This window comes from Monodelphis domestica, chromosome 1, assembly GCF_027887165.1.
Source record: "Monodelphis domestica isolate mMonDom1 chromosome 1, mMonDom1.pri, whole genome shotgun sequence".
In the NCBI taxonomy this organism is placed as follows: Eukaryota; Metazoa; Chordata; class Mammalia; order Didelphimorphia; family Didelphidae; genus Monodelphis; species Monodelphis domestica.
In genome coordinates, this window is record NC_077227.1 from 575274233 (window position 1) to 575346321 (window position 72089).

Here is a 72089-nt window from a genome sequence, read left to right on the forward strand (position 1 = left end):
TCCTCCAGTTTTTCTTTCTCTGATGAGTGAGTTTTCTTTTTCTTTTCAGAATATACATAGGCTACATGTATGCTAACAAGAGTTAAATTTCATTTCCTCAATAAAGAACAAACTATTTTTTCCTCCCTGTTGAACATGCTTTGTTCCTTCCTTTTGTCAATCAGGTGTTTCTCTTTCTTAGCACTGCATAAACTAACCCTTCATTTTACCATTTTTTCTCATGGATCTTTGCTCTTCAATCACAGCTGCCTCTGAACATCTGCATGCATCTTTGGTCTTGTTCATGTAAGCAGATGCCCACAGAGGCAAATGCATCCGCATGCATCCACGCCCACATGGATGTGGAGTCAAACACGCTACCATTTGTACTGGTATCTGGGTACTGTCGTTCCTTTACAAACATGCGACCAGGTTTGCTCTCTTTGAAGAGTCAGAGGTTCACAACTGACATAACCTTCTTTTCTGAAGAATAAAATAGAAGGTTACTGAGTCTACGAGCTAATCTGTCTAATTAGATGCCTCTGAGCAAAATGCATAAAATTTGCATCAATTATCTTATCCCATTGCAAAGAATAGGACAGAGGAAGGAAAAACCCAAGGAAATTTGCATTTAGATTCTGGTGATGTTGGGGGGTGGTGGTGGTTGTAAAGGAGGAGGGTAGCTAACTGTAAGATTTGGAAAATACATCCATCAGTGTCCTTTGTCTTTTCTCCAGCTCTGTGAGCTTCACTTGAAGAATGGAGATTTCTTTTGGGGCCAAGGCCACTGCTAATGGGAGTGAAAAGGACTTTGTAGTGGGCTTGAGGAACTCTTGGCTATCTAAGAAGCCCTAGCTCAAGGACATGGCTACCTATTGTGTTCCAGAAGGCCTTTATTTATGTAGCACCCAGAGGTCTGGACCATTTTCTGTGAGCCTCTGACTCCTTCCAAGTACCATCTTCTCTTGGATCCTTAGGTGGCACTGTTGTATCTTTTGTAAGAAATTCTGCACAGTCATTGGCAAATAGAAATTTCACTATTTAAGGAAGAAAGAAAAAAAAATCATGCCTTGCCTATCTCCTACCCTCTTTCTATTTCCCTCTGACTCCCTCTCCCCTCACCAACCTTCCTTATGGCCATTGTGTTGATAATCTCCTGGGATTGTTTTAAAGCAGTGATTGAGCTTCTTTCTGTCTCAAGGGTGATGGCATTAGGAAGGTCGATTGTTAGTACACTTTTCTAAAGGCTCTTAACACATATTAGGGGTTTCACAAAAGCTTGCTGAATTAAAACACATGAAGACCATTCATTGTCAAGGTCTTTACAACTTTGGTGGGATGCCTCAGTACCTTTGATAATGTGAAGTATTGACCCTTGCAATGGTGGTGATTTGGAGGCTAGATGGAAAGTAGGATGGGGTCATGGAACCAGAGATTTAGAACTGGAAAAGATGTAGAGATCACATATTCCTAAATCCCTTTATTTTAAAGAAGAGAGAGGTGAGACCTGGAGGAGTTAAGTGCATTGCATAGGTTCCCACAGCTAATGAATTTCTGAAGTGTGATTCAAACCCAGGTCTTCCTGACTACAAGTCCAGTGTTCTTTCTATTACACTATGCCACCTCTCATATTGACGGTATCTGACAGTGCAAAAGTCTATCACCGTTTGGTCAGAAGGTAAACTGCCTGGTTGATTGTGAGCCTAAGAAGGCAAATGATACCAATAAGCTTGTTTTAGAGACCCGAATGGGGATTAGGATGGGGAAGAAGAAGTCTCAAGGCAAAGATGCTATTTTGTTTTTGGGTTTTGTTTAAGGACCAGGCAAAGGGGGTTAAGTGACTTGCCCAGGGTCTCACAGCTAGGAAATGTCTAAATTCAGATTTGAACCTAGGACCTCCCATCTCAAGGCCTTGGTTAAGATGATTCAGGAGGTAATCTGAGCATAGAATTCTACAGATTCTCTGTCAATGACTAGAACCAAATTTATATTAATTCTTAGAGTCCTCATTTTTCTTGTAGTCAAATGCCTTCAGAAAATTCCATAGTGAGAACTAGAGTGATTATTATGGGTCAAAGAAGGAAAATACGGAATGGCTACCAAGCCCAAATTACTGTAACAATAAGAGAGAAGACAAATAATCTACAATCTGATACTATTTCTCACTCAGGAAGTGAAACAGATTTGGGCATCAAGAAACTTGAGGCTCTGAAATTCTAGCTCTTGAACCAAGGGTTAGAGATTAAGAAAAATTTTGAAAGAATGATGGGGGAAAACCCTGGGAAAAGGGCAAGGACCCTTGATTGTTCTAGAGTCAGTTAGATTCCCTTTGCAAGTGGACTCCAGCCAGAAATGGTCCAGAACTGGATCCTTTTCCCTCCCTGTGCTACTTTTACTCCCTACCATTTCACTCCATAGTTTCCCATTTTGTGGATGACAAGAATCATTGGAAGTAAGACTAGAGCAGATGCCATTATATTGGATCAAGAAGATATTAAACCTGGACCAAATATTCAGTTGGTTTGAATGATTTGGCAATGATGTGACAGGTAGGATAGGAACATGAGTGAAATGTGGAAAGGAAAATGGGAGAGGAGTCAATTAATTTTCTCTTCTTCTTTCTTTTTGTCAGCCAAGAAATCCGATTTCATCCAAAGCTGACAGATCCAGTCCAGGTGGGAGAATAATGCACTGGCAGGCAGACTAGGAGCAGTGAGGTGTGGGGAAGGTATGATTTACACCATTATCATAGGATCCTAGTGAAGAACCATCTCCCAAACCCTTTCTTTCCCCTCCCTTACGCCTAACCCCAGGAGTTCCTGTCACTCCCCCTCCTGCCATATGTCAGGAGCCATAATGACCCTAACTCCAGGAGTTTCTGTTCACTCCCTCCACCCCAGGAATTCCTGTGCACTCCCTCTACCACAAAAGTGTATAAAAAGCCTGCAAGCCCCAGACTCAGGGCCCAGCCATTTTTAGAGTGCTGAGTCCAAACTACAGTTTGTTTAATAAACTCCTTCCTGTGTGTTACATTGTTGGTCTTGTTTCATCCTTGGGATCGATTAACTGGTCACTTCACTAGGAAAAAATTTAAAGATCATTTATACCAGCATTCTTATCTTCCAGATGAGGAAATGAGAGTGAGACATAAATCTGAGCTCCTTAAAGGTAAGATTGTTTTGGACTTTGTTTCCCTAGCTGACCAGCACAGTGGCTTGCTCACATTGTTCAATGTATATTTAAATGCATTCATATGTGTGTACATCAAAGGATTTTGAGTTGAGAGGGACTATAAATATTATTTAGTTCAACTCCTTTGTTTCACAAAGAACCCAAGCCTAGCAAGGAGAAATGAATTGTCTAAAGTCATACATCTTGGAACTGAAAGAATACTAATCCAAACCCAGTTCCTCTTACTCTAAATCTAAATTTGCCAAATTTCTCTCCTCACCTCCCTGGACTTTCATAGACTGTAAACTTAGGGATTATTTTCAAATTGAGTTTCTAACTTTGTGGCATCACCTTTCTTTGATACTTTCCCTTTTCTTGATCTCAGTCTTCTATTCTGCAAAATAGGTTATATCATAATTATTTATGCTCTGGACAATCCAGGAAAGTTAGTTAATATTTTATGCCACATAGGGAACTTTAGATGAAAGGTCTGAAATGAATATTAGTCTTTTATTATTATTTTAATAGAGACTTATTAAGCTGAAACCCCAGGGAATCATGTCAGAATATATGATTTCCCCTGCCTGATTACATCTTTGAGTTTTGTAAAAGTTTATAATGGGTGAAATAGTACTTAACAGCTTCATAAACCAAACTGTTACGCACATTTAAATGGTCTTCATTCTTATTATCCTAACTAATGAATTTTTCCCGGCATCACTGTTATAGCTGTATGATTTATAAAGATTATATTTACTTTTTCTCCTTATAAGAACATAATGAGACCAAATTGGTTGCTTGTAATCAGACACTGGCCTTCTTCATCTCTTTGGGTTTATTTACAAAAGCTTATTAGAGCAAACGTACGGAGTAATATGCAGTGATAGCTAGGTTTTGCTTAATGATCCCAAACATCCAACACAGAATGCAGATAATGAAATGACAGGCTGATTACAAATGCAGGAAGAAAAGTAAATGCACTCAGGGCCCATTTCTAACGTCCTTACCTAGGCAGAACATCCATTAACATGTTTTATATCAATGATTGGTTTCTGAATGTTTTTATGCATGGAACATTTTGGAGTTGGGCTCAAAAGATCAGGGATGAGTAGTTTTCTTCCCATTTTAGTAGTTTTCTTCACTAAAGTCTTTCAGAGATGACTTAGTGTGGCATAAATGTATACTTAGGCTCTTGAAGCCAATGCTGTTGCAAGTCCTGGAAGACCTAATCCACCTGGAAAGTCTTTAAAAATGGGCCTTGCCATGGACAGTGCCTCTTGTCAGCTGAGGACCATTTCAGCTGGGAAGTTAGCTCATCACCAGAACTTTGGCTCCCAGGCAATTAATCCTTTCAGTTGCTGCAATTCATAAAGACCACTGACCAAGACTTGAAAAGGAGGACACACACAGGCAAAACCAAAGATCTTGTTAAAGTATTTGGGAACACTGGAATAAATGTTATAGAGTGAAAAGAACACTGGAATTGGAAGTCAGTAGATCTGGTTATGCTGGTAACCACCTGTGTTATTTAGGGTGGATCATGTCATCTCTCTGTGCTCAGTTTCTGCTTCAATAAAATGAGAACTGAAGATGCCTGTGTGTTGTTAAAATCCAAAGATTTTTATGATCTTATTTCTAAAGTTCTTCTTCAACATATCATCATTACAAAGAAGAATCCTTTGATTTTTGATGGCTATTTCAGTGGACTAGATGAATGCTGAGCACCAAACTCTAAACCAGGGATTATTTAAAGAAAAAAATTTAGCTTGAAAATTTTTACATGAAAAAATTCAATTTTATTTTATTTTAAAGTCCATATTCTTTCTTTCCCATATCTCCCTTTCATACAATCCTACCCCACTGAGAAAGCAAGAAAACCAAAACCTGTTTCAAATACATATAGTCAAGCAAAACAGATTTCTACACTGGCATGTCAAAAAATAGTATGCCTATTTGGAATTTTGCCCAAAGGGCTTTAAAAGAATGCATGCCCTTTGAACCAGCAATACCACTGATAGGTTTGTACCCCAAGGAGATAAAAATATGGAGATGGTCCTGTTTGTACAAAAATATTTCGGGCTGAACTTTTTGTTAGTGATAAAAAAGTGGAAAATGAGGGGTTGTACCTTAATTGGGAAATGACTGAACAAACTGTGGTATATTATGGTAATGGAATACTAAAAGGAATAATGAACTCTTTAATTTCTATAAGAATTGGAAAAACCTACATGAACTGATACAGAGTAAAATGAGCAGAACCAGGAGAAAATTATACACAGTACTTTGTGTGAAACATTGTGGGATGATCAAATGTAATTGACTTTGCTATTAGTAGGAATACAGTGATCCAGGCCAATTCCGAGGGACTCATGAGAAAGAATGCTATCCACATCTTGAGAAAGAACAGTTGAAAAAGAAATACAGAAGAAAACACATGATTTATCAACTTTTTATGGGTATGTGATTTGGGTTTTGAGTTTAAAAGATTACTCTATTATAAAAATGAATAACATAGAAATAGGTTCTGAGTGATAATACATGTATAACCCATTGGAATTGCTTGTCAACTCTGGGAGAGGGGGAGGGAAGATGAGAGAGACAACATGAATCATGTATTCATGGACAAATATTTAAAAATATTAAAATAAAATATAGAGGTAATTTATTACCATAAAAATAGTATGTCTCAATCTGTACACTAAGTCCGTCACCTCTGCATCTGGAGGTGGTTGACCAGGGGTTCTTTTACTTTTTTTGTATCATAGATCTCTTTGTCTATCTGTTAAAGCCTGTGGACCTCTTCTCAAAAGAATGTCTTTAAATATATAGGATTACAAAGGAAATAAATTATTTTGAAATAGTTATTAAAACAAAACAAAAAAACCCAGGAGTTCTTTACCTTTTTTATTGTAGATCTTTTTGGCTATCTGTTAAAGCCAATGGACCTCTTCTCAAAAGAATGTCTTTAACATATATAGGATTACAAAGGAAACCAATTATTTTGAAATAGTTATTAAAATACTAAAAAAATTTATGAATCTCAGGTTAAGAATCTCAATTCTAGAGGACTCAGACTTTGAGCGTGGGCTCAGAAATAGACCATATATCTATTATCTGAGCACCATCTTAAGTTTAGAGAGGTTTATCACTATGTTGCATATTAGGTGAAGATTTTTTTACAGCTATAGCAGCTCTTACCCATTTGCCATGTGGACTGTTTTCTAGAAAATAGCTTGTATTTTCATACCTTTTTAAGGATTCGTTATAGCAGCAGAAGATTGGTTCTGCCTTTCTTTAGTATACTTGTGCTATAAGGAGGATCATAGATATAGAATACAAGGAAAATATAATTCCTAATAATTTAATCTATGTGAAAAATGGAATGGGTTTGCTTGAAGCCTGGAGGTCTTCTTCCATCCAGCAAAGGTCAATCACCTCCTTGTTGTGTATGATGTAGAAGGAATTTTCCTCTAGGCAAGCCTTGGACTTTGAATCCTTTCCAACTATGTGGTCTGTGGTTTTATGTGATCTCTTACATAATACAGGCTGCAATCTGTATGGTAGAAGGAATACCTCCTTAGATATGATAGAGATGTGAATCTGAGGCTATCCAACTGGAAACAACATATAATACTCAAGGAAAAGGTGGAGGGATGTGGGAGGTGCATCTTTGACCCAGGAAAGTCATGTTAGTTTGAGGACTGAGGTATTTATGTGGAACTTGATGAAATTAAAAGGATGATTTGAATCTAAATTGCATATCTTCTCTCTGTAGCTCATAGTACTGCCTTTATGATGGATAGCTGAAACTCTTCTCTATGTGGATACCTGGATGGTTGACAGCTCCTATGTGTCTGTCAGAAGCCAATAGCCCTCCTTGCCTCCTCCTGGTATACATGGGGGAGAAAGCAATAAAAACATACTGGGACAGAGTAAGTACAAGTAAGTGGGCACAAATCTAGGGGAGAGAAGTAGAGAGGATCAATCAGAGTGAAAGAGTTTTCATCAGTTAGTGAATCATTCCTCCAGATCAAGTCAGATGCCTGCACAGATCAGCAGTGGGTAAGGCTCCAGCACTGATGGTCTTGACAGCCATTTATCTCCACATGTAGAAAGCATTGTTAGAGTGTGGATACTGAAAGGAATGCTTTGCCAGTAATACCACTACTAGGTCTGTATCCCAAAGAGATCAAAGTGGGAAAAGGGGACCTACTTGAAGGGGAAAAGGACTTAATTGTACAAAATATTTATAGCAGCTCTTTTTGTAGCAACAAAGACCTGGAAACTGAAGGGAAGTCTATTAATTGAGGGATGGCTGAACAAGTTGTGGTACACAAGACTAATGGAATACTATAATGCCATAAGAGATGATAAATGAGATGATCACAGGAAAACCTGGAAAGACATTATGAAGTAATGCAAAGTGAAGTGAGCAAAACCAGAACATAGTGTACATAGTAACAACAATAATGTATGATTAGCAACTATTAGAACTCAGTGAGCAGTACAAAGATCCAGGACAATGCCAAGGGATTTCTGACAAAGAGGGATATCCACTGTCAGAGAAGGAATTGATATAGTCTGAATGCAGATTGAAGCATACCATTCTTTACTTTATGTCCTCTGTGAATTTTTCTCTAGTATAAATTATATGTGTCTTCTTGTACAACATGGTGAACATGTGTAGTAAGGGATTTCTAGCAGGGCATAATAAGGAAGGCTGATAGCATGGGATGCTACAAACCAAGATTCCACAGAGCAAGGACTGGATCAACATTCTAAAGCACTGAGAAGCAGAGAGGCAGTTGGGGACTGACAGTTGGGAACTGACTGTTGCCTTCCTAGAAGAAGACAGAGGGAGTGGAGGTGTCTCTTTTTGAAGGGAAAAGACTTTGGAGCTGCCAGGAAATTGGACCATCTTGAAGGAGTAGTTGAGTGAGAGATTACCCCTCCTGAATCCTGTGAGGACTCTTCATCCTGAGACTGCTGTCTGAATCAAAGAAGGACTCTTGGTTGTGAAATTTCTTTGGACCCCTGTTGTTTTTGCCCCTAAAAATCCCTCACTAACTTTAATTATTCTTTTAATTAGTTAGGTTAAGATAATTTAGAAAGTTTAGGGTTTTAATATCTGTGGTGGGGTTAGAAGTAAGGTATTCCCTGATTCCCTTCCATTCCTTTCTCTCTTTAGGTAAATAAACTTTTATATATCTATATCTATATCTATATCATCTATATCTATATCTATATCTATATCTATATCTATCTATATCTATCTATATCTATATCATCTATATCTATATCATCTATATCTTTATCTTTATCTCTATCTCTATCTCTATATCTACATCTACATCTACATCTATATCTATATCTATCTATATCTTGTTTAACCCTTCCTTTTAACCCTCCCCATAACAGTTGGTGAGTCAATAGTTACTAACCTACAAAAATTTGACTTTGGCCAGGGTAAAACAGGGAGATTTCCATTTCATTGTCACTCTTCAGCACTTGGTTGCTTCCAGGGTGCTTGCTCTGACTGACATGGAACTCTCTGATTCTTGCTGGACTCTGAAGGGGATTTAAAAGTTAAAGGCCACTAGCACATGTGTTAGGAAGCCATTTTTTTGGTTGATATTTTAATTGATTTTTTGTTGTTCTGTTCTTTGGTGTTTATTAATATTAATTGAAGTGGACAATAATACAACACATCATATAGTAACTTCATATGCACTGTTAATATCATGTCAAGGGACATGGCAAATGGTGTATTGATTTTCTATGGGACCATTTCCTATTCATCTCTTATGGAATTTTTAAACTATTTTCCCAGTGTTGCTATATGCTTTTAGAATATGAGTGAATGGAACCGGTGATGACATTAACTATAAGATCTGTATTAGCCTATGTGCCTTTGATTTGTATATGTTTGTTTGTATTGTATAAATGTAAATTTGTGTTTTTTGGTGTTGGCCATAGATTGGGAATAATTGTGCTATAGATAACAAAGGATTTTGAGATGAAACAAATGATTATGATTATGAAAGAAAAAATAGATGCAATGGAGTTATGTATGAAAGAGAGGATGATTTTAACCAATGATATTGTGAATGATTTAAAAGATAATGAGGTTAATAAGGAAAATAATGATGGGAAAATTAAGAAATTGTCTAGATTGAAAAGGGAAGAGGCAGAATGCAATAAAAATCAAGCATCATTGTTCCCTAAAAGAGATATCCCTGTTGTGACCCAAGATGAGATATATAAAATCAAAACTCACAAATTATTTACACCTGAAGATTTGGAAACGATTAGACATAGGACCCGGTCCTATTCAGAAGAACCTAATAAGGTAGTAAGAGCATTTCAAAGGGCAATAGATATCTTTGACCCAGATTATGGTGATTTTTATTTATAATGAAGGAATTATTAACAAAAAGGGAAAGAAACAAGTTCATAGAAGAAACAAGGAATGATCCATTATTGACCCCCATAGCCATGAAATTTTCAAGGTGTGGATATGAATTTATCTTGTGATTATGAAATGATGAAAAAAGCCAGAAGGCCAATTATGGGTGTGATGAAGAGACATACTAAAAGACCTAATGCTTGGTCTAAATTTGAGAATATTAAACAGAAATTAAATGAGACACCTACAAATTTCCTTGAGAGAATCACAGAAGTTGCTGAAATAGTCTTAGGCCTGGATGTGTTAGAAGAAGACAAAATTACACACATTAAGAGGATATTTATAAAAAATGCATGCCCTAAGATTAAATTATTCTTTAGAAATAATTGCCCTGATTGGAAAGAGATGGGACTAGAAGAATTAAGGAAAACGGCAACGTATTTGTGTATAGACAATGATGATAAATATGAAGAAAGGGATACAATAATATAGGATTTAAAAAAGTAATTGAGGGATGCAGAAAATAAAGCAAGAGATAGCAAAATAAAGGAAATAAAGGCAGTGGAAGCTCTAAGATCTATGCAACCAATATAAGCCTAGAGAAAGGAGATCTGAACCCCAGAAGTGTTTCTTATATTTTGGACATTTTGTCAGGGAATGTAGGTTCAGGGGACAATTTTCCAGACAACTAAATAGGAATGGTGGACAAAATAGATAGAATAATTATAATAATTGAAGTAATAATAATTGGAATAATAATTATCAAAGGAGAAATAATGTAAACAATTGCCAAAATGCTTGCTGTCAGAGCTCAAGCAACTGATTTGAACACTATGCAAGAGTGGGTAAAAATAGGAGCAAGACTCAAATACAGTCAAGTAGTGAAGTGGGCATAAGGGTGATGAGAACAAAGGGGCATGTTCATTATGAAGGTGTACCCAGATTTCTAAAGTTTTTGAAGTATCAAGGGAAAATGGAGATACGGTTAATGAATTTATAAATAATGTGATTGAAACAAGGAATAATGTAATTAGTATGAATAATTGTGAGGAAAAAGAATATTGTAATGTAAAATTAGTGGAAAATTCTAATGATTGTGAAATGATGGAAAATAGTGAAGAATGTAAATTGGATAAAGATAATGTGATTGTAAATGAGAACAATGATTCCAAGGTAGAGATTATAAAGACCAATGAGAGTAGTAAAAAAGTATTGTATAATAACACATGTATAAACTATATCATGTTTTCTGTTGTCTTGGTGAGAAGGAAGTGGTGGGAAGGAGAGGAGGAATATGGATCGCAGAAATGCAGGAAAACGATTATTTAAAATTGTATTAATGTAAAACACTTTTGTAATTATACTCTGCATCAGATCTCTCATTTTAGAAACGAGGAAACAGACTTACAGGGGTTAAGAGGTTTGTTTCAGGTCATATAACTAATTAGTAGAAAAGACCAGATTTTTACCTCAGTTTTTACTACAAATGCATTTATACTACTCTTCTGTGGTTTCTATGAAGCACTAAATAGTATAGTCCTGTGTTGGTGAATCTGTGGTAACGTGCCTATATCATGTGGCAGGGGGGGCTCTCAGAGCCTGGTCTGTGGGCACATGTAAACCCAGCACAGAGTTTGCCTTACTTCCTTACAGAGGGATATGGGGCTGGACTGTTCCCCTCCTTGTCTCCATGTAGTTTACAGTTTGGGCGCTCAGCCTCTAAAAGATTTGCCATCACTGGGATCTTAATAAGTTCAAGTCTTGCCTTAGATATTTATTAGCTGTATGATCCTAGGCAAATCATTTAACTCTTTTTGCCTCAGTTTCCTCATCTGTAAAATAAGATGGAGAAGGAAACGGCAACCCACTCTGGTATATTTGACAAGAAAATCCCAAATGGGATCACAAACAGTTGGACACAAATGAACACCAACAACAGACATAACAACAAACTATAATTCCCAGGCTTTAAAAAAACTTGTTCAATTCATAGGGTAAACTCATAAGATAGACTAGGTTAGCATTATCATCTCCATTTTTTAGATGAGGAAAATGAGTTCCAGATATGAGATGATATTTTTGAAAATTTTATTTAATTAAGTTAGAATATTTTCCCATGGTTACATGATTCATGTTCTTTCCCTCCCCCAGCCCCTCCCTGTAGCCGAAGCACAATTCCACTGGGTTTTACATGTGTCATTGATCAAGACCTATTTCCATATTATTGATATTTTCTCTAGGGTGATCGTTTAGAGTCTATATCCCCAATTATGTCCCCATTGACCTATGTGATGAAGCAGTTGTTTTTCTTTTTTGCTTCTACTCCCACAGATCTTTCTCTGGATGTGAATAGCTTCTTTCTCATAAGTCTCTCAGAATTGTTCTGGATCATTGCATTGCTGCTAGTATAGAAGTCCATTACTTTTGATTGTACCACAGAGTATCAGTCTCTGTGTATAAGATTCTTTTGGTTCCACTTCTTTCACTCTGTATCAATTCCTGGAGGTCATTCCAGTATGAGATAATTTTTTAACACTTACTTTCTGTTTAAGAACTCATATTGGTTCAAAGGCAGAGGAGCAGTAAGGGTTAAGCCATTGAAGATAAGTGACTTGGCCAGGATTACATAGCTAGGAAGTGTCTGAGGCTAGATTTGAACCCAGGATCTTCCATCTTGGGTTGACTCTATCCACTGATCCATAGATGCAAGATGATTTGCTGAAGATCATCACAGGAGTAGTTAGTAGTAGAGTAAGTACCATATCTTTGTATCTAGACTGGAGAAATTTCTACTTTACCATTAGAACTGCCCTAATGCCAAATGGGCTGCCTGCTCAGAGTTCTCTTGTGTTCTTATGAATTTCCCCTTACTGGAAATCTTCATGCAGAAATCTGATGATCAACATGTGTCAGGAATATTGAAAACTTGATTCATGCTTTGGTTTACCCCCCCGAAACCTTGAAATTCTATTCAATGTAGCCTAATTAAATAAGCATTTATTAGCTTATATATTATTAGTAGTAATATATATTATATGTAATTTTTTATTACATAGAATATATTATTAGCGTATAAATAAGCAATATTCTCTATGTGGAATAGTGCTAGGTAATCTGGTTACAAAGACAGAAAGGGGAAAAATCAGTCCTGTTCTCCAGTAGCTTACATTCAGTTAGAGGATAAAAGCAATACTAGTACATTTTTTACTTTTCCCTAGCAGGAGAGCAAGAGAGGAAGTACATTCCAGACATGGGGTACAGCCCATAGAGGCCACGTCTTAGAATAGCAAGTGGGGACATTTAGCCATAGCACAGAGTAAAGGAAGGAGAATAATATTAAATAAATCTTAAGAGGGTAAGCTGGAACCACAGAAGTTAAGAATTTAAAGAGTTTCTTTAAACAATCAGAGCTCCTAATGCATTCAAAGTTCTATTCCCTTGATATGGGGGAAAAGCTATAATGCAGGTCTTGAGGGGCTTTTTAGGTGCTATCAATCAATCAACCAACATTTATTAAAAACCTATGCTACACCTTGCTTGTTGGTGCTAGGCATTGAAGATACAAAGATGATCATTTCTTTGCCATCAAGGAATTTCCATTCTTTTGAAACAGAGCAGATTAAGCATAAATGCATAAACCTTACTCAGCTTACTGATATGATAGTAGTATTTTCATAACAGAATTATGTTCTTTGTTCTTGTCATACCATGTCTGGAATGTGTTATTGTGATTTCAGTTCTCAACACCATTTCCCAAGCTTTTCATTTTATATAAGGGGAAAGAGAGTTTAGGGAGAAAGATGTGATGGGGGAAGTGATACATGTAAAGTCATACAGAGAATCAGTGCCTAAACCAGGATTAGAATTCAGGTCTCATGATTTCCAGATCAACATTGGATGTTTCTTGAAAGTAATTCGCCTTGTCCTTACAATCTAGAGTCCCTTGCCTCTCCCCCACCCCCTCCACTCTTTTTCTCTTTGGGAAGAGACAATAGCAATGATCAGCAGATCTTGGTTTTGATGGAAGTCATCCAGCTCTTCTGTTGCGACTTGATTAAACTATCCCTAAATGGACAAGCTCATTCCACTGGGGAAGAGGAAAGAAGAACCATACAGTCAATCATCAAACAATGAGTGTCTACCATGTGCTAGGAACTGGAACCATAAAGATGAAAATGAAATAATTCCTTCTCTCAAAGAATTTACATCCTACAGGGGAGACAACTTATACAGCACACCCTCCTATGACTATGTATACAAACTAACCACATATAAAATATATGCAAAATAAAGCCAGGAATGAAGCTGACATTATGATAATAAGATTGCACAAGGCATACTCAATATTATTGAATTGGGTTGAAATGGAAAGTATATTGAATTGAAAAAAAAAAACCCTGACACATAGCACCTTGAATATATCTTCATAAATATTTGTTGAATTATTAGATCAGACCATGTAACAGAGATAAATGATAATTACACTCTAAATGTATAAATACATTCTAAAATACTTTACAAAGTTTCACTGATCTTTAAAATAATATGATGAGGTAACTACTCCAGATAATCATTTGTATTTTATGGATGAAAAAATTGAAGTTCAGAGTTTAAGGGATGTGCCTATGGTCAAAGGGAGGATTTGAAACCCTCAGCTTCCAGACTCTAAGCTCAGAATTCTGCTCACTATGTCATGGAAGGTTTCCTTTCAAAGGTAGAACTAGATTTAGAATCAGATGCTATGAGTTCAATCCTAGCTTTGCCACTTTGTGACTTGGGCACTTCAAGTTCTGTGTCTTAATTTCGTTTCCTGTAAAATGAGAGTTAGACTAGATGATTTTGTGTCCCTGTTTGCTTAAGAGCTTATGACCCATCACTTTAGTATTCAGGTCTTCAAAATAATAAGTTTGGAGTAGATAACATCTAAGATGATCATCTCTAATGAATTTCTATGAATTAAATTGATTTTATTTCCTCCCACCTCTGCCCAAATTTACACAATAGATTCTTTCTCTTTCTCCCTCTCTCCCCCTCTCTCCTCCTCTCCCTTCCTTCCTCTCTCCCTGACCTTCCCCCCTCCTTTTCTCTCTCTCCCTTCTTTTCTCTTTCCCCTCACCATATGCACACACACATTCACACACTTGTACAAAAACACACACAGACACACACTCTCTCTATTTCTTCCCTCTCTGGCTCTAGAAAGCCAATTCCCAGCTTCAATCTTATTCTTATGAATAGGAACCAGGAGCTTGTATGGAGAATGAGAAACTACTGTATCATAGGAAGCAATCACATGGAACACAAAAAGCCATTCAAAGTAATTAAACTGCTCCCATCCCCTTTTCTATATTTCTTTTCAGCTCTGCACTGATGGCCTGTTTATCTTTGCCACCACAAGCAGCAGACGAAAGGGCTGGGCCATTTTCTGCAGCAGTTCTAGGGGAGAGGGCAAAATTAAGACAAACACTTTCATTCTTGGCTGCTGCAGCATCTTCTTGGCTTTTGAAAAGGAGGAAGAAAAACAACAATAATCTAGGAGGGAATGAATGGATGAGTGAATGAATACATTTATGAAGTCTCAGCAAAGAGTCTGTTGGATGATTCTCCAGGAGGTTTAGGGCATGGTTAGTGGTCCAAGGGCAAAGAGTGGACCCTAGGGATGCCCTTCCTCTTACACCATCTTGCCCCTTGAGGAAGGGTCTCCTTTAAAGAAATCTCTAAATTGATGAGTCAGTCAATCACTGTCTCTCTCTTAATCCCAATCCAATCTTTTGTCTCCTTCACTTGTGGAAGTGATTCAGCCTCTCTGCTCCCAGCTGTGCTGAAGCCAGCTAGAAATCTAAGAACTCTGCCTGAGATGGGGAGAGAAGAATCCAACAGATGCTTATGCTATGGAAAAAGGAACAGCAGGGCAGTAAAGCAGGGTCCGACTGGGCTGGGTATTATAGATAACACAGTTCACCTTGTTACCACCAGAACAAATGCATCCTCCCTCCCCAGGAAAACTGAAAAAGAGAGAGCAAAGGTGGACAAAATGTATGCAGTTTGAGGCTTTTCATTCCCCTCACTCTAGGGAGACAGTAGCAGTGGCTATGGAGAAGATGGGAACATGGGGTAGTGGGGTGGGTGGCAGCTAAAAGTTCAGATTCCTGAGGAACAGCTTTAAGTGACTTTCTGACATTTGCTTGGACATCTCTCTCCAGGTACCAGGAAGTGATTTTTGGGTCTAACGCAGGCTTCATTCTGATGGGAAAGTTGAATTTCTCTAGGGAACAGACTTTAGTATAGATCTCTCCAGGAGTAAGAGATCATGGGTTGGGGATGGAGGAGAGAACGTGGCATGATGATGAATATAGAATCAGATGATTTGGGGTTTAAATGCTGGCTTTGCTGTTCACTACCTGACTTGGCAAGGCTATTTCAACCTTTTATGGCTTTGATTTCCTCATCTGTAAAATGAAGGAGTTGTAGTAATTTACCTATTAGGTCCCTTGCAGATTTAAAACTACATATCATAGATTATGGATTAATAAAAAACTTTAAAGATAATCCATTTCTTAAGATTCAGATTATTTCAAAAGACTGATTTTGGGTTAGGATGTCAATTTATTGATTAGGCTAGCATTACAACTAATAAAGAGATAGGTCAGAGGCTCTCTCCAATGACCAAAGACCCCAAACTCCCCTTATATCTCTATAAATAGATTTTTAGGTTATTATTTAGTCCCTTCCTTTAACAAACCAAGACATCCCTAATTGGTAAATAGCTAATTAGGAATTGGTCCATCAAACTATCCACCCCTCCCCATCTCTATGTGATGGATCTTTCCTAGGCAGGAAGAGAATCCTTGTCTCAATCTTCAATTAACCAAATTCTGTTAAAAGGGAATACACTCATTGGGATTCCTAAGGACAAAGAAAATGCAAGAAACAGTAGACTGGATGGTGTTTGTAATTCAAAACTCTGGCACATCAATTTTCTCTAATATACAGGAATCGATTAGGGCCTTTCGTATCTGGAGCCCTGATGTAGGAATTAATACAGTATATGAAAAATAAATTCTCACACACTTGAATCTTCTCATTTTACAGATAAATAACTAGAGATTTCCCTAGTTCACTGAGAGCTGGGATTCAAATATAAGAGCTGAGATACAAATTTATGTCCTCCTACCAAAGATTTCATCTCCTTCCCATTAGCCCTTATGGAAGGGTCTTCTAAAAAGTTTCAAAATTAATGAATGAGTCAGTTAATCACCAATACTTTCTAAGGGCCCAAGACAGTTTTTCTTTCCTGGGTTTCCAGTAGTGCTTGGTTTGTACCTCTTTTATTAATTTATCATGTTTCATTTATCATAAATACTTACTTGAATATTTCAAGGATCTATTGTCACTGGTATGAATGAATGAAAAGCATTTACTAAGCATTTACTATGCAGCAAGGCCTGGGCTAAGAGTTGGGGATAACAGTACAATAAAACAGGAAGACTCCCATTCTCAAGAGCAGACAGTCTAATGGGGGGATACAAAACAAATATTTTTGGAGTCAGGGGAGTGATTTGAGTAGGGATGGAAGCTAGAATTGTCCAGGACACATCAGATGTGTTCTAGCCAAAGTAAATTACTAGGTCTTCCCCACATTTAATATTCCATCATCTTCTTCCATGAATTAACATGAACTATACTTTTCTGAATAAAAGAGGGAATATGGAGGGAATATAAATTCTGGGTACATACATAGAAAAGCCAATTAAATAGGTATAAAGGAGGATAAACCACCAGGCTTGGAGTTGGGAGCACCTGCATTCAAATCTAACCTCAGACTCTTCCTAGCTATGTGATCCTGAGCACTTAACTCTAATTGTCTAGTCCTTGCCACTCTTCTGTGTTAGAACTGATACTAAGACAGAAGGCAAGAGTTTTTTTTTTAAATGTATAAAGGAATGGGGAAAATAGGAAATAAGGTGGATATATCAGAAAGAGAAATTTCACAGACATGCTAGGAACTAAGATGGTAGAGTAAAGGATGCTCTCCTCACCTGAACCACCGTGGCACCCCCCCCCCCCCCCCCCGGACATACATTGTCTCAGAAAAAGGAAAGCAGGAGAAACATATATTCCTGGGGTAAGAAGAAATAGTAGTCCAGGGAACACAGCCTCTGTGGAAACTGGAATGCCAGTACCCTACCCCCTCTACAGAGCAGAGAAGAACCCCAACAGATAGATAAGAGAATGGAAAAAAATAACTAGAAAAATGAACAAAAGTCAAAGAAAAACCCTGACTGCAGAAAGTTACTTTAATGACAGAGAAGATCCAACTATGAACTCAGAAGAGGACAGCAATGCCAAAAAGGAAAGAGGAAACCTCAAAGGAAAGTGTGAAAGGAAATGACCTGGAAAAAAGATACAGGAGAAATAATCTGAGAATTCATTGGAATATCTGCAAGCCATGATGAAAAAAAAAAAAAGAGCCTGGACATCATATTATGAGAAATCATCAGGGAAAATTGCCTTGATATCCTGGAGAATCTAAGAAATTAAAAAAAAATAAAGAAAATATTTTGGAAACCTTCCTTAAGCTTTAACAAAAGACTATTTCTCTGGCATTTCAGATTATTATTATTATTATTTTTTAATTTTTAAAACATTATTTTATTTGGTCATTTTCATACATTGTTCATTGGAAATAGATCATTTTCTTTTCCTCCCCCTAACCCCCCTAACCCCTTCCCTAGCCGACCCACGATTCGTCTGGGTATCGCATGTGTCCTTGCTCTGAACCCATTTCCTTGTTGTTGGTATTTGCATTAGGGCGCTCATTTAGCATCTCTCCTCGATCATGTCCCCTCATCCTCTGTAGTCAAGTAGTTGCTTTTCCTTGGTGTTTTTACTCCCTCAGTTTGTCCTCTGCTTGAAGACAGTTTTTTTTTTTTTTCCGTAGATCACTGCAGGTTGTTCAGGGACATTGTAAAGCCATTACTGGAGAAGTCCATTACGTTCTCTTGTACCACAATGTGTCAGTCTCTGTGTACAATGTTCTCCTGGTTCTGCTCCTTTCACTCTGCATCATTTCCTGGAGGTTGTTCCAGTCTCCATGGAATTCCTCCACTTTATTATTCCTTTTAGCACAATAGTATTCCATCACCAACATATACCACAATTTGTTCAGCCATTCTCCAATTGAAGGGCATCCCCTCATTTTCCAATTTTTTGCCACCACAAAGAGTGCAGCTATGAATATTCTTATACAAGTCTTTTTCCTTATTATCTTTTTGGGGTGCAAACCCAGCAGTGCTATGGCTGGATCAAAGGGCAGACAGTCTCTTATCGCCCTTTGGGCATAGTTCCAAATTGCCCTCCAGAATGGTTGGATCAATTCACAACTCCACCAGCAATGAATTAGTGTTTCCACTTTGCCACATTCCCTCCAGCATTCATTACTTTCCTTTGCTGTCATGTTGGCCAATCTGCTAGGTGTGAAGTGATACCTCAGAGTTGTTTTGATTTGCATCTCTCTGATTATAAGAGATTTAAAACATTTTTTTTCATGTGCTTATTAATAGTTTTGATTTCTTTAACTGAAAACTGCCTATTCATGTCCCTTGCCCATTTTTCAATTGGAGAATGGCTTGATTTTTTGTACAACTGGTTTAACTCTTTATAAGTTTGAGTAATTAGACCTTTGTCAGAGGTTTTTGTTATGAAGATTGTTTACCAATTTGTTGCCTCCCTTCTAATTTTAGTTACGTTGATTTTGTTTGTACAGAAACTTTTGAATTTAATGTAGTCAAAATTATTTATTTTACATTTTGTGACTCTTTCTATGTCTTGCTTGGTTTTAAAATCTTTCCCTTCCCAAAGGTCTGACATGTATACTATTCTGTGTTCATCTAATTAACTTATAGTTTCCTTCTTTATATTCAAGTCATTCACCCATTCTGAGTTTATCTTGGTGTAGGGTGTGAGGTGTTGATCCAAACCTAATCTCTCCCACACTGTCTTCCAATTTTCCCAGCAGTTTTTATCAAATAGTGGATTTTTGTCCCAAAAGCTGGGGTCTTTGGGTTTGTCATAGACTGTCTTGCTGAGGTCATTTACGCCAAGTCTATTCCACTGATCCTCCTTTCTGTCTCTTAGCCAGTACCAAATTGTTTTGATGACCACTGCTTTGTAATATAGTTTGAGATCTGGGACTGCAAGGCCACCTTCCTTTGTATTTTTTTTCATGATTTCCCTGGATATCCTTGATCCTTTGTTCTTCCAAATGAACTTTGTTATGATTTTCTCTAATTCAGTAAAAAAGTTTTTTGGAAGTTCAATGGGTATGGCACTAAATAGATATATAAGTTTGGGTAGGATGGTCATTTTTATTATGTTAGCTTGTCCCACCCATGAGCAATCAATGTTTTCCCAATTGTTTAGATCTAGTTTTAATTGTGTGGAGAGTGTTTTGTAGTTGTGTTCATATAGTTTCTGTGTTTGTTTTGGCAGATAGATTCCTAAGTATTTTATATTGTCTTGGGTGACTTTAAATGGAATTTCTCTTTCTAATTCTTGCTGCTGAACTGGTTTGGAGATATATAGAAATGCTGATGACTTATGCAGGTTTATTTTGTATCCTGCAACTTTGCTAAAGTTGTTGATTATTTTGACTAGCTTTTTGGTTGATTCTCTAGGATTCTTTAAGTAAATCATCATATCATCCGCAAAGAGTGACAACTTGGTCTCCTCATTGCCAATTTTAATACCTTCAATTTCTTTTTCTTCTCTAATTGCTATGGCTAGTGTTTCTAGTACAATATTAAATAATAAAGGTGATAATGGGCATCCTTGTTTGACTCCTGATCTTATTGGGAAGGCTTTGAGTTTTTCCCCATTGCAGATGATGTTTGCTGATGGTTTTAGGTATATACTGTTTATTATTTTTAGGAAAGGCCCTTCTATTCCTATACTTTCTAGTGTTTTCAATAGGAATGGGTGTTATATTTTGTCAAAGGCCTTTTATGCATCTATTGAGATAATCATGTTATTTTTGTTGGTTTGCTTGTTAATATGATCAATTATGTGGATGGTTTTCCTAATATTCAACCATTCTTGCATTCCTGGTGTGAATCCTACCTGGTCATAGTCAATAACCCTTGTGATGACTTGCTGGAGTCTTTTTGCTAGTATCCTATTTAAGATTTTTACATCTATATTCATTAAGGAGATTGGCTTATAGTTTTCTTTCTCTATTTTTGACCTACCTGGCTTTGGGATCAGTACCATGTTTGTGTCGTAAAAAGAATTTGGTAGAACTCCTTCTTGGCTTATTCTGTCAAATAGTTTGTATAGTATTGGGGTTAGCTGTTCTTTGAATGTTTGATAGAATTCATTTGTGAATCCATCTGGACCTGGGGATTTTTTCTTAGGGAGTTCTTTGATGGCTTGTTCAATTTCTTTTTCTGATATGGGGTTGTTTAGGTAATTTATTTCTTCTTCTTTTAGTCTAGGCAATTTATATTTTTGTAAGTATTCATCCATATCACTTAGATTGCCATATTTTTGCCATATAATTGGGCATAGTAGTTTTTAATGATTGCCTTGATTTCCTCTTCATTAGAGGTGAGGTCTCCCTTTTCATCTTGGATACTGTCAATTTGTTTTTTTTCTTTCCTTTTTTTAATTTGACTGACTAGTACTTTGTCAATTTTATTTGTTTTTTCAAAGTACCAGCTTCTAGTCTTATTTATTAAATCAATAGTTCTTTGACTTTCAATTTTATTAATCTCTCCTTTGATTTTTAGGATCTCTAATTTAGTCTTCATCTGAGGGTTTTTAATTTGTTCACTTTCTAGTTTTTTAATTTGCATGCTCGGCATTTCAGATTATTAACTTTTCCAACATTTTTTCTGACATTTAGAGATCATCAGATGAATTCAAATTATATTCTCTATTAAAAATTTTTTGCATTTACCCATATTTACAAATTTTACTTATTCTTAAGCAAGCACCCTTCTGCTTTTCTACATATAAGTAGATCAAAGGTTATTAGTTTTTATATTTCATTAATTCTTTTGGCAGTCTGGTGAGGTCTATGTATCAAAATAATGACCCTGTTCTCAGAATAATGTTATTAAATGCAAAGAATTATAAAGGGTAACAAAATAAAACAATGATGGGGAAAGGGGACCTTAAGTTTTATAGCCAACATTTGTCACCTTTCCCTTCTAATACCAGTTCCATAATGAACACACATAATAAATAGAGAAGTCCAGTATCCACATCATAGCAAAACAAATCAGCGTAGGTATACATAGGAGAATATATACCAGACAGTATAAAGTGAAACATTTCTCACATTGTGAGACAACTTAGCTCAACCAGAAAGGAGTGTTCTTGAAACTCCCCAAACTTTCTATTGTAGGTATTTGGGAAAAGGGACTATGGAGATTTCTGGTTGCTCTTATGTCTTCCCAAAGTTGTTTTTGTTTTTTTCTTTCCTTCAAAAACTTGGTGAAGGGTTAACCTCTTCCATCAGGAATCCAGAAAAACCCAAAGCAACCCACTGTTTAAATAGTCCTGAAGAAGATTTAATTCTTGATGAGTACTCAAAGGGGACTGGCCTTGAAGAGTTTCAAAGGGAAGGCTGGCTCTGTAGAGTCCCAAAAGGGGACTGACAGAATTTGGATTTCTCTTACCTCTCATTAACTCCAACCTATCCTTGACACAGGACAAGGTTTTTATCCCTTTCAATAAGGAGATAATATCATGGCAATGGGCTTTAGTAAATAGATAAAGTGACTATTACTATTTCTGCAAGGTTTCGTTGAATCAAAATGGTTGCCACAGTAAAGTGCTTAAATTTGTCCCTTTTCTCCTTGGTATAAGAATTTTATGTGACCAGTGCAGGATCACTGTTTATTTACAACAGATTTTTTTTTTAAAGAAAAATTATCTAGGCACATCTCTCCCATCTTGTACTTGTCAAGTTGCTCTTTTTGAAGTGAGAGATTTTATATTTATCCCTCTGAAATTTCATCTTCCTAGATTCAATCCTACATCCTAGCCTGTTGAGATTTTTTTGGATCCTGATTCTGACATCTAGATTCTTACCTATCCTTCCCAGCTTTGTGTTATCTGAACATTTGATAAACATGACAAGCCACCAATAAAATTTTCACCTAAGCTATAGATAAAAATGTTAATTTTCACAGAGCCAAGCATAGATTTTTGGGAAACTACCCTATATTTCTCTTTCCAAACTACTCTAGGAAACTGGTTATTTAAGAACGTTCTTCCTCTAGTTGTCAAAGTATATCTACAGGCTATTTTCAAAAGAAGAAATTCAAGTGATCAACAATTGTATGGAAGAATGCTCCAAATCATTATGAATTAGAGAATTTAAATTTTGAAAATTTCATACTGGTATATGATTGGTGGAGTAATTGGTCTAGATTTTTGGAAAACAATTTGGAACTAGGCCCAATGAGTCATTAAATCATGCATTCCCAGAGATGAAACTATTAAGTTTATATCCCTAAAGAGGCCAAAGAAAGCAAAGATCCATATGTACAATATATTTATTACAATTGGAGAATAGTTGAGCAAGCTACAGTTTATGAGTATAATGGAATAAGAAATAATGAAAAACATAAATTTGGATAAATTGAGAAGAACTGTATAAATTAATGCAGATTGAAGAGAATTGGAACAATTTATACAGAAACAATAGATAGTAAAGAAAAATAACCTGGAAAATCTTAAGAACTCTGATCAATGTAATAATGTAATAATGACCACAACTACATTGAACTGATGATGACTTATGCTACTTATGCTATACAACTCTTAACAGAGGTGTTACAACTCCAAAGTTCAGAGATATATGTATATATGTATATGTGCAGATGGCTGGATGGGTAGATGGATGAACGGATGGATGGGTGGATGGATAGATAGATTAATGATAGTTGTTGTCCTTCATACTCAAAGAGGGACTAATTTGACTCCACTGGATGATGTCTTTTGATGTATTCTTTTGGCCTGTATTTTTAAACACTTACCTTCTGTCTTAGAATCGATATTGTGCATTAGTTCCAAGACAAAAGAGCAGGAAGGGCTAGGCAATGAGGTTTAAGTGACTTATCCAGGGTCACAAAACTAGGAAGTTTCTGACGTCAAATTTGAATCCAGGACCTCCTGTATTTAGGACTAGTTCTTAATCTACTGAGTTACCTACCTGTCTTCTGACATGACCAATTTTTGAAGACCCTGTGCTAATTTCTTATAACCACCACTAACCTTTTAATAATTCTCAATTTTGCAAGGAAGCAAAGTCATATTTGCTGGCCTAGGGTTTGAAGACTTAATTTTCTTTACTGTTGTGAAATTTAAACTGTTTGCCTATGTCTAATTTTGAGGTATCCATTTTATTATTTATAGTCTTTTTAGATATCATTGATGGTGGTGCCACAATTATAACTATGAATTCTGGCAGTGCTCTAGTTCTGGAGTAGAGTAGCATTAATTTTTAACTTGGCCAGGTCATTTGATTGGTTTAAAAGCAGCTAGATGCTCTCTAGTTGTCCTTTTCTTTCTCTTTTTTCCCTCCTTTATGCTCTAAATATTATTTACTTTGACCCTGAACAAGTCACTTAACTTTGTTTGCCTTGGTGTTTTTTGGTTTGTTGTTTTTTATTTTTCCTCAGGGGGAAATTAATACTTTATTTAAAAGTAATAAGATGAGTTTCCATAGTGAGGGGGAAGGGTGGGGAGTACTGTGCTGATCTCCATACTTGTCAGTGAATCCCCCAGATCTTCAGGTCTATGGGGAAGCAGAGGACCTGATGATAATCAAGAGCCTCTCTTTTTTTAAAAGGGTCCATTAAAGGGTCAGGCACTGGGGTGGGTCTTGATCTGAACCAACAGATTTTTTAGGGTTATATAGAGCTGGTCAGGGTCCTTGAGCTCCTTCCTCCTCTCCTTCCACAGAGCTTCCAGACCGTTTTACAGGTGTCAGAGACACTCTCCTTTCATGAAGGAGCTAATCCCCAAAACACCTGAATCTGAGCCTGTTTCTGCCTAATCAATTTCTTGATTATCTCCTGCTTCTTGATGATATGGGAAAGGTCTGTACAGGGAATCCTGAGATTCAGCTCACATTCAACATGGTCCCTTCATAACTGAATAAATGGATTCATACTCAATTGCTGGAGAGAAGAATTTATATTCTAATATGAGAAACCATGCACAGAGGACAGGGCAATTAGCACTTCCTCCATAAGCACAGACTGTAGTCCTTCCATACCTTTTGATGGACCCTAAAAACAAAATTCTAGACAAGATGTTAGGGATATTTGTCCCTCCCTCAGGAGCCTTTTATTTAATAGAGGAATCAAGTTGAGAATGAAAAAAAATTATAGGGTCAAGTTTAAAAAAAAAAAGAAGCCAAACTTGAGAGAAGTAGGCCATCATGAGCTGAACAGCCAATAATAACATACTTATGTAGCCTTTGAAGGCTTGCAAAGTAATTTCCACTCAACAACCTTGAGAAGTAGGTAGCGTGAGTACAAGTATTCCCACTTTGCAGATAAGGAAGCTGAAGCTCAGAGAGGTTAATGACATGCCTATGGTCACATAGTTAGTGTCTGAAGTGGGATATGAACCTGGGCCTCTTGACTCAAAGTCTAGCATTACTAGTACCATGGCAAAATGAAGCCACTCCTTCTCTAATTGAGCCTTACCTGGGGCTGTCTCACTCTTCCCTGAACCCTGCCTCATTCTGGGCCAATTTGGATCTCTTTGTTGATCCTTGAAACCTGAGAATGTTTTTCAGTCAGACTGGAATACACCCTGACTTTGGGAACCCACCTCTACCTTCTCTGCCTTCCTCATACTGTTTCTAAGATACCCCACTCCCTTTTTCCCTCCATTTCCCCTTGTTTGGTTTTAATCTGGGGAGCTGGCACCTTGCCCACTTCCCATTGACAGACTGGCAGTGTTCCGTGCTTGCAATTTGCATCTGTCATTATCTTTTGTGTGCTAGGAGTTTTAATGTGCAATAAATGTAAATGGGCAATGTATATTCCCCATTTTATTAACTCTCATTTATGTCTGATATTGTGGGTGTCTGCTCTGCCTTGCAGGGATTCAACAGCTTTCCCCCAAATTGATGACTTCTTTTCTGTTGCATTCCTTTCAGCCTCCTGAGTAGGGTGTTTCTGGAAGGTGCTGCTGCTCAGAACTCTTATCCAGAATTTGAAGACCCTGGGCATGCTCTCACACCCCCAGGGGCAACCATACCATCACCAATGCCACATTATAAATGACTACCACATTTCCAAGAGACCATAAATTCAACCTTACCCATTAGCAGGAGCTAGACTGAAGCATCTCAGGAACCTTTAGTTACATAGTCTTTCTGAGCCTCTGTCTCCCCATCTTTAAAATGGGGATGAATTTTAGGCTTACATTATTTAATAAATTCACAGCTGGGATGCCCAAAAGGATCTCAGAAGCAGCAGTGTACTGGTAAAAGTCTAATGACCAGCTCTCTGAAAAAAAAGTATGCTTGGAATACTTTTAAATTTAATTTGCATTATTAATATTTTCTTTATCACTTTCTTAAGACTTGACAATCAGCAATACAGTAAATCAAGCTCTGATTTGTATTCTTTGCTGATTTCTGATGTATAAATGCTCACACTGAAACTTAGAATCTTGCAATAAGCCAGTTCTAGCACACTATAGTCAGAGGTTAACTAGTCCAGCCCCCTCTCTTATATTACTGATGACAAAAGCCATTGTACAAACCTGAGCTACCTTTTTATTAGTAACTCTATTGTACTTATGACTGTCTGGTGTAGCAAGGAAAGGTAAAAGTAGCAAGAGTATGATTGACAGGCCTGGGTTCCAAGAGCCATTTGGTCAGGATTCTAAGTTGTTGAAAGGAGCAGGTTTCCAACTGTCAGTCTGGAGCTGAAAGTGAAGCCTGAAAGATGAAGATCTGCTCTCTCCTGGACTCTCCTGGACAGCTTGCAAGTAGCCTCTTTGAATACCATCAAAGAGGGGTGAGAGGAAATTCTCCATATCCTCTGGTAGACATAGTGGAAACTTGGAGGAACCTCTCTTTCCTGGGACATCTGAGGACTGGATTCCTGTACCTGACCCACCAAGGACTCTGTGTGTGTGTGAGAAATCTGGTTCCCTGTTGAACTCACCCTTAGGAAACTTAGGTATTTAGTTTAGTGTAGTTAGATAGTGGGTTTAATAACTGGAATAATTCATATGCAAACCCTTCCCCTTACCTTTCTCTTCTTTGTTAATAAATTCATTTTATTTATATATGATTCTCTCCTTGTATATAACCTTCCTCCCCCCTTTCCTAAAAATCACAATAGTTGGCTGAGTTCAGGAGGTTTAAGACTTAGAAATAGAGATTTTATATAGAAAAAATGGTTAGCGAGCCAAAAAGTCAGTTACAGTTTGGGATCTGGTACTGCAAGGTCATCTTCCTTCATATTTTTTTTTCATTATTTCCCTGGATATCCTTGATCTTTTGTTCTTCCAATGAACTTTATTATGGTTTTTCCTAATTTAGTAAAAAAGTTTTTGGTAGTTTAATGGGAATGGCACTAAATAAGTAAATTAGTTTTGGTAGGATTGTCATTTTTATTATGTTAGTTTGTCCTATCCATGAGCAATTAATGTTTTTCCAATTGTTTAAGATCTAGTTTTAATTGTGTGAAGAATGTTTTGTAGTTGTGTTCATATAATTTCTGTGTTTGTCTTGGCAGATAGATTCCTAAGCATTTTATATTGTCTAGGGTGATTTTAAATGGAATTTCTCTTTCTAATTTTTGCTGCTGAGATGTGTTGGAAATATATAGAAATGCTGATGACTTATGTAGGCTTATTTTGTATTCTGCAAGTTTGCTAAAGTTGTTGATTATTTCTAATAGCTTTTTAGTTGATTCTCTAGGATTCTTCAAGTAGACCATCATATTATCTGCAAAGAGTGATAGCTTGGTCTCCTCATTGCCTATTTTAATACCCTCAATTTCTTTTTCTTCTCTAATTGCTACTCCTAGGATGGATTTAAAAGACAGTCCAATCAAAAATCCAGACTTATTGTTATTTACTGATGGATCTTCATATTTGTGTAATGGAATTAGATTTACAGGTGCTGCAGTAGTCACAGAATTTGAAACACTGTGCTATGGATCATTACCTAGTAACCTTAGTGCTCGAGGGACAGAGTTGGTTGCTTTGAAGCAAACATGTCTACTAGGTGAGGGTAGAAGTACAAATATTTATACAGATTCTCATTATGCATTTTCTGTATGTCATGCTACAGGGAAGATTTGGAAACAACAAGGTTTTTATTACTGCATTGGGAAGACCAATTGCTTATGCAGAAATAATAACTGAGTTGTTGGATGGTATACAAAAACCTAAACAACTACTGTTGATCCATTGTAGAAGTCATAATTATGTCAGAGATTCAGTTTCTAAAGGAAATCACAGAGCTGATATAAATCTAAAATTTGCTGCCAGGAATGCTCCAGTGTATGTAATAAATTTGTCAAGTGTTGAATCTGATGATCTAGAAAAAGCTTATGTAGCCTCAGAAATTCAAAAGTGAAAGGAGAAATTTGGAGCAAGGAAAGAACATGGAATATGGGTTGGAGACACTGGAAAACTGCTGTTACTAAAAGACTTATTTGTGTCAAACCATCCACACAAAAGGTCATTTTTGTACTCAAGTTGTAGTAAACTCTGAAAAGGGCAATGGGTAGCACTGGGAATAAGTATTGTAGCAAATTAGATCTATACAAGTTGTTCTGTTTGCCAAAAATTCAACCAAGGGGCATTCAGACAGAAAAGTTTAGGTGGTAGACCTTTAGCATATTGTCCATTTGAGAGTCTGCAAATTGATTAAATCAGCATGCCAAAATCTAGAAGATACAAGCTTTGTCTGGTAATAGTGGACAGATGAACTAAGTGGTCTGAAGCATTTCCATCAAATTCAAATACAGCTAGCTTTGTGGTAAAAGTGTTGATTAAGGAAATTATTCCTATATTTGGAGTACCACTTACCATAGACTCTGATAAGGAATCTTATTTCACTCAGGATATCCTGAAAAGAGTCTATGAGAATCTAGGAATAACATCCAAATATCATGTTCCTTATCACCCACAAAGTTAAGGTCAAGTGGAATGTGTAAATAGGGAACTCAAGACTATGGTGGGGAAAAATCTGTGCTGAAACTCATCTAAAATGGCCAGATCTTCTTCCCATAGCCTTGTTTTACCTATGTACTAGACCAAGAGCAGATTTACATAGATCATCCTATGAAATGCTCTTTGGACATGTTCCATTATAGGCAAAGACTTCTAAGGCAGTCTATACATCTCTCTTAGGAGGAGATTGTCAACTTGCTTCATACTTATGTGCTTTACAACAATGACTTAAAGAATTACATGATATGGGAGTATTGAGCCAAGTTGGTCTATTAGATTATTTTCTCCATAATTTCCAACCAGAAGATATGGTATATGTGAAAATTTTTGCTAAAACATCAGCAACACAAGAGAGTTGGGTAGGTCTTTACACAATTGTGTTAGTTTCTCCATCTTCAGTAAACGTTTTGGGTAGAGATTCATGGTATCATTGTTCACATATCAAATTAGCACATGGTATTAATAATGAAAATGTACAAATCATTGAAGAGGAAATTGAAAAATAATAAATTGTGGAAGCTGAGAATCATCAGTCAAATTGAGTCTGTAGTCAGAAAGATCAATAAGGAGAGGGCCATTCCAGTGGAAGAGGACATTTGGAAGAGAACAATACAGATTAAGAGGAGGATTCAGGAAATTAATGGACATTGTTAAAAGTCTGAAAAACTTATAAAGAAAAAGACTTTGAGGAAGTTTGCAATGAAGAGGATCAAGTAATTAATGGACTAATAGATTAAAATTTGGGGTAATGTATTATAACACAAAACAACATAACATATATTCACCCAAATATAATTATATTCACTACCATGGAGCTGGAGAAGAAGAATTCTTCAAGCAAGATAAGATGAGAAGAGAAGGAAAATCTGATGGAGTGGTAAGTATATCATATGAAACAGTAATATAACACTAGAATAATTGTAACACTGACATAACACTAGCAAAACAACATGACAGCAAAATAATAACAATGAAACATAAACACAAATACATAAACAAGGTTAAATTACATTGATTCACTAGTTGAATGAGTGAAAGAATGTATAGCTAGGGTACTAACAAAATTATAATTAGTTATAAATCAGTTAGTTACTAACAAAAAATAGATACTTAGTTTAATATAGAAATATAGGTAGACAGGAGAATTTTGAAGATAAGGATTCAGATAGAATTAAAGTAGATAAGATAAGATATTGACTTACATTACAAAAATACATTACAACATACATAACAACTTACATTACATAACACAAATGACATATAACATCACATATCAATCAAAACTGTAAATACATATGTAATTATATGTAAATGGTATATATAACAGGACTGTAAAATTAATTATGTTATAGGATATGAATATATGCAGCACATATGTATCATATGTGCAAATAAGAAGTGTATATGTGTACATTTATAGCACACACGTATATATTATAAATTACATATATGTAGATTTATATAAATAGATCACTTATGTTTAATTTAATCTATTGTTTCATGTATTTTGCATAAGTGAGTTTAATGTTTTGGTTTAATTTTCTTTGTAAAACTTATGCAATGTTGTGTTTATTGTAATTTTAAAAATGTTCTCTAAGTTTGATGTTAATGCATTACAATAGTGGTAGAATGTTCTGTATTAGACGATGAGTGGTGTTTATGAATTTAATGTTTGCATGAAAGTTATGTTTATCTTTTGATTTTGATGTTATTTGCTTATTGGGTTTTGCATGTGTTTGATCTGTGTTTGAAATTTGTACTTGTTCATTATTTAATCCCCTTTTTTCCTTTTCTTGATTAAATCCCTAGAATAGGATAGTTTTAGATATATTAAGATAGTTGAGTGTAGGTTGTTTGTTATTTTGGGTAGATATTTTAGTTTAAGTAATATGTAAATACGTTAGTGCATAAATGCCAAAATAGTGTTTTCAACATGATTTAGGCTTTGTGCAAAGGGGGACTGTAGCAAGGAAAAGTAAAAGTAGCAAGAGTATGATTGACAGGCCTGGGTTCCAAGAGCCACTGGGTCAGGATTCTAAGTTGTTGAAAGGAGCAGGTTTCCAACTGTCAGTCTGGAGTTGAAAGCGAATCCTGAAAGGTGAAGATCTGCTCTCTCCTGGACTCTCCTGGACAGCTTGCAAGTAGCCTCTTTGAATACCATCAAAAAAGGATGAGAGGAAATTCTTCATACCCTCTGGTAGACATAGTGGAAACTTGGAGGAACCTCTCTTTCCTGGGACATCTGAGGACTGGATTCCTGTACCTGACCCACCAAGGACTCTGTGTGTGTGTGAGAAATCTGGTTCCCTATTGAACTCACCCTTAGGAAACTTAGGTATTTAGTGTAGTTAGATAGTGGGTTTAATAACTGGAATAATTCATGTGCAAACACTTCCCCTTATCCTTCCTTACCTTTCTCTTCTTTGTTAATAAATTCATTTTATTTGTATGTGATTCTCTCCTTGTATATAACCTTCCTTCCACCTTTCCTAAAAATCATAAGAATACTGGGGAGAATCACAAAGGACTTTAGAGAATATTTCCAGAGTTAGGTCAAAGTCAGATGTTGCAGTTTTTTCTTGGTAGTGGTCAGGTGCTTAGAAAGGAATATTAGCTTTATAGTTTGTGAGAATTAATAGGCCTCTTTAAATATGTAGAAGATAAGCCTAGTCAAAGTTAACAAAGTTAAAGGATTCTCTACCACTGATCATAGGTGTAGAGCTGAAAGGGATCTCAGAAACCATCTAGTCCAATCTCTTCAATTTATAGATGAAGAGCTTTAAGCTAACTAGAGTCATTCAGAGATGGGATGTGAGCCCAAGCCCTCTGTTACTCGGAAGGGTGAGTGAAGCCTTTGTTCACGGAAACTATCTCTCTTTAGAAGACAGGAACATCCCCACTGATGTCATGGACATAGATCAGGAAGGAATGAGTTTTAATTCTACATTTATTAGCTATGTGATCCTGGACAAATCACTTACCCTCTCTCAGTTTCAGTTTCCTCATCTTAAAAATGAGTATAATTATAGAACTTACCTTCCAGAGTTGTTGTATCAAGTGGAATAGTCTGTGTAAAGCACTTTACAAACCTTAAGGCACCACAGAATTGCTAGTTATTATCTTCCTTAATATGATGATGATGGTTATATTCCATTTGAAAGTTTCCCTTTGACAAAGGGATATGAATGATGATGCTTGACATGAAGATGCATTGGCATCTTAACATATTGAAGATGAATGATTGAGTCCTGGCTAGTCATGATCTTGAGTCATATGCTGGAGCTTTAAGGGCAGAGATAGAGCAAGTGATCAACCAACAGACATTTGGTCTCAGTCTAGCTGGAAGAGAAGTCTGTGCTTATTGGACCTTTGCAGAGATGGGAATGGTGTAGCAGTGGTAGGAAGGTGGCAAAATTTTAGGACACAGCCTTCAAGATCCAGAGGGATGCCTGGACAACATTAAGCTCTGAAGATCTCCTAAAAGGAAGGGAGGGCTTCCTTATAAACTCCAAATTCCTTCACTGTATTTCTTCATCTTGGAGAAGGTGACATTCAGAAGGGTAACATGGCCTGCGATATATTGGAGAAAGCTGAGTTCTGAACCAGGAAACCTTGGTTCTGGTTTTGAGTCTAATCTTTATTAGTCATTTAACCAAGGATGCATTGCTTCCATTCTCTGACCCTCAAACACAGAATGGCTATGATAACACTTTTATTAGCTGGCTCAAAGGGTTGCTGTGAGGAAAGTGCTTTGTAAAGTTTAAGAATCATAAAAAATTAGAGTTATTATCTAGCATCTAGTACAATGTCTTGTTTCCTAGTAGCTACTTAATAAAGAGATATTTTTTCTATAGTTTTATAACATCTTTTACAACAGAGTATTAATCTACCTTTTTCTTCCTATTCTACCCTTACATGGTAATATTGATGTTAATGCTCAGTGTCTGATTCTCAAATAGTCCAAAATATCATTTAGATTATTTTTACTCTCTTACTACCTGTTCTGTTGACCGTCCACACTTCAATGCCATGCCTCATCTGCAGTCTCACCTTGGAACATCTATTAGTCCCTTTGGCCTTTTCACCCTTGATGGTCAATTCTGATCAGAGGCAGCTTATGAGATTGGCACGGGCTATACTTTGAGATAGGGCAGGAACGTGGGGAACTCAGATATTCTGTGCTCCAGCTGTTACTGCATATGATACTCATGAATCATTTCCAGAGCTAAGATTTTGGCTTTCCATTACCCCTAGATCTCTTACAATCTGTGCTTGGTTAAAATCTGAGTGATATGCATGTCTGATGAAGGTTGAGATGTCAGGAACAAAATCCAGGTTTAGGAAATGGTTGGGGGGAAAAGGGTATGTAAAAACTTTTTTTTTTTGTAAAAAACATTTCTACTCAGTAGAATTTTCCACTATAATTGGTAAAGAATTCTTGTTGATTACTCTTAATCTTTACCTTTGGCCCTGTTCTCTTTTCCTAGAGAATAAGTCTAAAGTTCTTTCAAGAGACCATCAAGATCTTTTGGAATTCTGTTGCTCAACTTTGTGTCATTTGTAATAAGGGAAGTATTAAAAGTCTTTATCCAAATCACCAATAAAAATATTAAATAGCATAAGGCAAAGAACCAGACCACGGAGTTTGTCCATTGGAGATCTCTTGCCAAATAGACAATAAGCTATTAATGACTACTTTTTGAACATGACAATTCAACAAATTTTGCAGGAACTCTACTTTTCTTTACAGTCTTTCAAATATCACAACTAGGACTTAACAATTATATATGCCAATCTTTCAGGACTCATGGATGAATATGGTTCATTTTGGCCAAGTGACTTATATTTGTCAAGGGTCATTTGGTGTTCTCTGTCTTTAATTGGGTCTCAAGATGGTTTAACAGCAGAAAAATATAGACTGCCTTATAACATCTCTATACCTTCTTATCTTATACATACATTGCCAACATCTCAGACACTTCTTATTATGGATTCACATAGTTTGTGGAAAGGTTGTAACTGAGCCCAGGATTCGGTACAGTCTGTGGAGTTGCTAATCCTTTCATTTGGCGAATAGACTCTCCTTCTGTACACATTTGAGAGAGAGCATCCCCAGGGCCACCATTGCTATTAGTTCTGAATTTAGTTATTCCAAACTCTTACACTTAGAAGCACAACTGCAGGTTCAGAGAGCTAGGGATAGAGCTCTCAATCTGTGCCCAGGCTCAACTGTCCCTCCCACCTCCAAACTGAGAAGAACTCTTCATGTTGCTAGGCTCACAGTTGGGGAAATGTCAATGACTGCTGAATGGATTCTCTGACAGAGTTGGGCCCAGGGGTCAGTCAGAAGGAGAAAAGAGATTATCTTGGCCAGGCCAGCTCTGCCAGTATGCATGCTGTTTCTGCTTTTCTGTGGATTGCTCTTAGGAATGATCTGAGCCTTTTGATTAACTCATACTCTCCCAGTGGCTCTAAGCTTGAATTCACTGACTATGTCAAGATGTCAGTCAAACAATTGGCTTTGATGTCAGAGGGCAGTGGATAGGTGGCAAAATAAGGCAGCATGGGATAATGGAAAGCATGCTAGACTTGAGGTCAAGATGCCTGGGGTTGAATCTTGGCCATGTGACCACAGCCAATTCACTTAACCTTGATCAGCCTTAGTTTTATTTTTTTTTTCCTAAAAGGATAATAAGGTTTTATTATCTATGCAACTGCACTGTCAGGAAAGCTCATTATTGAGTATAAAACATTATGGAATTGCGAGTTGTTTAAAATATATCTCTAAATAACTAGTTTCTACACTAAAATAATGATTTGATATGTTCATGTCAAAATAATCTTCACCATCTAGGGAAAAAGCTCTTAATCTGAAGTCAATGAACTTATTAAAAAACACAACAAATTATTTTGATACCTTTAATCTAACTTATTTCTTTTATAATCATATTCTTTTTATTTTATACATTTAAAAGCATTAATATGAGAAGGGGTTCTTGAAATTACCCCAAATGCCAAAAGTGTCCAGTATACATGCAAAAGGTTAAAAAACTTTGCTCTAATAGCAGTGGTAGCAAACTTAAATAGAAGCCAATCCCTGGAGGGTCAGGGAGGTGTGTATTGATGAAGAAAATGACAAACTAAGAGCATCTATGTTTTATTTAATTTTACTTATCTTGTTAAATATTTCCCAATTATATTTTATTCTGATTTAGGTATCAGTTGATAGTTTTGCTGGCCTCAGTGAGTTTGTTGCTTCTGTAGAGCATTTAGGATCATGCCTTTGGAACTCAAAAGTACCTTAGAAGTCATATAGTTCCATGCCCCCATTTTTACAGATGAGAAAGCTGAGGCCCAGGGTAGTTAAATTACTTGCCTGAGATCTGGAATTAGAATTTTAAGTTCTATGATTCCATGGTCATTTTTTCCCCCATGATGGTTGTTTAGTTGAGGGTGTAATATTTATTGAGGAAAATGGGGGATTGAAAAAACAGGATAATAATTTTCTTTTCCACAAGTGTAACAGGGTTTGTAATTCTCAGGACTATTTTATTGGAGATTCCACTGATGTTCCCTTCTGCTGCTTCATTGTGACATGGAGAAAATCTTGGATTTTCAAAAGCATTGCTAGGGGAGTACTAGTTTTGTCAGATCCTAGCCAGCTGAAAGATGACTCTCTTTGAGATGGAAACTAGTATGTGTCTACAGTAGACCAAACTAATCCTTTAGAAGAGGCTCACTAATGGGCTGGTTGCAGGGTGATGGATTTTTTGAGACATGTCAACTCCTGAAGACCATCTACAGAATTGTAGTGGGGGGCATGTTAGTGTTGGTGAAACAACCACATCATGTATTCATTGAGGATTATGTTTTCCCAGAAGGTACACAAAATTATGCAGGGTTGCTATCTGTTATCAAAAAGGTAAAATGGCTTTAAGGGAAAAGGCTCTGACACCTCTCAGAGAATACCTGATCCCACACATCTCTTTTCAGTCAAGATTTAATAATAACAATAACAACAACAAAAGTAGTAGTTCATATTTTAATAGTTCTCTTGGACTTATCAAATACTTTCCTTATAACATTTCTGTGACATTGGTAACACAAATACAGTGTACTTTTCCCCATTATTACAGATGGGGAGGGCAGATAGGTTGTTGAGTGAACAGAGTGCTGAGTCTGGAGTCAGGAAGACCAGAGTTCAAATTTGACCTCAAACACTTACTAGCTGTGTGACCCCAGGCAAATCACTTAACCCTCTTAGCCTCAGTTTCCTCATCTAGAAAATGAACTGGAGAAGGAAATGGCAAACCACTCTGTTATTTTTTGTCAAGAAAACCAAATAGGATCATGACTGAAATGACCAAACAATAACCCATAGGAGGAATCTGGGGTAGAGAAGATTAAGTGACTTTTCCATGATCTCACAGCTAAGAATAGGCAGAGTCAGAATTCAAATTGAAATTTTCTGATTTTAAAATCAATATTCTTCCCATGGCACCATGTTGCTTTACTTTATAAAATGAAAAATTTGTTTTCTGGAAATCAACAAGGAAAGAGTGGAACTTTGAATTGTGGAAAGGAAACTATCCATATCCCCTGTTCTTCATATCCATCCTTTCCAATAAATATTACAGATTTAAGGAAGGAGCAGGCAGGGACTTGTAGAATGATGTGGAGTTTCTAGGCTGTCTGAAATGTGGTCGTGTAATAGCCAGGGTTGGAAAAAAGGAAAGGATGCTCACAATGGCTATAAATATAATTATCTTTAATTTCCCACTGGTCAGAAGACTGGAAAGGGGAGTAAAAATGGCCACGGATCCATCCATGCTTATGATTTTCCTTGCAAGCTTACAAGCTTAGAGGGAATTGAGAAAAACAACCTTACTTAAACACTAGTAGCCTTCTTGGCAAAGTGAAGTGAGGATGTCCTCAGCTGAACAAAAGGAGAGATCATTCTAAATCTTTGGTTTGGTTTTCCAGAATCAGAATGTTGATATATTGATTCACTGAACTAAACAGGGAACTGTATTGTGCTCTTCTCTTTCCCTGGTGACACGGAAGGTGACAGGTTCTAGAAATAGATAGATATATTAATGGTGATTGGTGGCTGCCAACCAGCTCAGGATTGGAATCACCAGCCCAAAGCCCAGGACACACTGAGAAGCAGTCTGGGCTAGCTGTAAACTCAGAATGGGGATTGTAAGCCAGGAGGTCTGAATATTCCAATGTCCAGGGTTGTAATAGTTTACTTTAAATATATAATATTAAGACCATCCAGATGGAGAGTAGCTGACATGTTGCTTTAGGAACAATAGGAGGCTACACATGTAGTAGATGACTCTTTTTGATGAAATGCATACAATATTCACTTTATATGCAAACACAACATATTCTGTCATGTACTGCATGAGGTCTCTGAACTTTTTCTACAATTTCACCATATCTGCTTTTGCCATACGTGCATGTTTTGTATTTCATCATGTGATTTGTATATCTGGTATGAACATGTATGTGCCCTATGTCATGCTTAAAGACCTGAATGTGTCTTTTTCCTGTACTGAATGATACCTATTTACTTGTTTTACATATGTGAAGGTTGTGCAGGTTATTGCTTTATGAGCTATATGTTCCATTTTTGCAAGTGTTCATTCTTGCTGAATATAATCTTAATGTGGATAACATGTATTAACTATTCTTATGTGTATTGTATATTTGGGATAATTACTTGTGGCTAAGTCAGATGCTAATTTGTGAATGCTTATGATGCGTGTTTGCAGATGTCCCAGTGTACTCTGGGGAATTAGTAAGGTCTGCATTTTATTATATTATTGTATTTTATTGTTTTACTAGAGAAAAGGAGGATGTAGGGGCATAAGCAGATCCCTATCTGGGGAATACCATATTCCTTGGTAATATACATCTGTCAAAATTCTGTAGGAGTGCACAGAAAGGGTCACATGCAATTACTTGGGACACTTGAGTTAGAAATGTGCAGGTTGAAAGAGAAAAAAGTGGAAGGAGAAAAAAATGAATAGTACCTACAATATACTTTAGGAATATTGGGTACTGATTTGGGAATTTTTATTACTCCCACTTATGCCTGGCTTTGACTCCATGGTATCATATACTCTCGACCTTTTCCCCATTTTCTACCCTATAATGAGGGCAACATTTCACAGAAGCATCTAAATACTAAAGACTCTTCATTCTTATGGTAAGCAATTACAACATTCAGGCATGGATATTATGGTATACCAGTGGTGAGGGACAAACTATGATCCCAATGTTTTTGGTTTCCTATTGAGCACTGAGTTGGAATTAGGTCAGTCTCATAACATTCCATCCCAGGGCAGTTGGCAAGAATTTTGGTGGTTTCTATTGGCTTGAAAAGATTTTCTGTCATTTTCTGAGTTTTACCTGCTGTTTCTATTTAATGTAAATAATCCATCTTCAACATGTGTTGTCATGTCATCATATTTGTAGCAAAATTCTGGACTTACTCTCCTAGACGGAGGTCTACTACATATTCCTCATGGTTCTAGAAGTAACCCTGATGTATTGAGTTTAACCCTTCTCTAATGTTATTATCTTAAGCCATCTTTCTTGTGTATTCCCCCTTTCTGTTAACTTCCAGTGATGTGCTCTAATTTCATTTAATTAGCTTTTACAGCTGACTATTTACTGAGAAGATATAGCAAAAACTTAAATACAATATTTCTTCTCAGTGCTTGGGTGACATGTGCCCCGATATTACCTTAGTTCCTTGGGAAGAGTGGGTTCAAATCTCCATCTGCCTTTCAGACATCTAGAACTGGATGTCCAGGAGACATCTTTAACTAAACATGTACAAAATGGAGCTCATTCTCATTCTCTGTAAACTTTTCCCTACTCTTCATTTTCCTATTCCTATAGAGGGCAACATCCTCCTACTAATCTCTCAGTTTTTCAACCTACATGTCATCCTTGACTTTTCTCTTATCTCTCATCCTCCATATGCAATCTATTGGGAAAGCTTGTTGCTTTTGCCTTTGTACTATCTCTTGAATACCTCCCTCCTCTTTCCCCCCACCCCACCTTCTCTTCTCTAATACTACCACCAGCCTGTTGTAGGCCCTGTTCACTTCACATCTGAACTATTGTCTTAGCCTGCTGGTGAATCTGCCTTCCTCATCTCTACCATTCTACTCCATCATTCATTCAGCCTTTAAAGTGATTTGGTTGTAATATTTCTGGAAGTTTTAACTTTGGGTTTTCTTTTAAGAAATAACTGGTGAATTCTTTCTATTTCCATTTCCCCCTCTAGGACATCTAGTAATTCTTTTAATATTTCTTGAAATATGGTCCCTCGGCTTTTTTTTTTTCTGGATTTTGACTTTCAGATAGTTGAATGATTCTTATTTTTCCCCCTTGTCTTTCTGTTTCCTGGGTCAGTTATTTTTGATATGGAATACTTTATATTTTCTTCTATTTAAAAAAAAGCCTTTTGACTTTGTTTTAATAGTTCTTATTGTCTCTTGGAGTCATCACCTTCTTTTTTGTCCATTCGATTTTTCAGAGAGCTTGTTGCTTGGTCAAGACTTTTTGTGCCAAACTATTAGTCCCCTTGTCAATTCTTTCTTCTTTAGATCATCTCTTTTCCAATTTCCCCCCAAATGCTCTCATTTCATTTATACGGAACATTTTTTAACTCTTTAAAAATAACTCAAAATGCTTGCTTTATTTCTACTAGGAATTCTTGTTGAATTTGTGCCCAAGTTATGATTTTCTCTATGGCATTGTTTGTAGGTATTTTGGAGTTATTTTTTCTGTGTTTGTATTTCAAACATCCCTGCCATCTTAATAGCTCATCATGATGGGGATCTTTTTTTTTTTGTTAGCCCATTTCCCCAGCCTACTTCCTGACTTTGGACTCTATGCTAGGATTGGACTCTGTTGTACTTCTGGAAGGAAGGTCAGTTCCTGTTGCTACTTTCTTGGGATGTTGAGTGTTGTGTTATTACAGAATCTCAGGGACAGACTGAGGACCTGAAAGCTTTCAATCCTCCCAAAGTGGTGATAGTTGCCCCTCTGATTTGGAGACTGCAAGTTTCTGATCTATATTTCAGTCAAAGTAACAAGGCAATACTGCTGGATTTAACCCTAATTATCTAGCTAGAAACTTTTACTGGCTTAGAGTGACAGAACTACAGACTCCTTTTTCATCTGTGATTTTTGCCTTGGTTATTCCTCTGCAGGATATAGACTCAGTGCTGGAATTGATATCCTATTCTGCTCCTGGGTTCTGAGCAAAACTGCTGCTTCTTGATTCTGAATATCTTCCTTTCTCAGTATACAACCCAGGGCCTCTTCACATAGGAATGCCACCCCCATGTACAGAACTCCTGCCCTGGTTCTGTGACCCAGAATAGGATAGTGGGAGGATGAAACTTCCAGTTGGCACATGTTCCCATCTCAAGGCTCTGGTAATGGTCAGGCCACTCCTCTTTTCCTAGTGTATAGCCTTTTTCTGGGCACTGTATCCAGATGCCAGCTCATGAGCATCAACCCAATTCCCATTATCAGCATATCTCCCTCTGCTTATATTTTTGCTAATCTGCCTTGATAAAGGATACACTGTAAGTTTTTTTGTGAATTTCTTCCTCATCAGGAATTGGTCTGCTGCATTTTCTAAATCTATTTAGAAGAGTTTTGTGGATGAGAATTCAGTTACATTGCTTCTTGCCATTCTGCTCTCTTGGCCCTATCTACCAAGCCTTGATTCTTTACTGTCATTGGTTTTACCATATTGATGACTAAGATTAGGAAAAGGGATGATCAGACAAAACAATAAAACCATAGCTAGCTCTTATCTCTCAGAATTTCCCTATTGACATCCTTAACACCTTATTTCATCTTTTCTCCATCTTCTCTTTTTCTCCTTTTTCTTGCTTCTTTTCTACCTGCTCACTCCCATTTCTCCATGTCTTAGGTCTTCCAGCAATATCTAAAAGCTTCATTTAGGCTTGACCCATGTGATTAGTGAGGTAATTGAACCCTGCTCTTCCTGTTTGCCCATGGGGGTATTGTCTGTTTAAGTTTCTTTCTATAATCTCAGAGGGCAGGAACCTTGACTGTACTACCTGTTTGCTTAGTGTCCTGAGTATTGCTATAAAAATCAGTGTGTGCTTAGTAAGCTCAGTTATGATTAAAACAAAGCTGTTTGTGCAACCCCACATTCTCTTGTGCCATTTTGAAGAAGGTTTCACAGAGTTAGTGTGTAAACACATGCCCCAAATTTTCAATAATTATAGGAATAAAGAGGAGCTGGTGCATGAACAGAACCCTTTTGATGATCGTCTTTGTGTGAAGAAGTTGGGTGGCCTGCATTTGAGAGACTTATGTGATACAAATGCTTTGAATGAACTGTGTGATATTTATAGGCATTCTGGATCAGACTCCAGTTCTGCATAATATATACATATATATATTTTATTTGATCTACATAAATAATATTTTATTTGATCATTTCCAAGCATTATTCATTAAAGACAAAGATCATTTTCTTTTTCTATCCCCCCACCCCCCATAGCTGACACGTGATTCCACTGGGTATCACATGTGTTCTTTATTCGAACCCATTGTCATGTTGTTAGTATTTGCATTAGAGTGTTCCTTTAGAGTCTCTCCTCTGTCATGTCCCCTCAACCGCTGTAGTCAGGCAGTTGCTTTTCCTCGGTGTTTCCACTCCCACAGTTTGTCCTCTGCTTATGAATAGTGTTTTTTCTCCTAGATCCCTGCAGATTGTTCAGGGACATTACACCACTACTAATGGAGAAGTCCATTACGTTTGATTATACCACAGTGTATTAGTCTCTGTGTACAATGTTCTCCTGGTTCTGCTCCACTCTCTCTGCATCACTTCCTGGAGGTTGTTCCAGTCTCCATGGAACTCCTCCACTTTATTATTCCTTTTTGCACAATAGTATTCCATCACCAACATATACCACGATTTGTTCAGCCATTCCCCAATTGAAGGGCATCCCCTCATTTTCCAATTTTTGGCCACTACAAAGAGCATAGCTATGAATATTTTTGTACAAGTCTTTTTCCTTATTATCCCTGTTGGGGTACAAACCCAGCAGTGCTATGGCTGGATCAAAGGGTAGACATTCTTTTATCGTCCTTTGGGCATAGTTCCAAATTGCCCTCCAGAATGATTGGATCAGTTCACAACTCCACCAGCAATGAATTAATGTCCCTACTTTGCCACATCCCCTCAAGCATTCATTACTTTCCTTTGCTATCATGTTAGCCAATCTGCTAGGTGTGAGGTGATACCTCAGAGTTGTTTTGATTTGCATCTCTCTGATTATAAGAGATGTAGAGCACTTTTTAATGTGCTTATTAATAGTTTTGATTTCTTTATCTGAAAACTGCCTATCCATGTCCCTTCCCCATTTATCAATTGGAGAATGGCTTTGATTTTTGTACAATAGATTTAGCTCTTTATAAATTTGAGTAATTAGACCTTTGTCAGAGGTTTTTATGAAGATTTTTTCCCAATTTGTTGCTTCCCTTCTGATTTTAGTTACATTGGTTTTGTTTGTACAAAAGCTTTTTAATTTGATGTAGTCAAAATTATTTATTTTACATTTTGTGACTCTTTCTATGTCTTGCTTGGTTTTAAAGTCTTTCCCCTCCCAAAGGTCTGACATGTGTACTATTCTGTTTACCCAATTTACTTATGGTTTCTTTCTTTATGTTTAAACCATTCACCCATTTTGAATTTATCTTGGTGTACGGTGTGAAGTGTTGATCAATTCCTAATCTCTCCCACACTGTCTTCCAATTTTCCCAGCAGTTTTTATCGAATAGTGGATTTTCGTCCCAAAAGCTGGGATCTTTAGGTTTATCATATACTGTCTTGCTGAGGTCTCTTGCCCCCAGTCTATTCCACTGATCCTCCTTTCTGTCTCTTAGCCAGTACCAAATTGTTTTGATTACTGCTGCTTTGTAATATAGTTTAAGGTCTGGGATTGCAAGGCCCTCATCATTTGTGTGTTTTTTTTTCATTATTTTCCTGGATATCCTTGATCTTTTGTTCTTCCAAAAGAACTTTGTTATGGTTTTTTTCTAAATCAGTAAAGAAATATTTTGGGAGTTCCATGGGTATGGCACTAAATAGATAAATAAGTTTGGGTAGGATGGTCATTTTTATTATATTGGCTCATCCTATCCATGAGTAGTTAATGTTTTTCCAATTGCTCAAGTCTAGTTTTAGTTGTGTGGAGAGTGTTTTGTAGTTGTGTTCATATAGTTCCCGTGTTTGTCTCAGGAGGTAGATTCCTAGGTATTTTATTTTATCTAAGGTGATTTTGAATGGGATTTCTCTTTCTAGTTTTTGCTGCTGAGCTGTGTTGGAGATATATAGAAATGCTGATGACTTATGTGGGTTTATTTTGTATCCTGCAACTTTGCTAAAGTTGTTGATTATTTCAGTTAGCTTTTTGGTTGAATCTCTAGGATTCTTTAAGTAGACCATCATGTCTTCTGCAAAGAGTGATAACTTGGTCTCCTCCTTGCCTATTTTGATGCCTTCAATTTCTTTTTCTTCTCTAATTGCTACTGCTAGTGTTTCTAGTACAATGTCAAATAGTAGAGGTGATAATGGGCATCCTTGTTTCACTCCAGATCTTATTGGGAATGCATCTAGTTTATCCCCATTGCAGATGATATTAGCTGATGGTTTTAGATATATAGTGTTTATTATTTTTAGGAACAACCCTTCTATTCCTATGCTTTCTAGTGTTTTTAATAGGAATGAGTGTTGTATTTTATCAAAGGCTTTTTCTGCGTCTATTGAGATAATCATGTGATTCTTGTTGGTTTGCTTGTTGATGTGGTCAATTATGTGGATGGTTTTCCTAATATTGAACCAGCCCTGCATCCCTGGTATAAACCCTACTTGATCATGGTGGATGACCCTTCTGATCACTTGCTGGAGTCTTTTTGCTAGTATCCTATTTAAGATTTTTGCATCTATATTCATTAGGGAGATTGGTCTATAGTTTTCCTTCTCTGTTTTTGACCTGCCTGGTTTTGGAATCAGTACTATGTTTGTGTCATAAAAGGAGTTTGGTAGAACTCCCTCTTTGCTTATTATGTCAAATACTTTGTATAGTATTGGGATTAACTGTTCTCTGAATATTTGATAGAATTCACTGATGAATCCATCGGGCCCTGGGGATTGTTTCTTAGGAAGTTCATTGATGGCCTGTTGGATTTCATTTTCTGATATGGGATTATTTAAGAATTCTATTTCTTCTTCTGTTAGTCTAGGCAGTTTGTATTTTTGTATATATTCATCGATATCACCTAAATTGGTGTATTTATTGCCATATAATTGGGCAAAGTGATTTTTAATGATTGTCTTAATTTCCTCTTCATTGGAGGTGATGTCCCCCTTTTTGTCTTTGATGCTGTTAATTTGCTTTTCTTCTTTCCTTTTTTTAATTAGATTGACCAGTACATTGTCTATTTTGTTTGTTTTTTTCAAAGTACCAGCTTCTTGTCTTATTTATTAAATCAATAGTTCTATCACTTTCGATTTTATTAATTTCTCCCTTAATTTTTAGGATTTCTAGTTTGGCTTTCTGCTGGGGGTTTTTAATTTGATCACTTTCGAGTTTTTTTATTTGCATTTCCAATTGATTGATCTCTGCTCTCCCTAGTTTGTTAATATATGCACTCAGGGATAGGAAGTTACCTCTGATTACCGCTTTGGCTGCATCCCAAAAGGTTTGAAAGGATGTCTCGCCATTGTCATTTTCCTCGGTGAAATTATTAATTGTTTCTATGATTTCTTCTCTAACTAAAAGATTTTGGAGTATCATATTGTTTAATTTCCAATTAGTTTTTGATTTGGTTTTCCATGTACCATTACTGATCATTATTTTTATTGCCTTGTGATCTGAAAAGGCTGCATTTATTATTTCTGCTTTTCTGCATTTGTGTGCCATGTTTCTGTGACCTAATGTATGGTCAATCTTTGTGAATGTGCCATGTGGTGCTGAGAAGAAGGTATATTCCTTTTTATCCCTATTTATTTTTCTCCATATGTCTATTAATTCTAATTTTTCTAAGATTTCATTCACTTCTTTTACCTCTTTCTTATTTATTTTTTGATTTGATTTATCTAAATTTGATAATGGTTGGTTTAAGTCTCCCACTAATATGGTTTTACTGTCTATTTCTTCCTTCAATTCTCCTAGTTTCTCCATTAGAAATTTGGGTGCTGTATTATTTGGTGCATACATGTTGATTAGTGATATTTCCTCATTATCTAAAGTCCCTTTTAACAAAATATAATTACCTTCCCTATCCCTTTTGATCAGGTCTATTTTTGCTTTGGCTTTATCAGATATCATGATTGCCACTCCTGCCTTCTTTCTGTCAGTTGAGGCCCAGAAGGTCTTACTCCATCCTTTAATTCTGACCTTCTGGGTGTCTACCCGCCTCATGTGTGTTTCTTGAAGACAACATATGGTAGGGTTTTGGATTCTAATCCATTCTGCTATTAGTCTATGTTTTATGGGTGAGTTCATCCCATTCACATTCAAAGTTATGACTGTCACTGGTGGACTCCCTGGCATTTTGATACCCTTCCCTAATTCTAACCTTTCTTCTTCAGCTCTACCTTTTAGTCCAGTGATTTACTTTAAATCAGTCCCCCTTGTCCCCTCTCTTGATATGTTTCCCTTTCTATTCCCTCCCTTTTTGTTCCCTCCCCCCTTCTTCCCTCCCTTTTTTGTGTTCGCTCCCCCCTCCCCCCCCTTGGTTTTCCCTTCTCCCTTCCCTTGTTGGGTAAGATAGAATTCAAGATCCCAATGGATCTGGATGTTTTTCCCTCTCAGAGTTGATTTCCCTGAGAGTAAGGTTTAAGTAAAAACTCTCTTCCTCTCCTGCTTATAGGAGTTTTCTTCCCCTCCCCTTCCCATGTGAATCTTTGTGTGAGAATGATTATATTTGGTCTTTCTTTTCCCCCTATTTACACATTACCTTTTCCCCACCTGTTAGTATACATAGATTGATATAAATGTAGTCCTTATAGAAGAGAGTTTGAGTAAAAGAAGAGGATAACATTTTTCTCCTTTTCCCTTTCCTTCATATTTACCTTTTCAGGTATTCCATGCTCTTTGATTTTTGATATCGAACTTTCCACAGAGCTCTGGTCTTTTCATTGCAAAAAGTTGGAAATCTTCTATTTTGTTCAATGCCCATACTTTCCCTTGGAAGTATATAGTCAGTTTTTCTGGATAGCTGATTCTTGGTTGAAGACCCAGCTCTCTTGCCTTTCTGAAAATCATGTTCCATGCCTTACGATCATTCAGAGTGGAACTTGCAAGGTCTTGTGTGACCCTGATTGGCATTCTTTTATATCTAAATTGTCTTTTTCTGGCTTCTTGTAGGATTTTTTCTTTTGTTTGAAAGCTTTGGAATTTGGCAATTACATTCCTGGGAGTTGTCTTTTGGGGATTTAGTGTAGAGGGTGTTCTGTGAGCTCTGTCAGTGGCTGTATTGCTCCCTTGTTCTAGAATCTCTGGGCAATTTTCTTTGATTATATCTTGTATTATGATGTTGAGTTTGCTGTTTATTTCTGGCTTTTCTGGAAGTCCAATTATTCTTAAATTATCTCTTTTTCCTCAATTTTCCAAGTCTGTCACCTTGTCAGTGAGATATTTTATGTTCTCTTCTTATTTCTTGATCTTTTGGCTTTGCTTTATTGATTCTTGCTCTTTTACCTGCTCGTTGTCTTCCAGTTGCCTAATTTTCCTTTTCAGTTTGGCCAAACTGGTTTTGTAGATGTGTGAATTTCTTTTGCATTACTTCCCACTTTTCCTCCCAGAAGGCTTCCATCTTTTTGATCCTTTCCGATTCAAATTCTTCATGGGTTTGTGGAGAATTTCCATTTCCTTTGGAAGGTTTCAGAGCATTTGCTTGTGTTTCCTCTTCTATCTCCTCTGTATTTTATATTTTTGCTCCATAAAATGTGTCCAAAGTCGCCCCTTCTTCTTGTTTTTCTTGGAATTTTGGGGCTTTTGTGCTTCTGTGGAGTTTGCCATCTCTATCTGAGTGGGGAGGACTAGCTTTTCTTATCTCTGTCTGGTGTTCAGTGGTTTTAGCCCTAGGCAGATTGTCCATTCTATGCAGTTGTTCTGTCTTCTCAGGGAAGCCAGGAATTTTTGGTGTTTCCCTGTTACTTCCCTCCTCAGTTCCCTCCTGATGCTTCTCTGTTGCCTTACTTCCATGCTCTGAGCCTGGCTCGGCCCTTTCCTTGGGGTGTTTGTTTCTGTGCCTTAGCTGGCCAGGAGAGCCAGCACTCTGAGGGAGGAGGGGCTGCGGATTCCCAGAGCTCCAAGGGCTCCTGATAAGATTAACTTTCTCTGGGTTGAACTGAGTATGCTTTGAGGCAGGGACCTTGAGACTCAGATGGAAGGATTCAGCCAGGGGGCTGCAGGCTCCCTCCATCTCTTTCTGTTTCCCTGCTGTCTGGGTGCCCCCGCGACTTGGTCAGGTTGTTTTTAGGATGTGGCCTTCAGAATAGCTGGCTCCTGAGGCCCTTTTGCCAGCCCTGAGGGTTACTGTTGTTTCAAAGGACCCTTCTCTCTGAGGGGGGAGGGGCCATAGCTTCCTGGAGCTCTGAGGGCTGGTGATAGGATTAACCTCAGACTGAGTATGCCCTGAGGCAGGGACCTTGAGACTCAGATGGAAGGATCTGGTCACGGGGTTACAGGCTCCCCCGTCTCTCTCTGTTTCCCTGCTGTCTGGGTGCCCCCTCGACTGGGTCAGGTTATTTTCAGGAAGAGGCCTTCAGGCTAGCCGGCCCTGAGGCTCTGAGGTTCCCTCTCATGCCTCGGACTCAGAGCTGTGGGTTGGGGGGATGGGTCTTGGGACCTTCCTTCTGCCTACCCCTTAGGTCTGAGTGATCTCATGTTCTGGCTTTTGGGGGGGCCATACCTTTTGATCCAGGTCCAGGTCCAGGAGGAGGATTCCCTGGGTCTATGCTGTTGTTTGTTTTGAATTTCGGTGCCTTAGGAGCATATAGTTTGAGTTCGGTAGGAAAGGGTTTCCGGAGATCTGAACTGTAGCTTTCTCTAAGCCGCCATCTTGACCGGAAGTCCAGTTCTGCAATTTCAATCAAAGCAGATGCTGTCCACCACTGTTAAGTAGACAGGAACCAGTTGGCACAATCTTGCCAGAAGAGATGTTACAAAAATACTTTAAAAATGTTTCCCAGCTTAAAACACTGATATAATAGGTAGTACATTGAATTTTGGAGTTGTAGAACAGGGACTAAAATTCCAAATATATTACTTGGTAATTGTGTGACCTTGGGCAAATCACTCTCTCTCTCTCTCTCTCTCTCTCTCTCTCTCTCTCTCTCTCTCTCTCTCTCTCTCTTTCAATTTTTGTTTTTTCCAGATAAAGGTAGATGTAGTTTTAATAATAATTTTCTGACATTTTGTGATCCACATTCTCTCCCTCCCTCTCATTCCTCTTTTCTCCCTAAGATGGCAGGTAATATGATATATATTAGAGAACAATTTATGGAGGAAATACAGTGAAGAATGGTATGCTTCAATACACATTCAGACTCCATCAGTTCCTTCTATGGCAGTGGATAGGCTTTTCCATCATGAGTCTCTTGGAGGTGTCCTATATCCTTATATAGCTGATAATAGTTAAACCATTCAAAGTTGATCATTATGCATTATTACTGTTATTGTGTATAAAATCACTTTTCTCTAGTTGTTTGATTGGAGTATATTTTCCTCATTTGTAAAATGAGAGATATAAAACTAGGTTATCTCTGTAAGGTCCTTTTTAGATCTAATCTTACAAGACTACTTTTATCTGTAACTCAGTCTCCCCCTCTTTCCTTCTCTGTCTCTTAGGAATTCCAGGCTTACAAAGCTTCAGACCCTAGGTTAAAGGCTTGACCCATAAAACAGTCAATGTTTCCTTGTGACTCTTTCTCTCATCTTGATGTTTTACTTCAGGAAAAGTCTCTTTAAAAAATGTAGGTTTAGCCCAAGGTGACCTAAAAGGTTCCTAACTCCTCCAATCCAGGTACAAGGCAGGGCATAGATTTAATTTCAATTCCTTTGGAAAATGAATAAGGTTTGAAGGCTGTACAGGAACCCATAAATAAATACAGAAATATAGAGTATTCACATATTCAGTATTCAATCTGATCGATTTACCAGATACCCTATGGAACTTGAATACACTTTGGAGGACTGCTGAATAATACCCTATTTACTTTGAACCTTCACCTTAAAACAACTCAGGGTAACAGCAAGATTGGCAAAGTCTAGATCTCTTCCTCTCTTTTCCAATGGCTTTACTACATCAACAAAACCTGGAACTTTGTTGAGGATTGTCTCACTTCTCTAAGAAGGCTGTTAAGGACTCTTTTCACACTGAGAGGGAAGTGCTGCTTTTTGGATACAGTAACTCTTGATTTCTGGAAAACTAATCATGAACTTGCCTGGAAAGGCCATTCCCAGGGACTCTAGTCTCTGATCTATGCTCATAAAAGAAAATGGACAAATGGAAGGCTTTCAGGAACTCCAGATCCAAAAACTCCCCTCTCAGGCCACTTATGAAAGCATAGGCAACTTTGATTGATTCTTTTGTTAGTATTCATTACTTACTCTTGGGCAGTGGTGTCAGGGTAAGAAGTCATTCCCTTTCTGATGCATTTAGTTTAGATGTCCAAGGCTGAGATAGTCATAAAGAGGTGGAGCTGGCCTTTTAGTTCACTTATGTATTATATGGGTGTAGTGGGGAAGGCAACCATGCTTCAACTTCACTATTTCTTCAATGAATTGTTTCTTCTGTGTGTCATTCCTATTATTGCAATGGAAGCTTTCAAAGCTCATTAGTGAAAATATAATTAATAGCAAGCTGAATCTGTGCTAAAATCACTATTATATTACTCCATTATATGGTTACATATATGACAAAATGAGGAGTATGTTGGACCTGGAGTCAAGAAGATCTAGGTTTGAATCTCACTTCTGTTACTTACTAATTATAAAATCATGGGCAAATAACTTAGCCACTCTATCACTTTCCTAATCTGTAAAATGGGGAGAGTAATACTTGTATTCTTTACTTCATAGAATTGTGAGCTCCAGATTAGGAATATATATATATATATATATATATATATATATATATATATAAAGTGCTTTGAAAATTTGAAGTCTCCATATATATAAAGATCATTTATTATTGTTAATAAGTTCTATTTTCAGACTTAATGTAGCAGGTGTGTAGTTACAATCCCCAGCTGGAGTGAGATGTAGAGGGTAAATATGAACATATATCTATATATCTCACCAATTGCTTTGCCCTTTAGCATTTCACTCCACTAGACAAGTATAAGCTCCCTTCTTCTATATTAATAATGCAGCACTTATGTACCATGGGATTATAGTATTGTAGAAAGAGAATTGCCTCTTAGTTCTGGCTTCTTTCAAGACTCAGCTCAAATATGGTATTTGGTAGAAGATTTTTTCTAGTTTCCTCTAATACTAGTGCTTTTTCTTTTAGGATTACTTTCCATCGACTCTTTTTTTTTTAACTCATATTCTGTCTTAGTAACAACTCTAAGTCAGAAGGGCAAGGGCTAGGCAAATGGGGTTAATTGACTTGCACAGGGTCACATAGCGAGGAAGTGTCTAAGGGCAGATTTGAACCCAGGTTTCTCCTAATTCCAGACCTGGCACTCTATCCACTTTGCCACTTAGTTGCCCCTTTCTATTTCTTCTTTATAAATATCGCATATATTTAATTATATATGTGCTATCTCTCACATTAGAATGTGAGCTCCTTGAGGGCAAGGACTTGATTTTCTTTTTATCCTCAGTAATTAGCACAGTCCCTGGCATACAATAAGCACTTAATACATACTTTTCTGGCCTCACATCTTGGTTTTGCCACTTACTTTCTGTGTAACTTTGAGCAAATCATTTAAGTCTCTTGGGTTTTAGTTTCCTCATCTGGAAGTTATTACAACCAGGTGGCTCAGTGGATAGAATACCAGACTTTATATTACTATCATTGTTCTTGGTACATTTATAACTCCCAGTTTTCAGAGAATAAGGATGTGTTTACTCAATAAACACTTATTGAATGCGTACTATATGTAAGACACTGTGCTAAGCATGTAGAAAGATAAAAATAAAACTAACTCCAGAGCTCAAATAGAAGCTATAAGGTCTGTGGGAGTATACAGGTTTCCTTTCTGAACAAGAGAATATATTGAGAAAAGAACTAAAAACTGAGTTTTAGAAAATGCCTGCATAAAATGAAGCAAGAAAGGAAACAAAGAAGCAACAACTAGAGAAATAGAAGAAAAATGTGGAGAATGTAGTATCTTAGAAGCCAAGACGGGGAAAGTTTCAAAATGGAGGGTTTAAAACTGGCAAATGCTATATAGTATCTCAGGTGAGAACTATGAAGTTTGGGTTGGGCAGTAATAAGGGGAATAGAGGTAGTTTAGAGACAGTTGGGAAATCTGTGATTCAGAGTTTGAAATCTGGTACTAGTAAGCCCCTATTAATCTAACCATTTTCATGATTTCCCTTCAGATTCTTGACCTTTTGTTCTTTTTTTTAAAACTCTTACCTTCTGTCTTTACCGTGTATTGGCTCCAAGGCAGAAGAGTGGTAAAGGCTAGGCAATGGGGGTTAAGTGACTTGCCCAGGGTCACACAGCTAGGAAGAATATGAGGCCAGAGTTGAACCTCGGACCTCCCATCTTTAGGTCTGACTCTCAATTCACTGAGCCACCCAGTTGCTCTCCTTTTGTTCTTTTGATAAAATTTTGTTACTCTTTTATTTAGATCTATAAAATAGCTCCTTTATTAGTTAGATTGAAATATCACTAAATCTGTAAATTAATTTTGGAAATATTGTCATTTTTATTATATTGGTATGATTCAGCCACAAAGAATTAAGCTCTTATGTTATCTTCCTTTTATTTTCAGAAAAATGGCTATATTTGAATAATGCTGGGTATATAATGGTAGAAATCTCAAATATTTTACATCCCATAATTACTTCAGGATTTTCTTTTCTATCTTTTCCTGCTAGCTTTTATTGGTAGCATAGAGAAAGGATAATAATCTTTTCAAAATGAACTCTTTGTGGGTTTATTTCCTATCTTATGCTAATGAATTTATGAATTGCTTTATTTTTAGTCTCATATTTAGAATTATGTATGTAAACTGTCATGTCACTTTCAAAATATGTGAAATTGGTTATTGATTACTGATTAATTGTTAAAACCTTTTAGTTAATCACTCAAACTAATCTCTATGGATTGCATTTGAATGGAATAGGATAGGCCTTAAAAGTACAGTTTGGAACAGTTTGTGCATCCAGATCTTTAGACTGCAATCTGATTCTGCCTCTTGTGGGAGATGAGGAAGATGCGTGGTAAATGAGTCAGCTTGGTTAGGAGATAGTTTGCCTAGGACAGGGTCTCTCTAGTATCGGTAAGATTCTGTGATAGAGCATTCCCTAGGGCATTACTCAATTCTGTATTTTCCATGTTGCTGTGGAATCTGATGATCCCTCTTGCTTGTTAAACATGATGAATTTTCCTTTTTAAAAGACCAATCACAATCTTAGTTTAGTTTGTGTCACTGGACCTAATGCAACCAATAAACTGTAAAAAAAGCTGTTCTGATTGTAAGGTGTGTCTCTGGTCACTGAGGAGTCATTGATCTCTTATTGGCAACTGCTATCCTTACTAATAAATAGACTATGCTAGGACCTTTATGCCCTAGTTTCTCTTCATTGCATATTTTTGTCATGAAAATTGCTTTTCCTTTTTGCTTATGTATATTTCCTACATTAATTTTTCTTGCCATTGTTATAGTTAGTATTTTAGAACTCTATCAAATAATAATGGCGACAATGACATCTTTGCCCTGGTTGGTGGGAGTTAGGCTAGCATGGTATAGGAACAGAAAAGGCAGAGATGATCTGAAGCTCTGTTTATGAAGAGCACAACACTTACTAGCCTAGGCAGAGACTGAGAGAGCAATGACTAAATCGAGATTATTTGAGTATGTAACTCTCTAATGTCAGCTTTTTGAAACTGAAAAGACTTCTGCTGTTTAGGGGATATAGATAAATTCAATGGAGATTTGACTTATAGTCTCTGTAGGAAATAGAGAGAGCTGGCAGTATTTGGGTATTGGTGCCAAGAAGTTTGGATACATAAATCAATTCCTTGTTATCTTTTGTGTTCTCAATTAAAAAAATTATCCCTTTCTCTGATTTCATATATTATTTGGCTATTTCCAGAGAAGATTAATTTGAATAGAGTAGAGAACTAAACAGGTACCAGATACCTGTTTGACACTGAAAGAGAGATTCATGAAGCTGATGAAGCAATTTCGGGGAGGGGAAAAATGAGTACATTATGAGGTGGTTTTGCTTATAATCTGGTCCTCTAGCATAAACACACTAGTGAGATTTTAGTGGACAGAGAGAAAGTACTGTGGTGAAGTATCCATACAAATGAAACATTTGATTAAACTGGTTCAACTCAGGTGGAATAATGCCAGCTGATAAAACTAATATTTCTAAATTAGTTCTAGTATGTAAATGAACTTTTGTGAAAAAGGCAGATGAGTAACTTTGAACTCACTTTGCTTTTCAGTTGAAGCAGAGACATCTTCCTAGAATGTGGTAAGTCAGTCCTCTGTGCCTTTAAGGTCAGGCTTCAGGAACTTAATTAATAGTGAGTGAGGTTTGTTTACTGGATTAAATTGTCCAGTTCATTGAAATAGCTTTCACTTCCAAACTCCTGGCTCTAGAAGCTCACATTTAAGCTTTGTAGTCTGGCAGGAAGGAAGTGTTTGGCACCTGTGGGCAGGTTCCAAGAATCAACTTTCATCTGGGACACATGGCACATGGCAGTTCCTCTTGGTTTGGCTGCAGAGCCCTTCCCTTGTGCCATGCCTTTAGAGCAAAAAGGGGACTAGTTTTGTGCACCAGCTGTGATGAGATTTGGGATGGGCTTACTTTGAAGTTTGGGCAGGGGAATTGAGTAATTAGCTCTGTAATTCTTGTGCTGGGGTCCCCCCTGGTACAAAGAGCTTGGAACTCATATTGGGGATTTTTTCTGCTTATTGGCTTGGAACCTCCACCCAGAATTTTGCAAAAGTCTCTGTTCTCAACAATCCAACTTTTCCCTTACAATTACACTGGGAACAATGTGTTAGAAGTGTCATATACTGTTCCCTATTGACACCTTTCTCATGGTGTCAGATGGCATTGATCAGATTTGCAGTTTTCTGTTGAATATGACAAATCATATCTGGCCTAAAGACAAGTTAACAACATAGTCTCAGTAGGAGGTGAATAAAACCAGTAAGCACCCTTATGGAAAACTTCAGTGCATGAGTGGGGTATTATCCCCAGTTTAATGAACTGTTTATGTGGACTGCAACCTCAATATATACCAAACACTTGACATGATCTAAAAAAACACCAGTGCTAGATGAAAACAAAACATCTTATTTTCATAAAATGCTGTTTTGTCAATTCTTTTGATCGATTCAATTGTAAACTGTGCTTATTATTTTTCAAGGGTCTTACAGATATCATTTGGAAGATTCTGTAATGTTCTGAAGCTTGATGCAATCTACACAATGTAGTCCACAAACAGAGCCACCTGGAAAGCTTTCAAATCCATAAAGAGTCACTCTTCCATTGGACTCTGTGCTAGACATCTTGCCTGATGGAACTAAACTCCTTTGGTGAACATATGTCTCCCTCTTTTATGCCTCCGTTGGTATTAATAATCAGAGGGTTGTCAAATAAAGTGACCTTTATTGTCATATCTTTCAAATGTTCTTATATAACTTGTGACAGATGCATGGGAGTTACCTTGTCAGAAGAAAGTCTTTGAGGTAGCATTTTGTTCTACCAAATCAAATAAAATCAAATGCTTATTTTTATAATCATCACAAAATAAGCACAGCTAGATCTTGCATTCTCTGCACTTTCAGTCAGTAGCGTAACTGTAAACATTTGGCCTGCAGTAGAAAATTATTTGTGAAAGCCTATCTGTTCTCTTTTCTTGCCTTCATTAAAATATGAGATACATTTGTAGATTCTCATAATGCTTCTTAGAGATGGGAAAATAGGCATATGGGCTAGTTGTTTTTGCTATTTTCTTAGTCACTTTTTTGTGGCAATAACAAAACCCATGATTTCCCCTAAGAATTTGATATCCTTTTATCTTTCAGCTATCAAAAGAAAAATCCACACAGGAGAAGAAGAAATGGAAGAGGAGTTTCCATTTTACAGACTATCATATATAGTTGAATGGAGAACCCATAGTGTTGGTTCATCAGTACATGTATTTTAGACAGACACTGTGACAATGAATTGGGTCCAAGATTGAATGGGAGGAGCAGAACAATCTTTGGGATAGTTGAGGGCTTTTAATGAACCTAGGCCTCTCCTTGAAACAAAGATGCATCTTATTTTTATATCAATATTCTTTTAAAAAATTTCTTTTATTAAACTATGAACCTGATAAGCATTAACAGACATGGACATTTCCAAATTCAAAGAACAGAAAAAGGACTATATAAGAAGTTGTGAATCTCCATTACATACAGCTTTTAAAATATATGTATTTCAAATTTAACATGGTAGTTCCAACACTTTTTGATTTCCTAAGTCTCATTCTACATTTTCTTTTGCTCTCTTATTTGTATTTTTAAATGCTTCATTAATGTTCTTTTCTAATGTGATTATCATTAACCCTTGTTTTCAAAACCCAACTATTCAACAAGAAAGTAATAAACTTTTTTTCATATTTTGATATTCTTTTGATAATACTGTATGGCTACAAGCCAAGGGGAAAGGGAGACAAACAGACAGACAGAGAAAGAGACAGAGAAATTGAGAGAAAGAGACATGGGGAGGGGGGGAGACAGAGACAGAAATGGAGACAGAGAGAGAGAGAGAAAGGGAAGGAGAGAGAGAGAGAGACAAAGAGAGAGGCAGAGAAGGAGAGAGACACACACACACACACACAGAGAAAGAGACAGACAGAGAGAGAAAGGGAGAAAGAGAGAGACAGAAAGACAGACAGACAGAGAGAAAGAGACAGGGAAGATAATTGCTATGTTCAAGAAATTTACCTTTTAATGATTGGGGTGTGGGGTGGAGAGAACAATACATATAAGGCATCTGGAAAAGGGGTTGGGAAAGACCCCAGCATGGGTGGCAAGGCAGCAGGTGAGAAGAGGTCCAGAATGTGAATATTGGCATTAGTAAGAAGAAGCAGCATGGCTGGGTAATTGCTCAAATGGTGGCCCTGGAGAAGGAATCACCAATCATTTTTGCCTTTGTATCTCAAGTGTCTGATTCTATAATAAATGCATTTTGAATGATTAATTGATTAGAAGACATTTCTGTTCAAGTACATGTTCCAGTACATGATGTCAGATGACTTCTGAGTTTCCTTCCTACTTTGATATTCTGTGACTGTGAACTTAGTCAAGGAATACCTCCTTCCTGGCTCTGGCATTAAGAATTTTCTTTTAATGATCTTTATGCCACATTTAACAAGGAAGGTACATATTTTAATTCATGTGATTTCATTCCTTTAGATAATTCAAGTAATTTCTGAAACAAAGAAGTCTTGCCTGAACCATGGGAAGTAGCTGAGACAAGCAAAGAAGAACAAAGCAATTAGGTTTAGTAATTCTTCAACATCTATGCAGAGGCTCTATATGAAATCAGAACCATCCCCCACCATCCCCTCCAGGTTCCTTTGGGTTAGCTGACTCTCCAAGGATTTCACAGTTCCCTTCTCAAGATTCATTAACCTGCTTTCCCATGTCCTCAAGAGGGTCTCTTTCCCAATAACAAGTCACTTCATACTCGCCCCCAAGGACATGGATATGTAGGTAGGTGAGAAAAAAGACATACAAAGTCAAACCCGTTATAACCACAGGCAAAGTGGTTAATACTCAAACAAGGGAGAAGGGAAGGTACTTTGTACAATTAAAAATGTGATTTTATGAGGAAAAAATAATCCACTCTGAAGTGTCTTTTATTATCCCTTTCCTTTCTTCCTTCTTTCTTCCCCCTTTTTAAAAATTAATATTAGGAAGTATTTCTTTTATGTTAAATAGACTTTTGATTCTTGTGAAAATCCAACAACTACAAATAGTAACAAATGCTTTCTGAATTAAAAAACATAGAAATTCCTCTCTTAGCTTCAAAAATCCTTAAGGATGGAAATTAGAACAGTTTCTTTTTTTTTTTTTTGAAACTCCATTTTTAAGTATGGGGTTTCTTATAAATGGTGCCTAATAAATGTTTGGAAATTAAAAAAAAATAGGAGTATGTTAAACTTAATAATAATACCTAGTATAGTCATAGTCTTTTATGGTTTTCAGAGTGTTGTACATATTTTATCAATCTTCACAATAACTTTATGATGTAGGTGCTAACCTAATTCCCACTTTTACAAATGGGGAAAGGAGGCTGAGAAAGTTTGTGATTTGCTCTGGGTTACACAGCCAATGTTTAGGGTTGAATTCAACTTAAGTCCTTTTAATTCCAAATCCAGTACTCCATCTTCTGGGGGCCTCACATTAGCAACAAAGTCTTCAGGGTGGAGTACTTTCAGCATATACTGAATTATTAAAGGTTAGTCAGTCTGTTATCTACCATTTATTAAGTAGTTCACCAAAATCAGCCCTAATAATTAAAATCCAAGCAGTACTGGGTATGCAGGTTATATGGTTAATTTGAGAGTACATAAAAATATTATGCCAGACCCTGTGCTAAGTACCGAGAATACAAAGAAAGGACAAAGAACAGTCCTTGTGCTCAAGAAACTCACAGTCTAGAGGGAGTTTTAATAGGCAAACAACTTTGTACAAACCAACTATGGACAACAGAAATTGGAGATGATCTAAAATGTAGAATCAATATTTCTATTGAGTTCTAACCATGGAGGAGGAGTGAGAAGTCCCAGTATAGGATCACTGATTTTACAACCCAGCCCAATTCAGTCCAATCCATTTTAATCCAGAAGGCCTCCTATGTGTATAAAGCATTGTGTAAGGCCCTGGAGATAGGAAAGGTAAAAACAAGAACAATCCCTACTGTCAAGGAACATACATTTTACTCAGGATATAATAAGCATATTCATGTTAGCAAACATATATGTGATCATTTGAGGAGGAAGGAGGAAGCACCAACATCTAGGAGGACTGGGAACACATGAGTCCTATGCTGTGGTACATGGGCTAAGCCTTGAAGGATGTTGAGTATTCTAAGATGTAGAGGTGAGGAGAGAATGTGTTTCAGGCAGAGAGGAGACATGGAGGAAGGATATGGATGAATGAATTCAGAGAACATGGAATTGACCAATTTTTCCAGAAGAAAACTCAAAAGGTGACCCAGAGGCAGATTTGAAAGACTAGATACCAAGCTGAAAAGTTTGTATTTTATCATAAAGGTCAAGGTGTGGTACTCATCATCAGCTTGAAGCCTTTCAACTGAGGTGTTGTGGCCACTGTTTGATGCTTAGGTGGTTATTCTTAGTTCTGTGTTACATATTTCTCTGGACATATGTTTGGGGATATCTGTGTCAAATAGTAGACTGGAGACAACTGTTTTCATATAGCTTCACGGAGCTAAAAAATAATGAGACATAGTTCTGTAAGTGATTTACCAAAATCAGCCCTATTACTTCATAGTCATGTAGACCTGGGCATGCATGCTATACAGATAAATTGAGGGCATCAGTAGGTGGGAAATGCATGGAAGAGATCATGAAGATGAGAAAATGAGAAAGATAAACCGAGGGCAGAGATACATAGAGAAGAAAATAAAAACTTTTATTTCCATAGTACTTTAAAGGTGACCAAACACTTTTCTCACAACACTATTAAATATACAGGGTAAATGATATTCTCCCTAAATTATGGACAAGGAAACTCAATAAGAAGTGAAATGTCTAAAGTCACATAGCCAATAAGTTTTAGAGCTAGTATTTATTCTCAGGTCCCTTGACTCCAAATGGAGTGCTCTCCCTACTTAATGATACTGAATTTAGGTGATCAGAATAATCTAGTTTACTTCTATTCAAGAAACATTTAAAAATACCTGACAGTATTTTTAAAAAACCTTTACCTTCTGTCTTAGAATCAATACTGTGTATTAGTTCCAAGGCAGAAAAATGGTAAGGATTAGGCAAAGCGGGATAAGTGATCTGCCCAGGGTCACACAAATAGTATATGAGGTCAAATCTGAATCCAGGACCTCCTGCCTTTAGACCTGGCTTTAATCTACTAAGCCACCTAGTTGCCCTCAAAACATGTATAATATTGAAGTATCATGTTAGGTTCTGGGGATACAAATATAAAATTGTAAAAGTTCTCATCCTCAAGGAACTTATATTTTACTGGGAGGATACAGTGTATACAAAAGCAAGTAAATGCAAAGCTATAAAAATTATATAAAGCAACTACAAGAGGTATAATGATCAATTGTTTATTGTCATTGATATGTCCAATCCTTCCACCTCTCAGTATTTTTATTTATCAATATTCATTAGGGTTACCCTGACCACTTTCTTCTCCTTTTAATCTTAATCTTTTAGTTAATTTCAATTCTATGTTGTGTTCTGCTCTCGAGCCTCTTGTTGCTTTGGCCTATATCTGCTCATCTCTTACCAGACTTTATTTTAGGATAATTCTTGCCACCTGCCTTTTCTGCTCATGCTCACAGGCTGCTGAACAGAACTGGATGAAGTCACACAATCTTGATAATTAGATATATTATATTTTCATGTTGTCTAATTTCATTTGGGTCTTCACTGCAGTGAGGTATTCCTTTTATTCTTCCCTAATTGATTATTTTCCATTCCTATTTTCCATTCTCTACAGAAGTTATTCTAAACTTCTTCCCTTTTCAATTCTCCCATATTCTCTGTCTATCTGTCTCTCTGTTGGGTTCTCATCTCACCTACTTTATTGAGAAAATTGAGGCCATTTGATATGAGTTCTATCTTCTCCCATTCTCTTTACTAAACCCCTCTTAACATCCTTTAATTTCTCATCATTTCCCAGGCTTTGACACTGATATAATCCTTTTCCTTGTCAAGGCCAGTTTTCTTCAGGAGACTGCAACTTCTCTATTTCTTGATTTTTTTTTCTCCTTTCTTTAACTACAGGTTGCCCTTTCCCACTTCTTGAATTTTCATATTTTCTTTAGCTGCTGGTTCCTTCCCTATTGTCTTCAGTCATGCCCAAGGCTCCTATCTTTAAAAGACCTTTACTTAAACCCTACTATCCTCTCATACCATTGTCACTGTTCTTTGTGTCTCCTCCTTCAATGTCTCCATTTTCTCACCTTTCACTCTCTTTAATTCTCTGGAATATGGTTTATGGTCACACTACTCAATTCCAACTGTGTTCTCCAAAGTTACCTCTTAGTTATTTCTTAATTGCCATATCTGATTGTCATTTCTCAATCTTCATTCTTAATCTGTTGGTTGCATTTTATTATTATGGGATTGTTTAAGGGAAAGAGACATGAGGGAAACATCTAAATATTTTAAGTTTATTGATGGGAATGGGAGAGGAAGGAGGGTAACAAAGGAGAAGGAAAAGTTCTTAATCTTATCCCCCAACCTAAATTCCTTTAATACTATCCTAATGGATAATTTATCTAGGTTAAATAAATTAAGTTCCTCCCAAACAGAACCTCACAGAACAGAGCCCAGTAAATTCACCAAGATCTCAGAGGTAAAGTCCAAACTAGGTCCAGCAGAGAAGGGATGATTCTTCTTTGGTCTTCTGTTTAGCTGCCTGCAGCCAGTTCAAGCAGGTTTTTTCCTCCAAAGCTGGTATCTCCAAAAAGGGCCATCAAGCTTATAGAAAGATGGAAATCACAGCTACTTCCAAACTTCCCCCAGAAGTTTGGTTTCAGTTGGGACCACACAAACCTTGGAATCTTGACTCCCCCGCTCTAATGTGATTCTGTGTCATATGTCCCTGCCAATCATCCTGCCAATCATTTTGCAGAATCATTTTGCAACAAGAAGTCTCTGCTTACTACAATTTGAATCTGATGACTACCATCTATGCTCCCAGATTCTCTTTTTCCTTTTCTAGGATTTTATTTCATTGCTCTCTTCTGGTTCTCCTACCTGTGTCATCCTTCTTTTCTTTTGCTGGCTCATCATATCACACTTTCTAACAGTGGAGTATTTCCAAAGTTCTAGACCCTCTTCTCTTTTCTCTTACCTTCACTTTCTTGTTAATTTTATTTACTCCCATGGATAAGTACAACTACCACATTTATTCAGATAACTCTTCGTACTACACATCTAGCCCCAATATTTTCCTTAAGTTTCATTTTCATACCTCTGATTGCCTACCAGACATCTGACATATCAACTCAGGCCCAAAACTGAACTCATTATTTTTCTCTCCAACTTTTTCCATTTGAAACCTCACTATTTCTGTAGAAAGTATCACCTTCCTTCCAGTCATCCAGGTTTGTAACCTTGATATTATTCTTGACTCCTCATTTTCCCTAGCCCCTATATATCTAATTAGTTGCCAGATTTTTCCATTTTTACTTCACAGCATCCCTCATGTTTGACCCATTCTCTCCAGTTAAATAGCTACAGCTTATTAGCTCTTGCTTGCACTAGCCTCCTAATTTGTCTCCTTGCTTTACATTTCTCACCACTCTTATTCCATCCTTCATACTGCTGCCAAAGTTAAGTGCTGATTAGATTTTCTTCACTCTTCAACTTAATTAACTCTGGTAATTCCCTTTTACCTTTAGGATCAAAATCCTTCACCACCAGACCCCAACCTATGTTTTCATCCTCATTGGACATTATTTGCCTTTCTGTACTTGGCAATCTAATCAAATTTAGATCCAAAATGTAAAGTCTTCTTTCTGTTCCTTGTACACGACACTCATTATCTTATCTTGTTGCCTTTATTACAAAGGCAAAGAGAAGTCTGCCTTCTATACTCAAAAAGTACTCCTGCTTCCTTCCTACTTCATCTGACACAACTCTTTTCTTTTAAGATGCAGCAAAACCACCACCTTTTACATGAAACCTTTCCTGATCCCCCAACTGCTAATACTCATCCTCCCAAGGTACCTTATATTCATTAACTTTATATTTTATCTATATGTACTTTACCTTTGTACTTGCTCTCTTTTCCACTAGAGTGTAAGCTCCTTTTGAATAGGGATTATTTTATTCTTAGTGCTTATATACCCAGTCCCTACCACATGTTGTCATAGTAGACATTTCATAAGTTCTTGGTTGATTGATAATGATTGAAGGGATCAGAGAAGGCCTTTGAAAAATTCCATGTGAGCTTTGAAAGAAGACATCACATGTGAAGGAAAGGAGGGAATACACTCCAGATATGGAGAATATAAACAGAGGCATGAAGTTGAGTTCCAGAACATGGTGTGTGAATTAAATATCTTGGGGACCTCAATACTGGAAGACTAACACCAGTGGATGGACAGAGGAGTCACAGAGTCATGAGTCTGATGGTCTAAAAGCCTAATTGCCTGGGGTGATTTCACCATGGAGGCCAGATGGCATGACTTGTGAAAGCTGTTGGCAAGTAGAAGGATCCAGGGGGAGGACCTTACATTTGAAAAGCCAGTGAGGGAAGCTCAGTCACTCTCTTTGCTTCCATACTGGTTTCTGATCTGATTCTCTCTGATCCATCCTGGCAGCTTTTTATCTGGCTTGCAATCTCTGGCAAGTGGTGTGGTTTGCAGGACTAGAATCTGAGACTGGATCCTATTTAAGTTAGAAAGTCTGGAAATCTTATTTCTTTCTTTTTCTTTACTAAGAAATGCTTATAATTTTAGTATAAAGCCTCCAATTAATTTTTATTTATAATAATGGGAACAAGTACCAGGCCAGTTTGATTGGAGCAGAGAATATGTGAAGGGGAGCAATGTGAAACAAGACTGAAAATGTAAGTGGAGACCAGATGGGAGTGGTAAAAATCAGCCTGAGGAGTTTGGGTTTAATATCAGCAGTGACAGAAAAGCCACTGGATCCTATTAAGTAGGGGAATGGAGTAGTCAGATTTGTGCTTTAGGACAATAGTTCTCAAAATGTAGTTCAGGGCTCGTTTGGGATCCCCGAGACCATGTCAGAGGGTCTATAAAGTAAAAATCTTTTAAAATAAGGATTGAAGATGTCTTAATAGCTAAAATCGTGACTATCAGTAGATACAACTCATATAAACTCAAAATCTTTGAGATCCTCAACATTTTTTTTAAGAGTGTGAAGGGGTCCTAAGAACAAAATGTCTGAGAACCACTGCTTTAGGAAAATGACTTTAAGGTAGTGTAAGGAAACTGGATAAATTGAATTGAATTGAACAAAAGCCATAGGAACTGCAGTCACAAATCATCTTTGTGTTAGGTAGAAGTTCAAACTGATGACTTCTAAAGTTTCTTCCATCTTGGAGAATATATGATTAAAACTATGAGCATTTGATGGCTAAAGACCACAAGTAAGAACAATCTTAATAAAAACACTGGTTTTATAGGGAGCCATTTCTCAGGTACAATGGAAAGAATAGTAGCTCTAATAACAGAGATCCCAGTTCAAATACCACCCTTGATACTTAATTCCCTGTATGATTTTAGGTAAGTTATTCCATATTCTTGGATCTTGGGTTCCTTATTCATAAAATGGGAGGCTTAGACTGCACAGTCTTTGAGGTCCTTTCTGGCTCTAGATTTATATTCCTATGACACTTAAAATTTTATTTTTCTCTTTGGATTATTTGCATGTTATGTAAATAAGGTAACTCATTGTTGGATCATGGAGGGGTCTCAGAGACTTAGATACAGGGGCATATGCAAGGCAGCAGGAACGTAAGGCACTTATGATGATCAGGGTGAGCATTTATACCTCAGAAATTGGCAAACACTACAAATGGAGGCTTGATTTATTGTTTTGTTGATTGTCTAGTCTTAAAGTGATGGAGAAAATGTTAATGATGTAGCTTAAACTCAATAGTTGCCTCTATACATATTTTCCCCTTCTGAGAGCTCGTAATTAAACATTTCCCAGAATACCTTTGGTGGTGGGAGGCAGGATAGAGTTCATACCTGATTCATTTAAAGGCTGTCTCCAAGAGCTGGTACATCATCAGAAGCTCTATTGTAATTTCTCCTAGAGTTGCTCCACAGATTATGGTAAGAGCCACATGGTAGCACAAACCAAGTGTTTTATAGGTGGGGCTGGTCCCAATCAGGCATGTGTGACTGGTTTCTCATCTCTGATGTCACAGGCAGGCAGATACAGATTAACAAGACCAAGTAGGTGATGAAAATTTCCAGTCAGGGAGAGTTCGATTTCAAAAGATTTCAGAAAAGGCAGAGCAGTGTCACTTAGGAAAAAGGGGATAAGTAAAACTGCCATAAGAAAGATTAGGTCCTAAACCCAAAGGGTTTTCCATTAATTAAACATGATGCATTGGAGGCCACAAAAAGAAATTCAGGGTGGAGATACTAAACCCTTCTTCCTAGAAAATATCCTGCTAATACCCTGGGTCATTTTAGAGCCAGATGAGAGCCTGACAAAGCACAGAAAACAGAGCATCACCACAGAGACAACAAACAAGCAGCCATTCAGAGAGGTTTACATTTAGCATTGCTTGCAAATATTTGTATGGCAAAGTACATCAACCACATTCCTTCTTAAAGGAGCTTTGGAGTGCATAGTGGGGTAGTAGTGTGGCTGAGAGTTTTTCCAAATAGAGTCCCCACTGCCCCTGCTAAAGTCATGAAGTGCAAGCAAGGCATTCACTTCCCGGAGGATTATAGACTCCCTGCCTGCTTGTTGGATCAGTGACTTTCCATGTGCCTGATCCTCACTGGTGACGAAACGGAATGAATATTCTTGTAATAAACTCATTAACAGCCTAGTTATGTCTACCCACAGATCTGCAAAGTGGTGAAGAAATGATGCATAAAACCCACCTAATTATGCTTTTGATTTATAAGTTTCTTTAAAAAAAACCAACCCATAGCTAAGTGATGCGTCTATTCATATACGCATATATGCACACAAATATGCCTACACATACATAAACATACACAGAGTTTGAGACAACCCAGCCGCCATATTTGAAATCGAAATCTTTGCCTGGTTCCCGCAAACAGGCATAAATCCTTGCTAGACTGGGACGTGGGAGATCTTATTAATCAAGGCGCTGTCGCAGCTCTCCTAATTGTTTTGCCATTACAACAATGATGATTTGCTAGGGAGAAGGAGCTTAATATAAAGCAACGTACCATTTCCCACACACCCTTTTGAGAGCCACCAGGTTAGACAGCTCTCTTTCAGACAGCGTTGAAAACAAACAGAATGGAAGTGGGCGGCAATGCTTTCGCTCACAGCGTCAGGGGATCGGGAACGTTTAATAATATACTGGTGCGTGCCGGGAAGGGATATGAAAAAGAGCTTCGCGGGCCCTATTTTTATCTGATTAGCTGGAAGACTAGTCCTTGTGTTCAGAAATAATTCGTAAATCACCACCTCTGCCACGCTACCTCCTCCTCTTCTCCTCCCTCCCTCCTCCTCGACCCCCTAAACCCCCTCAACACATTCCTTGATTAATTCGAAGGATTGATATGCTGAGGAGTGGGGAAATTGTTAACCATAAGCTTCTAAGGAGCATGGGATAAATTATATATATTGATAGGAGAGAAATAAACGTCAGGATTAGGAATCAATTAATCAATTAAAAAAAGCATTTATAAGTGTCTACAATGAATTAAGTCCTATGTTGGATACTGAAAGAAAAAAAAAATTCCTGGCCCTTAAGCAGTTTACAGTCTTTTTTTTTTTAAACCCTTATCCTCCTTCTTGGAACTGATTCCAAGATAGATCTATAAATGCTAGGCACTTAGGGTTAAGTGACTTGTCCAGGATCTCACAGATAAGAATAGAGTCCTAGGTCATATCTGAATCAGGTTTTTCCTGACACCTTCTTCCTGACTCCAGGCCCAAGTTTCTATCTACTGAGCTAACTAGTTCCTCCAGGGGTTCACATTCTTTTCTTTTTTCTTTTTAAAAATTTTTATTTGCTCATTAAAAAAAAAAAAATTGTTTCCATATCCCCATGATTCATTTTCTTTTCTCCCCCCCCCCCCCCCCAGCCAACAAGCAATTCCAGTGGATATAAATGATGCACTCCCTTCTCACCTCCACAATGGTCTAGATTTTTTAAAAACCCTTATCTTCCTTCTTGGAATCAATCAATTCCAAGGCAGAAGGTCTATAAATGCTAGGCAATTAGGGTTAAGTGACTTGCCCTGGGTTTCAAAGCTAGGAAGTCTGAGGCCATATTTGAACCCAGTTCTTCCTGATGCCAGGCCTGACTCTGTCCACTGAGCTTCCTTTCCTGTTCCCTTCCTCCCTCCCTTCCTTCTTTCCTTCCTTTCTTCTCCAGGGCTTACCATAGTGTCTGGCATGTAGTAGATATTTAATAAATATTCATTGATTAGCAAAAAATATCTTTAAAGTCATAGAAGTGACTTAAAGTTATAATTACTATTATTAATTTGCTATTGTTGTAGTTATTCTCTTCTGAAGACTTCATTTTATCGATGACTTTCCTAAACTTTAGTGCTCAAAATTGAAAACAGTACTTTAACTATAGGCTAACCAAGGGAGAGTTCAGTGGAGACAATGACCTTCTTGCTTCTAGAAGCTCAGCCTTTTCTTAATGTAGGCTGAGACTGTATATTTTTTGGTTGCTGTATCACATTATTGACTAAGTTAAGTCCACTAAAATCTCTGGACCTTTTTCAAGTCAATTCCTACTTAACCAAGCCTTTCCTTTCTTATAATTGTGAATGTGATTTTTTGAATCCTGTTGTAAGAAATAATGAAGAGAAAGCACTAAAGTTAAGAGGGTTTGGGAAAGCTTTCTTGTAGAAGATGGAATTTTTCTTAGGATTTAAAGGGAGTCAAGAAAGGCAGTGGGCAGGGATGAGGAGAGATGAGGTCATTCCCATCATGGAGATCAGATAGAGAAAATGCCCCAAGTGGAGAGGAGTATTTATTCATGGAACAATGAGGAAAATAGTGTCACTTATCTGGTAAGGGAAACAAAATACTAGGCAATTAAGTTCACATTGGAAAATTGTTTGGTTGATTTTAATCAATTCAAAGATGCCTTTATTCTAGTTACTTGAGTTATTTCAGATGTGAGTCAGACTCCTAGTTCCTAAAGTTGGTTTAAATACTGATTGCTATTGTGAAAACTGTGCTATATGTGATTGGTGATATGCTAATGAAGTAATGATAATAACTACATTACATTAGGAAGACCCATATTAATTACCATGTAACCTTCACTGCAGTTTATAAACCAGACACAAAAATCAGATAATGATAGGGTAATTGCTATGTAATTACCCCAATTCTACATAGTAATTACAGTGTAATTTAGTCAATAGTTCACATACCCATAAAGAGAACTGCTATTACCTCTGCACCCTGGAGATGAAAATACCAGCTAGATTATCTAGCACATCTTAAAATAGCAAAAAAGAATCAATATGTGATCTTCACTATGGATTAGGAGGCAGAAACCATCTTGGATGTAGTTTGCTGTCCAATATTTAACATGCCATTATTCTTGTTACTGAAGACTCAACACATTATGTAGATATTGTTTACAAAATTGCTTATTGACAACCAATCACTTGATAACATTTGACAATGGAATGCCTATCAGAGTGGCATACCTTAAAATACAATAGATGTGATCTAATTTTCCTATGAGAGTTAGTATCTTGCAGGGAGTTCAAGAGTGGAAAACCTGAATTCAAATCCTATCTCAGAATCTTATTATCTATGTGATGTTGGACTAGTTACTTTGCCTTCCTGGACCTTGGCTGGGCTTGGATTAGATGATCTTTAAGGTCCATTCCGGTTCTAAAAATCTATAATCCTGAGTTAGAACATTAGAGGGAATAAGGAAGAATATTTTTGCTTCCCATAAAATGTTTCTTTTTTTTATTAATCATGTAGGCTTGCCTACTCCATCATTAAAGCTCTCCAATGGACATTAGCTTCTCTTATGGAGAAGTGAGATAATTAGAAGCTTGAGTAAGTCCTACCAAGGAGGAAAAATCTTCAAGTATGGGGTTAACAAATTAAATCTGTGTGTCTACCTCCAGGGCATTAAATTTATCTTTTTGGCTTAGAAGGTAGAACTAGGTGTCAAGAGATAGATTTTGATTATGGAGAAGGAAAAATGTAATTTGCTAATAATTATAGCTATCTAGAAGTGCAATGTTTTGGTCTTGGGAGGTTGTGACCTCACCAAGCTGAGCTAAACTGGTCATTACCAAATGGCTGGATAATTTGGCACACACTTATTAAGAATGTAAGAGGTACAAGATATTGCCCCAGGCATTGGGGATAAAAAGACAAAAATACCCCTCCCAAGATATTTACATTTGGGAGGATAGTGATAACACTTTCACAGATAGGTAAACCCAAGGTAATTTAAGACAGGAGAGAACACTAAGAAAGGGGGGAGGGGGAAGGGAATATTTCTTAATGAAGAAGATAGACCCTGAAATGAACCTTGAATAAAAACAAATATTCTGAGATGAAGAAATCAGTGTCAGACAATTGGTCAATCTATAAGCATTTAAAAAATACTTGCTCTATATAAGTGACAAACTTTGTTTTATGAAACCCCAAAGTTACTTTTGTTCCATGAGAATTTGCTTACAAGTAACTCCTAGACTAGTGATGGTGAACATTTTAGAGACCATGTGCTGTGTCCCACCCCTCCTGAGACCTTGTACTGTGCCTGCCCCCAAGTGCCAGGCATGCCCCCACCCTCCCTTACCCCACACAGGGGAGAGAGAAAACACTTCCATTGGGCTGTTAGGCAGATGGGCAGGTGAAGTGAAAAAAATGTCCTTAGTGCAGGTGAAGAGGGGGAGGGGAGTAGCTCAAGCACTACATTCCCTGCTTTCCTCCAGTTCTGCCGTCTGTGAGTTGCCCACCTTACAACTCCTCTTTCTCTATCTTCCATGTAAGTCAAACAGTTGCTTTTCCTTTCCTATACTCCCCAAAGTGTATATAAGACCCTAAATTCTTCAGTTTGATAGAAATTCCTATTTGTGTTGTGTTTTCCCAGAGACATTTGTTTCTAGAGTCTCAAAGTTTAGTTTATTGTAAAATTGGTGTGTGTGTGTGTGTGTGTGTGTGTGTGTGTGTGTGTGTGTGTGTGTATGTTGACCATGAGAGTATTATCTCTCTTGTCCTGATTAAAGACATGTTCTTTGTAACTATTTTGGTGGTTTTGTGTTTTTCCAGGTTGATACAAGGCACGGTGCTAAGCTCTGGGTGTATGAAGAAAGGTAAGAACACAAAAACAATCTCTACCCTGAAGAGGAAGACCCCTCTATACATGGACAGTTTCTTAAAAAATGCATCCATAGAACTCCGAGTTCAGTTATGCAAAGGCTCTGCTCATTTTTCTGTATAGGAACAAAGACAAATAGTTATTTATCCTCTGCTTGGACACCTCCAGTAATGGGACAATCATCACTCCCTAACAAAGCATCTCATTTTGTTTCTAGGTAGTTTGAATTATTAAGTAGCACTGGGGCATGGTATCCCTAAGTAAAGCTAGAGACCACAGATTCTAAGGGATACATGAGAATCAGCTGGGTCCCTGACCTGAGGAAGGTGATGTAGTGGGAGGATGCCAATCCGGGTGCTTTCAGAGGACAGCTATGTAAACACTGAATTCTTGAAGGAGCAAAGATGGCATATGTGCCCCATATATTTACAATCTGAGTTCCTCACATGGATGTGTACCTATTGCTTACATTCCAGACATCAAGGTTCCTCATACAGATATGTCATTGACAGACATTACTCAAAAACCTCAGACTACTACCCCTCCCTTCCATTTTTCTGTGACCTCACATGTCACGTAGCCATCTATGTCTGTAAAGGTATATAAGCAGAAATCTTTTATCTCCCCCATCAAGATAGTTTCCATCTTCACTCTGCCTCCCCACCATTTAACCTTTTCTCCTAATACATTTCTCTATTTTATAAGATCTGCTGTGAGCCTGTGTTTCCTTAGGTGAGTCAGCCCACCTGAACTGGGTTGAATTTCCTCCCACAACATTTCTATCTGATTTGGAACTGAAGTCTGCTTTTATCCCTAGAACCTCAGTTCTTTACTCTGGAACAGACTGAGTAAATTCTGCCATTCCTCCTAAAAGCTTTTGGTGCCTTGAAGGCTTGATGGGAAATTTCAGGGTCCACTACCACTTCCTCAGAATCTTTTACTTACCTTTTCTTTTTTAGACAGCTAGATGACATAGTAGTTCTACAATATTGGACTTGGAAGTAGGACAACAGTTCAAATCCTGTCTCTGACAATTTCTGATCTGTGTGATCAGCACTTTATCTCTCAGTCTCACTTTCCTCAGTTGTAAAGCAGGAGTAATAATAATACATATCTTACAGTGTTGTGAAGATCAAAATAGATAACACATGCAAAGGGCTTTGAGAACATTAAAATAGAGACCTAAAAATGTAATTAATGAGTTTGAAACTTCACTAACACTCTTGGGATGTCCTGCATTCATGGTAGCTATTATTGTTATTTCTCCTTAGGATCCAACTGTCATCTTCTGGGTTCTGGTTGCTATTATCTGCCCTTGATTTTCAGGGTCCCCTCATTTCCTAGCTAGTCAGTTAGGTCATACTTCATTCTCCTTCCCATTTCTCTACCCTAAAACCTACTCAACTATTTTAAAAGGAGCTTTGAATTGGATAGAGAGGTGATACCATAAGGGAGTGATGGCAAACCTTTTAGAGATCTAGTGCCAGGCCCTGCACCCCTCCAGAGACCACATGCCATGCTCCCTCCCTTAGCCCACACAGGGGAAGCAAGAAAGGCTCCCATTAGGCTCCTGGGCAGAGGGGTGGATGAAGTGAGGAATGTCCTCAATGCAGGTGAGGAGGGGGAGGAGAGTGGCCTGAGCACTACACTCCCCTCCAGCTCTGCCACTTGTGAGCTGCCCAAATTACCTGCTGTGTATTCTCATTGGCTGCTAGGCAGAGGAGAAAGAGATGTGAAAAAATGTCATCAGGCATGGTGGAAAAGGGGAAGGGAGCAACTCTGCCTAAGTCCCTCTGTGTTTCTAGTAACAAACTCTGGGGGGGTCTTAAGAGGGGATAAGAGCAGCCATGTGGTCACAGAGAGCTCTCTGTGTGTCATCTTTGGCACCTGTGCTACAGGTTCGCCATCACTTCCATAAGGGATAAAATGAGTTAATTATCCAAAGAGCATTTATTCTACTATGTGCCAGCCATTGTGTGGTGAGAAATTTAACCCTGGTCAGAAGAGCTAATTACCACTTTGCCTCCACTCTTTCTTTGTCTAATTCTAGTCTTTTTGCTATCTAATTCTTCTGCTAAGTCTGTTGTTTCTGGTATCTCATTCGGCCCATAGAAATCTGCTTCTTCAGTTCTCAGTTTTGATGGAAGGATTTTAGGTCCTGGGCAGACACTTTCCTCCTATACTTCTTACGGCTCAGGCTTTACTAATAAGACTCACATTTCCATAGCTTTTTATGGTGTACAAAGCACTTTCTTCACAATATCCCTGTAAGGCAAATGGTAGTCCAAACTTTATTATTGTCTCAATTTTCCAAAGGAGCAAATAGACTGAGGGAGAGTATAAGTGACTGGCCTATAGTCACCTCTATATTAAGTGTCAGAAGAGGGATTCAGTCTGAGGCTTCATGCTATCTATATTGTATTTCTTTGAGCATTTTTTCCATTCCACCCCTTGTGTCACCAGTCTTGTTCAGGTGCTAATCATCTTTCCTTCTTGGCTACTATAATAAAAAAGACATATATAGAAGACAGAAACAGGGATGGAAACCTGAACACCAATTCAAGAGTTTCATGTTTTGGTAAGAATGTGTAACTGCTATGAGTCCTGAAGGATTAATGATGAAACACTACTCCCTTCCCTGAGTAGAGAGGTAGGTCATTATAGGCTGTCAAATGTCCCATTCCTATATGCTGGTTCATGGCCACATAGATTTAAAGCTGAAAGAGACCTTAGAAGTCATCTACTCCAACCTCTTCCTTTTACAGATGAGAAAATGGAGGGTCAGAGAGG

At 37.3% G+C, this 72089-nt stretch overlaps 1 long non-coding RNA gene across 1 annotated transcript; it reads left to right on the plus strand.

The window, feature by feature from the left end:
• Positions 1 to 2530: 2530 nt before the first annotated feature.
• On the plus strand, positions 2531 to 56225 carry LOC103100470 (uncharacterized). The gene is made up of 5 exons (XR_008915543.1): positions 2531 to 2707; positions 3106 to 3147; positions 5486 to 5606; positions 6926 to 7082; positions 53507 to 56225. It is a non-coding gene; the product is annotated as an uncharacterized LOC103100470 (long non-coding RNA).
• The last annotated feature ends 15864 nt before the right edge of the window (positions 56226 to 72089 follow it).